This window comes from Myotis yumanensis, unplaced genomic scaffold (assembly GCF_028538775.1).
Source record: "Myotis yumanensis isolate MYYU_CA2020_CCGP unplaced genomic scaffold, mMyoYum1.0.hap1 SCAF_10, whole genome shotgun sequence".
In the NCBI taxonomy this organism is placed as follows: Eukaryota; Metazoa; Chordata; class Mammalia; order Chiroptera; family Vespertilionidae; genus Myotis; species Myotis yumanensis.
The window spans coordinates 8817667-8882901 of NW_027223761.1; the positions used below are offsets into that span (position 1 = coordinate 8817667).

The window sequence follows — 65235 nt, forward strand, 5'->3', positions numbered from 1 at the left end:
TTGGCCCTTGGTTTTCCCCAATTCCCTCCTGAAGTGGCCGTGTTGGGAGCCCCTCCCCTGGTGTTGGGTGCCCCTCCCCTGGTGTTGGGAGCCCCTGAACACCAGCAGGGCAGCAGCTTCCAGACCCCGTGAGAAAGCTCCCCCAGCCACAGCACAGAGAGGAGACACACCATGAGATTTACCACGGGGGCACTGTATGTGGAGTACATGCTGGGAGCAACAACAACAGCAGTAAATACAGAACAGAAAATAACAATTTTTGAAATGACAACGAACAGGACACATTATCTAAGCACTAACACCTAAGGAGGTGGCTGCCCAGGCTCTGGTGGGCAGCTCCTCAGGAGAAAGAGGCTGACTTCTTTCCAGGCTGCCTGGTCTTCAGTCCTTGTAACTTCTCATCTTTCAGCGCCTTCAAGAACTTATCTGCAGGAGAGCAAGACACACTTAGCTTGAGTAGAGATAAGGGCTTTTACTAATGCTGTGAATGCAACTGTGTGCTCCCTACAGGAGCCCCAAATCCACTCTGATCCAAAACATGTATAAGTGGAGAATATGTAGTTGAGAAATCCAGGACTTAGAAAAGTCCAAGTTTTCTAGGAATTGTTCCTAGAGACCCGCTACCTCACGGACCTAAACATTTGGGTGATTTCATACCCCTCCCCTGTGTGGGAGGTGGGGGCAATTTTATAGAATAATGGGGATGGTCTTTCGAGAACCATCTGCTCACGTTCAATGGTCAAGTGCTAGCCACAGTCAGAACAGGTGATGGGAATAACAAAGTCTGCAGAACAGAATATGGCTACCGAACATTCTACAGAGCAAATAGGTCCTCTGGGAGTAGAATTGGACTGTGTGTGATTTTACTCTCCCACAGCAGCTTGCATGCTCCAGGAATCCCACCCACACCAGCACACCTGGTCTCCCTGGTTAAGTAAGATCCCAGATACTTCAAACCTAAGATCAGATGATCAGATGGCAGAGTCCAGGACCCTGGTGAGAGGGCTACAAGGGGGGGAGGGGGATGGAGGGGGCTGGGCGTGTCCCAGGGAAGCTATCATCCAGCACTGTCCTTGGGCCTCCTGGGTCTTGCACAATTCCCATCTGCCCCCTACAGACACTCCAATCAACCTCCGCTACTTCCCCCACCTCCCGCCCAGGATCCCAGTTGAAGATAAATGCTAAATCTCAGTCTCTAGAGAAAGGGGCTGCCTGTGGTGGGTGTGGCTCCAGGGGTAGTTGTGTTACTGTGCAAGAGGCTTAAGGTTCAGGAGGGGGCTGGTGGTGGGTGGAGTTCCAGGTTTGGGGGCTCAGGATGGAGGGAGGGTGGAGTTGGAGCAAAAGAGTCGGTTGAAATCCAGGACGGGGGGAATCTGGGTTCTGGGGGATCAGCTGGAAATCTGGGACACCTGGGTGCTGGAGCCTGAGCCCGAGGCCACATTTGGGGGGGACCCCGGCAGGGGGACGTGGAGCCAAGAATGGAGTGAAGGCCGCCCAAGGGTGGGCCCCGGCGGCCCGGGGAGGTCACGCACAGCGCTGGGAGTCGAAGCCATCCCCAGTGATGGTGAGCAGCTCCAGCTCCTTAATGCGGATCTCCAGTTCGCACAACTCCTCGGGGTGGGAGGCGGAGAGGAGCCGGGAGGGCGTGGGGCCAGGGGTCAGGGGCGAGGCAGCCACCTCGGGCCCTGGCGGCGGCGAGTAGAAGAAGCGCAGAGGCTCATAGGGGATGGAGGCCAGGCCAGAGGGCCAGGGCGAGCGGCAAGGCCGCTCGCTGGGGGGACCCAGGCCCGGGGGTGGCGGCAGGGGCATCGGGGCCGGGGGCGCCTGGGGCGCCTGGGGCAGGGACCGGCCCCCCGCCGGCCCGCCCGCCTTCAGCGGTACGAAGAGCTTCTTCCAGATATTGAAGTCGCTCAGCGGGGACGTGGAGACCCCGCGGTCGTAGAGGGACGGGAAATAGAGGGGCGGGGCCGGCCGCTGGCTCATCGTGGGGCTCTGGCGGCCGCGCCGCCCCTTCGGCATCTTTTGAATGGGAGGCTGCGTGGGAGGAACCCCGCGCCGGGAGACGCGCGCCTGCCTCGAGTGGCCGGGTTCTGACATTCCACAGGCCACGCCCCGAGGGGGCTCGGCCCCACCCCTTCGTGTTAGCCCCGCCCCCAACAAGCAGGGCTCTGAGATCCGGTTGGCCACGCCCCAGAATGTGGCCACGCCCATTGGCAGGTGGCAGGCCGCGCCCCTGGAGTGAGAAAGGCTCCAGCAGTGGGGCGCGAGTGTGAAGTCCCGCAGGCGCGTCCAAATGCCTGGCCCAACCCCTTGGTTTCCGCTCGACCACAGCACCCTTCGCCTCCAGCCCCAAGCTGGGCTCAGCCCCCCTACTCTCCCCACCGCCCGTAAATCCCACAAGCCTCGCTCCGGAGCTGTCACAGCCAAACATGACATCAAACAAAAGCACCAAAGTGGAGAGCTGGCCAGAACTGCAAGAGAAAACAGTCTTCAGTTTTCCTCTCCGTTAATAGGAAGAAAAAAAATTATGTCCCGCTTTTAGGCTGAGTCTTCTATTTCTCAATTACCTTCGATTAAAATAATCCCTGTGCCAAAATGGCATATTTAGGGGTGGTATATTCTGATCTCTTCCAGTTCCCAGGACACTGTTTTGTTTTGTTTTAAATATTTTTTTATTGATTTCAGAGAGGAAGGAAGGGGGGTGGGGAGAGAGAGACATCAATGAAGAGGATCACTGATCGACTGCTTTCCGCACAGGCCAGGCTATAGCACTGTTTTTTAAAGCTCCCAAATATTTATTGAGTCCAATTATATGCTCAGCACTACAGGATCTTGGGCTGGACCAGCTAGTATGGGAAGAAAAAGCTGCTCAGTGTGAGACAAGCCCTTCACATCTGGACAGTTTCTAAGTTTACAGGTGCTTCACACACACCTTTCTGTCTTCTGTCTGGTCATCACAAGCAACTGTAGGAGGCAGCCTGTTTCTCTTAAACGTCAAACAACTTGCCCTTGTTAAGCCAAGGCTTTCATGGGAGTTTGCCTCCCCTCAGTCTGACTAATCCTGGCTACTCATGTAAGAGATCTTGGTGCAAAGTACCAAGGAAAGGGTGTGGGCTCTTCGGGATAGGTTCAGCAGGATTTCCTTTCAGTGGTTAGATTGTTGCCTGTTCGTTCCTGATGATGAATGTGTTTGGAAGAGAACTAAACTGCATCTCACTGGAAACACTCTCCCTTCAGATTTATTACCATCCATAGCAGGGTCCCTTTTCCAGCGTCTCCCACAGCACTGGGAAATTTGGCTGGAACATGGGCTGGCTCTAACGGCCATTCTCAATCCTCTTCTCCTTTGTCCGCCTCCCAATTGTTTGATCATTTGTTGCTTTGTTTTATATCCACATAGGAGTAACTTTTTCCATTTGACTTATTTCGCTTAGCATGCTAGTCTCAAGATCAACCCATGTTATTGCAAATGACAGCATTTCATCTTTTCTAATAGCTTAGTAATATGCCATCGTTTATTAGATTTAGAATCACTTAGTTCCTCTCTCTGTGTTTGTAAAGTCCCCCTTCAAATCCCTCATCTTCGTTTTCCTCTCGGAGAGATGGATTTGGGCTATCAAAACCCTGTCTCCTTGTTTGCTGCCTCTCAAAAATAAACTCTTTCCTTGTTGCATACTCACTGCTTTACTGATTGGTATTACTGTGTGTTGGGTATGTGAACTTGGGTTTGACAAGTATAGTCAAACTATACTTGCTCCCCTAGAAGTCTCACTTCCTCTCCATCACTTTAGCTCTGCATCTAGACAGAATGCCAATGACCACACCTTAACCAGATTCTCTGCCTCTTTAAGGGGATGTCACAATTGGCCATGCCTGCCTTGGCTTGGAACAGCTTTTAGGAACATGTAGAACTTGTGGCTTGGATACAGCAGAGTTGCTATGGAATGAGTATTTGTGTTGCCCCCCCCCCATTCTTATGTTGAAAACCTAAGCCCCAGTGAGATGCTATTAGGAGGTGGGGGCCTTTGGGAGGTGATTAAGTCAGGAGGACAGAGCCCTCACCCATGGATTAGTGCTCTTGGTAAAGAGTCTGCAGGGAGCTCCCTTGCCACTTCCACCATGTGAGGGTGCAGTGAGAAGACCGCCATCCATGAACCAGGAAATGGGTTCTCACCAGGCACCAAATCTGCTGGAGCCTTGATCTTGGAGTTCCCAGCCACCAGACCTGTGAGAAATAAATGTTTCTTGCTTAAGCCGCCCAGTCTATGGGATTTTGGTTACAGCAGCCTGAACATAGGAAGACAAAAGTCATGTTTGAATCCAGGACTCTTTGTGACTCTGGGAAAGTCGTGTCAGCTCTTGGAATCTGTTTTCTGAGCCATAAAATGAAGGCAAGATCTACCACACAAAGTTGATGCAGGTGATGAAAACATGTATAAGCAAAACCTGGGACACATAGTAGGTGCTCCTGGGACACATAGTAGGTGACTATGATTATTAAACAGTCTTATGTGGATTCCTTAATTCACCATTAAGCCCTGGCAAATGGATGAGGTCAGTGGAGCAGGGGAGAGGGTGTCCCTCCCTGACAACTGGACCCACTCCAGGTAATTTAGCAACCCCTACACCTTGAACAGTGATGGCAAACCTATGACACGCGTGTCAGAGGTGACATGTGAACTCATTTTTTTGGTTGATTTTTCTTTGTTAAATGGCATTTAAATATATAAAATAAATATCAAAATATAAGTCTTTATTTTACTATGGTTGCAAATATCAAAAAATTTCTATACGTGACACGGCACCAGAGTTAAGTTAGGGTTTTTCAAAATGCTGACACGCCGAGCTCAAAAGGTTCGCCGTCACTGACCTAGAAGCTGATTACCTGCTGCCCTGTGGAGGACAGTGACATCAAAAGCAGAGAGGCTATTGCGAGCAGGGCACTTGTCTTAACTCCTTTGCTCACTCCAACGAACCTAAGCAGTAACTGTTTTCCCCACTTTCTGAGACACGTGTAAGGTTGAGTAACTTGCCTGAGGCCCTGGGACTGGTTAGCAGCAGAACTGGAATTCCAAACACATGGGCTGGCCCCAGCTCCCTGCCTCTTGGCCATTCCCTCCTACAGCCTCCCACCAGTTCCCCTGGCTCTCAGGGCAGGGTCACCTTCACGTTGGCTGGCTTTCTCTTGCTGGCAGAGGGCGGGCTCTAACTGGAAGTTGTTGGTGTCACAATTCAAGGGTTTGGCTCTGTGAGGAGCACCAACAGTCTTTATTCCTCATCTGAATTCACCATTGTGTTGGGCAGGAGCTGAAGGCCCTCACATTTCTACTTCCCTTCACAACACCCACCATTTCAAGAACCTTTCAAAAAAAAATGCAGCCCCGCCCTTATTCTTATTTCCCTTGGGGGATGTTTTCTCAGGCACTCGCAGAGTAAGCACATTTTTTAATGGACTGAAGCCTGAGAGGCAGTAGTGGAATGGGGAGTGCAGGGGCTTGGAAGATGAGAGAGCTGAGTTCAGTCTCATCAACCAGCATCAACTAGCTGTGCAACCCTGGGTAAAACAACTATAGCTAACACTCACTTCACCACTCACTACATTGGGTTCTCAAGTTATCCTGGCAGTACCACCTACAGGGTCGGTCTCTCAGAATTTTTCTGCTCACAGGCAACAGAGGTTGATATGGAGATTTCATACAGAGGGCAATGAGATAGTTTATGGAACTGAAAACTTAAGAATTATGTTTTGAGCCTGGCCTGGTAGGCTCAGTGGTTGAGCATTGACCTATGAACCAGGAGGTGATGGTTCCATTCAGGTCAGGGCACATGCCCAGTTGCAGGCCCAATCTTCAGTGGGGGGCTTGCAGGAGGCAGCTGATCAATGTTTCTCATCATTGATGTTTCTATCTCTCCCTCTCCCTTCATCTCTGAAATCAATAAATATATATTTATTTTATTGTTATTATTATTTTATTTTTTTGTTTATATTATTATATACTCGAGGCCCGGTGCACAAAAATTTATGCACTGGCGGGGGGGGGGGGGGGGGAGGAGGGGAGTTGTCCCTCAGCCTCACTTGTGCCCTCTCACAGTCTGGGACCCCTCGGGAGATAACGACGTGCTGGCTTAGGCCCGCTCCGGGGTGGCAGAGGGCAGGCCCAATCCCTAGGTGCAGCCCCTGGTCGGGCTCAGAGCAGGGCCCATCGGGGGGGTTGGGGCTCCATACCCTGTCACACACAAAGCAGGGCCGATCAGGGGGTTGGGGCGCCGCCCCCTGTTACCCACAGAGCAGGGCCCATCAGGGGGTTGGGGAGCTCCCCCCTGTCACGCATAGAGTAAGGCCGAAGGGGAGTTGGGGCACCGCCCCCTCTCACATACAGAGAAGGGCCCATCAGGGGGTTGGGGAGCTCCCCCTTGTCACGTATAGAGTAAGGCCGATAGGGGAGTTGGGGCGCCGCCCCCTGTCACCCACAGAGCAGGGCCGATCAGGGGCTTGGGGCACTCCCCCCCCCCCCCTCACACTCAGGGCAGGGCTGATCAGGGAGTTGGGGCGCCTTCCCCTGTCATGAACAGAGCAGGGCGGATAGGGAGGTTGTGGCCCCGCCCCCTGTCACACACAGAGCCGCAGGACGATCAGGGGGTTTGGGCTCTGCCCCCTGTCACGCTGCTCCAGGGGCCAGGAGGCCTCGCTGCTCCGTTGATCCCGGTGCTAGGAGGCCTCGCTGCTCCATTGATCCCGGTGCTAGGAGGCCTCGCTGCTCCGTTGATCCCAGTGCCGGGAGGCCTTGCTGCTCTGCTGATCCCGGTGCCGGGAGGCCTCGCGGCTCTGCTGATTCCGGTGCTGGGAGGCATATTACCCTTTTACTATATAGGATAGAGGTCTGGTGCATGGGTGGGGGCCGGCTGGTTTGCCCTGAAGGGTGTCCTGGATCAGGGTGGGGGTCCCACTTGGGTGCCTGGCCAGCCTGGATGAGGGGATGATGGCTGTTTCAGCTGGTCACACCCCCTTCAGGGTGGGGGTCCCCACTGGGGTGCCTGGCCAGCCTGGGTGAGGGGATGATGGCTGTTTGCAGTTGGTCACACCCCCTTCAGGGTTGGGGTCCTCACTGGGGTGCCTGGCCAGTCTGGGTGAGGGGCTAAGGGCCGTTTTCTTTTTTTTTTTTTTTTTATTTTAATAATTTTTATTTCTTAAAGTATTACAAAGAGTATTACATATGTCTCCTTTTTTCCCCCCCTTGACATTCCCCCGGCCCCTGCCCCCCGCCCCCCCCCCCCCCGCCCCGTGTCTTGTGTCCATTGGTTAATCTTATATGCATGCATATAAGTCCTTCAGTTGGTCTCTTAATCCCCCCCCCCAACCCTCCCCAGGCTTCCCACTGTAGTTTAACATTCTGTTCAATGTTGCTCTGCTTCTGTATCTACCCCTGTTCATCAGTCCATACTGGTCCCGTTTATTTGTCCCAACCTCACTGGAGTAGTCTCAACCTCACCAGGGCCGTCTGAGTCTCACCAGGGCCGTTTCAACCTCACCGGGGTCGTCCCTACCTCACGGGGGCCGTTTCAACCTCACCGGGGTCGTCCCTACCACACCGGGGCCGTTTCAACCTGACCGGGGTTGTCCTTACCACACCAGGGCCGTTTCGACCTGACTAGGGTCGTCCCTACCTCACGGGGGCTGTTTCAACCTCACCGGGGTCGTTCCTACCTCACGAGGGCTGTTTCAACCTCACCGGGGCCGTCCCGGCCTCACCAGGGCCGTTTCAACCTCACCGGGGTTGTCCCTACCACACGGGGGCTGTTTCAACCTGACCGGGGTTGTCCTTACCACACCGGGGCCGTTTCGACCTGACTGGGGTCGTCCCTACCTCACGGGTGCCGTTTCAACCTCACCGGGGTCGTCCCTACCTCACGGGGGCCGTTTCAACCTGACCGGGGTTGTCCCTACCACACCGGGGCCGTTTTGACCTGACCAGGGTCGTTCCTACCTCACGGGGGCCGTTTCAACCTCACCGGGGTCGTCCCTACCTCAAGGGGGCCGTTTCAACCTCACCGGGGTCGTCCCTACCTCACAGGGGCTGTTTCAACCTGACCGGGGTCGTCCCTACCACACCGGGGCCGTTTCGACCTCACCGGGGTCGTCCCTACCTCACAGGGGCTGTTTCAACCTGACCGGGGTCGTCCCTACCACACCAGGGCCGTTTCAACCTGACCGGGGTCATCCCTACCTCACGGGGGCCGTTTCGACCTGACCAGGGTCGTCCCTACCTCACGGGGGCCGTTTCAACCTCACCGGGGTCGTCCCTACCACACCGGGGCCGTTTCGACCTCACCGGGGTCGTCCCTACCTCACAGGGGCCATTTCAACCTCACCGGGGTCGTCCCTACCACACCGGGGCCGTTTCGACCTGACTGGGGTCGTCCCTACCTCACGGGGGCCATTTCAACCTCACCGGGGTCGTCCCTACCTCATGGGGGCCGTTTCAACCTCACCGGGGCCGTTTCAACCTGACCGGGGTTGTCCCTACCACACCAGGGCCGTTTCGACCTGACTGGGGTCGTCCCTACCTCACGGGGGCCGTTTTGACCTCACCGGGGTCGTCCCTACCACACCGGGGCTGTTTCAACCTGACCGGGGTTGTCCCTACCACACCGGGGCCGTTCGACCTCACCGGGGTCGTCCCTACCTCACGGGGGCCATTTCAACCTCACCGGGGTCGTCCCTACCTCATGGGGGCCGTTTCAACCTCACGGGGGCCGTTTCAACCTGACCGGGCTTGTCCCTACCACACCGGGGCCATTTTGACCTGACCAGGGTCGTTCCTACCTCACGGGGGCCGTTTCAACCTCACCGGGGTCGTCCCTACCTCACAGGGGCTGTTTCAACCTGACCGGGGTCGTCCCTACCACACCGGGGCCGTTTCGACCTCACCGGGGTCGTCCCTACCTCACAGGGGCTGTTTCAACCTGACCGGGGTCGTCCCTACCACACCGGGGCTGTTTCAACCTGACCGGGGTCGTCCCTACCTCACGGGGGCCGTTTCGACCTGACCAGGGTCGTCCCTACCTCACGGGGGCCGTTTCAACCTCACTGGGGTCGTCCCTACCACACCGGGGCCGTTTCGACCTCACCGGGGTCGTCCCTACCTCACAGGGGCCGTTTCAACCTCACCGGGGTCGTCCCTACCACACCGGGGCCGTTTCGACCTGACCGGGGGTCGTCCCTACCTCACGGGGGCCATTTCAACCTCACCGGGGTCGTCCCTACCTCATGGGGGCCGTTTCAACCTCACCGGGGCCGTTTCAACCTGACCGGGGTTGTCCCTACCACACCAGGGCCGTTTCGACCTGACTGGGGTCGTCCCTACCTCACGGGGGCCGTTTTGACCTCACCGGGGTCGTCCCTACCACACCGGGGCTGTTTCAACCTGACCGGGGTTGTCCCTACCACACCGGGGCCGTTCGACCTCACCGGGGTCGTCCCTACCTCACGGGGGCCATTTCAACCTCACCGGGGTCGTCCCTACCTCATGGGGGCCGTTTCAACCTCACCGGGGCCGTTTCAACCTGACCGGGGTTGTCCCTACCACACCAGGGCCGTTTCGACCTGACTGGGGTCGTCCCTACCTCACGGGGGCCGTTTTGACCTCACCGGGGTCGTCCCTACCACACCGGGGCTGTTTCAACCTGACCGGGGTTGTCCCTACCACACCGGGGCCGTTCGACCTCACCGGGGTCGTCCCTACCTCATGGGGGCTGTTTCAACCTCACCGGGGTTGTCCCTACCACACTGGGGCCGTTTCAACCTGACCGGGGTTGTCCCTACCACACCAGGGCCGTTCGACCTCACCGGGGTCGTCCCTACCTCACAGGGGCCGTTTCAACCTCACCGGGGTCGTCCCTACCTCACGGGGGCCGTTTCAACCTGACCGGGGTTGTTAAGGGCCGTTTTCAGGCTGGCGGATGACTGAAGCTCCAAACCTCTCCTTTTTCTTTTTTTTTTTTAATTCTTGGATTTATTTACCTTCTATGGCTGTCACTGGAACTGAGAGCCAGCTTTCTCTCTGAGGCTTGGCTCCAGCTCTGAGACCTCGGCTGCTGAAAGCAGGTATCTGGTTTGTTTGGGTTCTATAATCGAAACACTGTTTCAACTCCAGCTCTGAGGCCCGGCTGGCTGAAAGCAGGTTTCTGGGGTTTTGTTTAGCTTCTATATTTGTAACAATGTTTCTTAAACTGCAAGCTCAGAGGCTGGCAGTGGCAGGCGGGGAACCTTGGCTTCCTCCTTCACTGGAGCAAGCAAGCCTCCTGTTCGCTTCAAGCTGCCTGGCTGCCGGCCACCATCTTGGTTGGAAGTTAACTTGCATATCGCCCTGATTAGCCAATGGGAAGGGTAGCGGAGGTACAGCTAATTACCATGTTTCTCTATTAATAGATAGGATTTTTAATTATTTTTTTATTTTTATTTTTTTTAAAGAATTTGGTTTTGAGGGTTCAGAGATCAGGGCAACTTTAGGAATCCAGGTAGCAGGAGGGAACCAACGGCCTCTTCAGTTGGCTGGCTGTTCTCAATGACTATTTTCAACCCTTTTCCCTACAGTAGTGGGTCTCAACTTTCTGGCCCTTTAAATACAGTTCCTTATGTTGTGACCCAACCATAACATCATTTTCGTTGCTACTTCATAACTGTAATGTTGCTACTGTTATGAATCGTAATGTAAATATCTGATATGCAGGATGGTCTTAGGCGACCCCTGTGAAAGGGTCGTTCGGCCACCAAAGGGGTCGTGACCCACAGGTTGAGAACTGCTGCCCTACAGCCTTCCCTATAGACACAGAGCCTGGAAAAACAAAACAGCTTTGCCAGTCTCCCTTTTAGCTGGGGGTGGCCCTGAGGCATTTCCAGCCAGAAGACATGACCAGAAAATAGCTGGCAGCTTTCCGGGAAACTGAAGCTTCCCCTTCATCTCCTCTTCCTGCCTTGGACCTGGCAGTCTGAGGTCACTCTGTGACCATGGGGGAAAGACCCAGAATATGCCATGCACCCACCGAGATGGTGTTGAGCAGCTGAACCAATGCCAGGAGCTGCCCACCTTCTTATGCAAGAGAACCCGACTCTGATTAAGTTTCTCTAAGTTGTCTGTTCATTGTAGCCTTCCTGGGAAACTCCCGGCTTCAACCAAAAAGTATTTTCAGTCCTTGTCTAACTCCACTCAAGACTGAAATTGCAGGAGAGACCCTGCCCAGCTTCTGGCTGGAGGAGGCCAGACCCCCTTCATGAAAAGGCCCCCAAGACTGCACTTCCAGGTGGAGGCGACTCCCCAGCAGGTGATTGTGGTTCTGTTATCAGAAGGGAGGGGGAGCAGAGGCCACGTGGCTAAAAAGCCAATGACATGATGGCAGGTCCCATTGTTATAACTGATGATGGACACAGGGGGTCGGAGTGGTGAGGTAGCTTGCCCAAGGCCTCAGAGCCAGTCAGTGAGAGGGGCGTGAAAAGGGGCGCTTTACCACCGTGCTGCAAATGGATTGCATTTAAGTAAACGTCTATTGCAGAGAGATCTTATTGTAAACCTAAATTTTAAAAAATCTCAAAGCTGCTTTACTCACAGTGTATATACGTTATTTCCATTCCAATCATTAGTGTGTTTCCAACTTCTTCCATAGCTCAGGGAACAAGATGGCTTAGTTAGCAATTGTCAGTTAACTCTTCTAGCAGTTATAATGGCCAGTGATGTTTACTTACAAAGAACAGAAACTTTCTCAAACCAGTTCGAGCAACACAGGTCTGAGGGAGCTCTGAATGACATGGAGAGACTTTACTCACTCCATGGGCAGCTGCCCAGGCACACAGTGCCAGTCAGTAAAATAAGTAGAGAACAGTGATTTGTAAACACTGATGGGTTTGGGTATAGGCAATACTATTCAGTTACAGAGCAACATGAAATCGTATACACCGTGCTTCAAATAGTGGCTGGCACACAGTAAGCCCTCCAGTTGTGACCAGGACATTCCCTGTTGAAGAATTTAGTGCCAGGTCCCCATTTAGCTATACTAGTCGAGTTTATGAATTATAAAACTGGGTTTCAGTTCTGGCCACAGCACCATATCACACCAACACATTCAAGGGCCAGGTTGGTTGGTATTGACATATCTGTAAAATATATTGCCAGACTGAGTGGGGTGAGTTGAGCCAGCGTGAGCACTAGTTGTATATATAGGCCCAACATACTGGGTTGGCTAACTTGCATGTAGCCAATAACAGCAAGGATGGGAATGGCAGCACGCCTAGGAAAGCTCATCACAGAAAAGAAGCTCCCCACTCCACAATCCCAGAACCTTGACCCCCAGTTCAGTGCACCCACCCTCTGCAGGGTGCATGCTGTCCCCCCACCCATCCCAGAGGCTCTGGACCCAGATAGCTGCTGGGAGAAAGGACATCCTTACCTACAACGGACCCACCTAGACACCCACCTAGCAGTACTGTGGTCATTTATTTTACTCCAAAATAATGTAAGTGTGCACAAACAGGAAGCTTCAGTTTAGACAAAGAAAAGTTTTATGGTGAATAATCCTATACGCTAGTGGCATGGTCAGTACTTCCTCAGGCAGAAAAAGGCCTGTGAAGCAAAGAGTCACAACTATTTTATCTTGGAACAGAATGAAGATGGTGTAAGAAGAAACACCGAGCCAACAGGGAACACAGAGCACCAAGGGAATGCTAGGTTTGGATGAGGAAGTCTTTATTTGTCTGTGGCATCAACAGGAGAAAACTGGCACTGCCCACGCCCTCTCTTGTCACTGGGCATGTTGCATATGCTGCTATCCTTCTGGGCCCAATGACCACACGCATGCATTTGATTATATTTTATTTTCAAAAAGGCATCATTCATTCCGCTTTATCACACAGATTACATAATCAAGGCATTTTTTTTTAATGTTAATCAAGAAATCTCACTTTCATCGGCAAGTCAGGCCATGCTGTTAAAAGCAGACAAGGTTATAAGAATATAGGTGTTATTAAGTCTACCAGATCTTGAGAATTACTCACCAGCCTCCCCCCCCCCCCCAAACACACACACAAAAAAATGGCAAAACTCTGCCTCCTGAAAAGGGGTCTCTCTTTAGGAAACTGGTAGAGCTTCTCAAAGTCTTGGCATTTGTGAGGATGCTAACAGCCTTTACAAACGAACATCGCATGATCTCTGCCACGTCAGCTAGCAGTCAACAGGCTTTGTGTCAGCAGGTAGAACATCCCTGTGGGCCTGTTGCTGTTCGAGGTGACATGTTCCCATTGCATTCTTCCAATACACACACACATAAGGGTTTTCCCACTGATAATACTCAAAATAAGCAACACGATACTGTAAATCACTTGTCGCAAAGAATGTTCAAATATTTAGTCTTGAACTGTGTGACAAAGCGAAAATATGCCATCACTCCAATGAAAAGGGAGGGCAATAGTTTTAACACACCATTAACTGACGTGTTTAAGTTGTTTTTAGGGAAAGACAGCAAAGCCCATACAAAATTTAGGAAAAGACGAAAATTCAGATTTCAGCCACTGGTACCTCTCTAAAGGGCAGACCTGGTGCCTCTATGCCCTGCCACCTGGAAAGCTTACCTCCTACTCTGCCAGACACCTTCTAGGTGAGAATATGTCATTCCAATCACTCTGCACTTAGAATCCCGTTGCCCCTGACAGCCCACATCTGGAACATTCCTCATGCCTACGTGGCAACACAGGGGCCATAGAAGGAGGGGATGAAAGCATCCCCTGTGAGAGACACTGGTGAAAAGAACCCCTCTGCTCCAACCGCCCGCCGCCCCGCAAAAGCACTGATCATACTGGTACCTACATCCAAGGAACAAGCGGGGAAATAACTGACGATTGCAGAGAATCTAGTCAAGCTATTGCTGCACCGAGCAGAGGAGGCAGCACAGAACTAAGCTAGCTGTCATGGCACGTGCTTCACTCCTAAACGTCTTCCCTCAGAGGGGCCTTCTCTGCAGACAGGACTGGTTTTCCAGGTCTCTCCCTCTCTCATATCCAAGTTGCTCAAGCTAGTTTTGGTCTCTCCCAACAGGATCCAGTAAGAAAATAGAAAGCTTTTGTGGCAGCAAAGCAGATAAGGAATACACAGAAGCAGGGAGTTAGGAGACTCTCTCCTTGTTGATTTAGATAAGAAGTTTCCAGAATGCTGTGAGCAGCGGAGCCACCAGCAGAGCCATGGTGCCCGTTATGCTCGTCCCACCGCTTCTGTTACACAGGTCCTTCTGGCAGCATTCGTACTGTAGAGTATTCTCTCCTAAATTTTTTGAGAGGTATTCGTAGTTGCAGTTCTCAAACTTCCAACACTGGTAGTATGTTCGTGTCTCTGTGGGAGAAACACAGACAAGGGTAAGCAAGCAAGTGGGTCAAGTTCCGTGTCTGCCTTGGAGCCCGAGATTCTACTCCTGGGAACTGACCTTGTGGCCGTAGAGACATGTGGGCAAGAACGGGCATCCCAGTTGGGTTGCAAAGGGGAACAGTTAAGTGATGATACAGCTCTCAGTGGAACTTTCCCATAAAACCAAAGTCTCGTCAGAGCCAGCAGGATTGTGTGTGGAGGGAGTGGGGGTGGCTAGAGTAGTTAAATGCCTTCGCTAATGCAGTGCCTGGCCTCTGGCTGGTGTTTATGACAGTGTGCCCTGCCTCTCCCAGGCTGATGTCTCCAGAGCTGGAGGGGGATTTAGATGCTCTGTTACTATCTGCCTTACTGTAAGGTCAGAATATATCTATTTTAAAATGTCTAGCTTAAGGAAAGAGACTTAGCCGAAACCGGTTTGGCTCAGTGGATAGAGCGTCGGCCTGCGGACTGAAGGGTCCCAGGTTCGATTCCGGTCAGGGGCATGTACCTTGGTTGCGGGCACACCCCCACTGGGGGGCGTGCAGGAGGCAGCTGATCGATGTTTCTCTCTCATCGAAGTTTCTAACTCTATCCCACTCCCTTCTTCTCTGTAAAAAATCAATAAAATATATTTTAAAAAAAAAAAGGAAAGAGACTTACATTCATGAGAAGAAAATAATTAAGATTCACATTATCCTTCTTAAAAAATAGATTTATCCTTGAGGAGTTTTAAATTCGCAGCAAGACTGAGCAGAAAGTACAGAGTTCCCATACAGCTCCCTGGCACCCCCACCCCAAACCAGCTCCCACACAGTGAACATCCTCCACCAAAATGGTACATTTCCCACCTGATGAACCTACAGGGGCTCATCACTATCACCCAGAGTCCATAATTTACACTTGGGTTCACTCTGGGTTTTGTACATTCTAAGGGGTTTGACAGATGTGTGACATGTATCCACTGTTATAGTATCAAAGAGAGCAGTTTCATTGCCCTAAAATTCTGTGCTCTACTGCATCACCCCTCCCTTTTGTCAGCTAACCCCTGGCAACCACTGACTTTTTATTGCCCCTTCGTTTTACCTTCTCTAAAATGTCCTATTGTTGGAATGATGTGGGGGGTAGCCTTCTCAGGTTGGCTTCTTTCACGCAGTGAAATACAGTTCAGGTCCCTTCATGCCTTTTATGACTTGATCACTCATTTCTTTTTAGTCTACTGCCTGGCGGGGCCCATTTATTTATTCATTCACCTACTGAAGGCCATCTTGGTTGCTCCAAGTTTGGGCACTTACAAATAAAACTTACCAACATCTGTATGTGGTCAAGGTGGGCATGTATGTTTTCAACTCGTTTGGGGAAATATCAAGGAACACAATGTTTGACTCATATGGTGAGAGCATGTTTAGTTTTTTGAAGAAACTACCGAACTGTCTGCACCATTTTCCATTTTCACCAGCAATACTAGTACGTGAGCGTTCCTGTTGCTCCACATCCTCGCCAGCATTTGGTGAAGTCAGTGTTCTGGACTCTGGCCTTTCTAGGGCTGGCGGGTGAGGACACGGTTGGATTTTTCAATCGGGAGGGAGTCTCAAACTCCCGACTGCTCTGAACTCCAGTCCCGGGCGAGTCTCTGGGGACCCTGACTGATACAGGGAGACGCTAGACTTTCTGGCTTCGTTTGCATCTCGAGGGTGGCTTTCTCTCAGAGGTGCTTGCAGCGATTACCTGGACACTGAGACTCGGGCCTCTTAAGGCTGGACTGACGATAAGCTATGGCTGTTTGCTCCGCCCTATTGGTCCCCTGGGACCCCGCCCCACCTAAACTGTGCATGGAGGCTTTTGCAATCTGAAAATTACCTAACAAACTTGCAGCCGGCCCAAGGCCCCAGGGCAACTTGCATTCCTTCACAGCTGAGCTCCTGCTGAGTAGCCTCAGGCAAAGGCTAGATTAGCACCTCCTGAAAGATCCAGGAGCCAGTATACCCGGTGGTCAGAGTGGGACCATCCAGTTTGCAGCTCCATGGAACCATAAAAGACACACTCAGGGGGCAGACTCAGTGAGCACCAAAGCCCCACTGAAGCAAGTCTTGCCCCGGAGGGGTGTCTCCAGCACAGAAGTTCTCCCACTGCAGACACAGCTGATTCTCACAGCCAATTGGCCTGGAGGTAAATTCCTCCCAGTGATACCTACAACAATCAAGGCTTAACTACAACAAGACTGTGCACACAGCCTACAAGGGGGTGCACCAAGAGTGTCCACCTCAGGTAATTGGGGAGGCTGAGCCACTGGGCCCTATAAGACACCTAGCACAGAAAGCCACTCTATCAATACAGGGAAGCATAAAAAATGCGGAGACAAAAAAATAGGACACAAATGACAGAAATGGGGGAAAGCAAACGACTGGATATAGAGTTCAAAACCACACTTTTAAGGTTTTTCAAGAACTTTCTAGAAGCCGCCGATAAATTTAGTAAGACCCTCGAAAAGACTGGTGAGACTGCTGATAAATGTAGTGAGATCCTCAAGAAATCTAGTCAGGCCCTCGATGTTATGATAAAGGACCAACTGGAAATTAAGCATACACTGACTGAAATGGAGGATATTATACAGACTCCCAACAGCAGACTAGTGGATCGCAAAAATCAAGTCAACGATTTGAAATACGAAGAAGCAAAAAACACCCAACCGGAAAAGCAAAATGAAAAAAGAATCCAAAAATACGAAGATAGTGTAAGGAGCCTCTGGGACAGCTTCAAGCGTACCAACATCAGAATTATAGGGGTGCCAGAAGAAGAGAGAGAGCAAGATATTGAAAACCTATCTGAAGAAATAATGACAGAAAACTTCCCTTACCTGGTGAAAGAAATAGACTTCCAAGTCCAGGAAGCGCAGAGAACCCCAAACAAAAGGAATCCAAAGAGGACCACACCAAGACACATCATAATTAAAATGCCAAGAGCAAAAGACAAAGAGAGAATCTTAAACACCTTTCGTACCGCATAGAAATCTCTAAGACATACGCCAGGGACCGCACGTTTTTGGGCAAACTGCACGTTATTTAAATCATCATAATGCACTTTAGGTGTCGTTGTTCAATAATTATAACATTTTTATTTACAAAAACAATTAAACAATTAAAGTTCCTAGTACTTTTTTAACGTGTGGTACTGCATAAAACATTTTCCTCTATGAAGAGGGACCAAACAAAATTTACATAAGTATCTAGATTCACTCCTTTTTCCATGGGCGTGAAAAACGAGAAAACTCGTGAGCGGTCCTTAACAGATGGCGTGCGATGAGCGGTACGAAAGGTGTTAAGAGCAGCAAGAGAAAGACAGTCAGTTACCTACAAGGGAATACCCATACGACTGTCAGCTGATTTCTCAACAGAAACTTTGCAGGCCAGAAGGGAGTGGCAAGAAATATTCAAAGTGATGAATGCCAAGAACCTACAACCAAGATTACTTTATCCAGCAAAGCTCTCATTCAGAATTGAAGGTCAGGTAAAGAGCTTCACAGATTAAAAAAAAAGCTAAAGGAGTTCATCAGCACCAAACCAGTATTATATGAAATGCTGAAAGGTATTCTTTAAGAAGAGGAAGAAGAAGAAAAAGGTAAAGATACAAATTATGAACAACAAATACACATCTATCAACAAGTGAATCTAAAAATCAAGTGAGTAATCTGATGAACAGAATGAACTGGTGATTATAATAGAATAAGGGGCATACAAAATCCTCAACAAAATCTTAGCAAATTGGATCCAGCAGTACATCTGAAAGATCAAACACCATGACCAAGTAGGATTTATCCCAGGGATGCAAGGATGGTACAATATCCGCAAATCAATATACGTGATACATCACATAAACAAATTGAAAGAAAAAAAACCACATGGTCATATCAATTGATGCAGAAAAAGCATTTGACAAAATTCAACACCCGTTTTTGATAAAAACTCTCAGCAAGGTGGGAATAGAAGGATCATACCTCAACATAATAAAAGCCATATATGACAAACCCACAGCCAACATCATACTCAATGGACAAAAACTAAAACCATTTCCCCTAAGAACAGGAACAAGACAGGGATGCCCACTCTCACCACTCCTTTTTGACATAGTACTGGAAGTATTAGCCATTGCAATTAGACAAGAAGAAGAAATAAAAGGCAACCAAATTGGAAAAGAGGAAGTAAAACTGTCCTTATTTGCAGATGACATGATATTATACATAAAAAACCCTAAAGACTCCATCAAAAAACTATTAGACTTAATAAAAGAATTCGGCAATGTAGCAGGATACAAAATTAACGCCAAGAAATCTATGGCATTTCTATACACCAATAGTGAACTTGCAGAAAGAGAGACTAAAAAAACAATCCCATTTACCATCGCACCAAAAAAATTAAGCTACCTAGGAATAAACTTAACGAAAGAGGTAAAAGACCTCTACTCAGAAAACTACAGGACATTGAAAAAAGAGATAGAGGAAGACATAAAGAGATGAAAGAACATACCATGTTCTTGGATTGGTAGAATCAACATCATTAAAATGTCCATACTACCCAAAGCAATCTATAAATTCAACGCACTTCCCATTAAAATACCAACGGCATATTTCACAGACCTAGAACGAACTCTCCAAAAATTCATCTGGAATAAAAAAAGACCCCGAATAGCTGCAGCGATCCTGAGAAAGGACAAAGTAGGTGGGATCTCAATACCAAATATCAAGCTGTATTACAAAGCCACTGTTCTCAAAACTGCCTGGTACTGGCACAAGAACAGATATATAGATCAATGGAATAGAATAGAGAGTCCAGAAATTGGCCCAAACCAATATGCTCAATTAATATTTGACAAAGGAGGCAAGAACATACATTGGAGTCAAGATAGTCTCTTCAACAAATGGTGTTGGGAAAATTGGACAGATACATGCAAGAAAATGAAACTAGACCACCAACTTACACCATACACAAAAATAAACTCAAAATGGATAAAGGACTTAAATATACAACGGGAAACCATAAAAATACTAGAAGAATCCAAAGGCAACGAAATCTCAGACATATGCCGAAGCAATTTCTTCACTGATACAGCTCCTAGGGCATTGGAAACTAAAGAGAAAATAAATAAATGGGACTACATCAAAATAAAAAGCTTCTGCACAGCAAAAGAAACCATCAACAAAACAACAAGAAAGCCCACTACATGGGAGAACATATTTGCCAATGTTATCACTGATAAGGGTTTAATCTCCAACATTTATAGGGAACTCATACAACTCAACAAAAGGAAGATAAACAATCCAATCAAAAAATGGGCAAAAGACCTAAATAGACACCTTTCAAAAGAGGACATCCAGAAAGCCAAGAGACATATGAAAACATGCTCAAAGTCACTAATCATCTGAGAGATGCAAATCAAAACAACAATGAGGTATCATCTCACACCTGTCAGAATGGCTATCATCAACAAATCAACAAACGACAAGTGCTGGAGAGGATGTGGAGAAAAAGGAACACTCGTGCACTGCTGGTGGGAATGCAGACTGGTGCAACCACTATGGAAGACAGTATGGAGTTTCCTCAAAAAACTAAAAATGGAGCTCCCATTTGACCCTGTGATCCCACTTCTAGGAATATATCCCAAGAAACCAGAAACACCAATCAGAAAGGATCTATGCACCCCTATGTTCATAGCAGCACAATTCACCATAGCTAAGATCTGGAAACAGCCTAAGTGCCCATCAGTAGATGAATGGATTAGAAAACTGTGGTACATCTACACGATGGAATACTATGCTGCTGTAAGAAAGAAGGAACTCTTACCATTTGCAACAGCATGGATGGAACTGGAGAGCATTATGCTAAGTGAAATAAGCCAGTCAATGAAGGAAAAATACCACATGATCTCACCCATTTATGGATAATGAAGACCATAATAAACTTTTGAACAAAAATAGATACAGAGGCAGAGCTGCCTCCAACAGACTGTCGAACTACAGCGGGAAGGCCGGGGAGGGTTGGGGGGCAGGAGGTGAGGGTAGAAGATCAACCGAAGGACTTGTATGCATGCATATAAGCATAACCAATGGACATAAGACACTGGGGTGTAGGGGAGGCCGGGGGATTGTCAAGGGCGGGGGAAAAAAAAGGAGACATATGTAATACTCTTTGTAATACTTTAAGCAATAAAAAAAAAGAATAAGGGGCATAGAAAGGGAGTGGACTGACTATTCTTGTGGGGGAAAGGGGTGAGGGGGATGCGGGAAGAGACTGGACAAAAATCGTGCACCTATGGATGAGGACAGTGGGTGGGGAGTGAGGGTGGAGGGTGGGGTGGGAACTGGGTGGAGGGGAGTTATGGGGGAAGGTGGGAAAGAGGAACAAATGTAATAATCTGAACAATAAAGATTTAATTTTTTAAAAAAAGAAAAATTATTTTGACTCTAGTCTACTTTCCTCTTCCTGGCTCCTCCCCACCTCTACCATCAAACACACATCTTTTATAAAGAACCTATTAGTGGCAGGTTAAGAAAGAACCAGGTCTCTGTGCTCATATACAACTGGTGCACGTTACCTAACTAAGGAGACTCAGACATAGCCGTTCCTCGCCAGTATCATTTCCACACATAGATTCAATCCAGAACCACATCCACCAAGAACAGAAGAGGGCACGGCTTTGCTGTTTCTTTCCTTGTCCACCACTTCCTAGGTCCTGTTTGAATAGGATTATGGAGATAGAGCTTCTAGAGCCTGACCAATGTGGGAAATGCAGTCCTAGCAGTCCCCAACCCCGTTTCCCTGAGTGTCCTGCTCCCTGAGGCCACAAACCTTCGGTGGCACCTGCCTTTGTCACACTCAGGAACGCTTTTCCCCTTTCACATTTCTGACAGCTAATAAACAGGCCTCTGCCATAATTTTATCTCCTTTCCTCTTCTTTGCATCCCTAGCCACCTGCTCAGACTCTGACACCCGGGAGGCTCTTAAAAGACGGGAAGGCAGCCAGCATTGCTGTTAAGAGAATAAGCATTGGAATAGACGGATTCCCACATTCAAATCCTGGGTTGGTTACTTGTCCTTAGTCTGTTGCTTAATCTGAGCCTCTGTTTCCTCATTTATCAACTGAGAATACAAAACATTACCCTGTGTGGTAGGTGAGAAGCATTCAATTAAAAACACATGAAAAGTGCTTAGTGCTACATGGAGCTGATGCTATTAAATGGCACGTATTTCCAGGTTCCCATCATCCCATTACCCTTAGGAGAGAAAGGAGAGGCTCTTACCGGCTTTGACATAGAGACATGCATCAAAATTAACTGTGCAGTTGGTGGTGTGAGTGCACGCACCACCTGGGTTGAGGCAGGTGTAACACTCCAGGCTATGACCTAGAATCAGGAAGAAGAGCCGTCAGAATCGGGTAGACCAGCACTCACTTGCCCTCCTGGCTGCAGAAGGAAGCCCACCATCTCCATGACCACGGGGCAGAGGCCAGCATGCTTCCTTTCCCACACACACTTGCAGCAGGTAGATTTCTCCAAGCTCAGACTGTTAAGAGTAGGCAGAGAGAAAGATATAAGCTGGAAGAGGCTGGGAGAGGCAGCTGACCTCTGGGCTGACCTTTAAGCTGGGACATAGAGGAAATAAGAGTGAGATGTAACAAACTGAAAATAGACAATGGGGCCAGCAAGCCCCTATGTGAGCTGGAGAGATTCAGAGCCCCTCCACCATGGGTGCTAAACGGTGGCTTAGACCTAGATCAGGGGTGGGGAATGTCTGGCCTGCAGGCCACATGACATGAGGCACGAGAAATCATGTGGTCCGGCCCTGCCAAGGCAACCACAGGTGAGACTCAAAGTTCAATACATCTAGGAGCTTCTTTCATAGCAACATAAATTTACATTAAGTGAATTATATTAAGCGAATGAGGTTATAAATATCCAAATGGCACTTGGCATAAAGAAGGTTCCCCACCACCAATCTAAATGAAGGAGCCTTACAGCTTAAATATCTATAATAATAAAAGGGTAATATGCTAATTAGACCGGATGTTCTTCTGGACCTCATTCAGATGTCCTTCCAGACAAAGCTGGGGCCAGAGGGAAGCCAGTGCATAATAGGCCTTCCATCCCCTGGCTGCTGGCACTGGTTTTCCTCCGGCACCCAGGACCCAGGCCTTTAGTCTGGCCGCAGCAGCGAGGTTTGGCTTCTCCGCTCCAGCTGCTCCTAGCCCCCCTTTTTATTTTCCCCCAGCTCCTCGAGCAGAACCCAGGGCTGGCTGGAAGCTTGGCTTCCTCCATCACCGGGAGCAACCCAAGCTTCCTGCTAGCTCCAGCTCCGTGGCTGCGGCCACCTTCAGTCGTCTTCAGTCTTCGCTCCATGCCTGCATATGAAAATTAACTGCCTTCTTAGTTGGGTAATTTGCATAGTCGCTCTGATTGGCTGGTGGGTGTAGCGGAGTGACACCAATTTGCATGTTTCTCTTTTATTAGTGTGTGTGTGTGTGTGTGTATATGTATATATATATATACACTTTTTTTTGAGATATGAGGGATGGTGTGACTAGCTCCTTGCCTAGGGGCATGCCAATCTAGGGGTATAAATCCTCTAAACTCCCCAATATCAGGGGCACTCAGTTTGGTCTCAGCCAGCTAAATTGCCTGCTCAGGTCCTCTCTGAGTGTATTGCTTTCCTACAAATAAATACTCTTCTGCTTTGGCTGTTGTTGTCTCTTGTTTGAATTTATTCCCATAAGCAAGACAAGAAATGGGGGTGCAGAGATCCCCTTGTCCCTTCCTGACAAAACTACAATTCTAGCAACAGTTTTTGGACCCTGATGCAAGTGCAAAGGAAATTTCCGTATTTAAAAATCCATATAACTGTCCTAATTAACCATTTCAACTGGAAGTTGAATAAGTTAACAAAATTCTATAAATGCCTGCCCAGCAACAACTGCTCTATGAAATTACATTCTCATGGATTAATAGTCAGTATTTGGTGGTAGCTCCCTGTGTGAAAAGACATTTTCAAAGATGAACTACAGAATATCTCATTACAGATCAGCACTAACAGATGAATACTTGCGACCAATGGACGAGAGGGAACACAAATTTCTGAAACCCAAGTAAGCAAAATGTTCTTCTCCCAAAAAGAATTCCATTCTTCCCATTAGTAGGTCTGTATTACAAATAATTGTACTCAATTGTAACATTTCAAATTTTGTCAATTGAAAAATCTGTATTAATTTGTTTTCTCTCGTTATTTATATAAAAGCCTACAGAATATCCTTGAATTTGTCTCTTGGCCTGCAAAACCTCAACTATTTGCTCTCTGGCCTCTGACCTTTGGGTAAGGTGCCCTCACTGAAGCTGCTCCCTGCTCAGTGGCTGACCCATCACCAGAAGCACACATAATCAAGGGAAAGATAGCAGCCCCGCACACCTTAAGCCCAGGTAGGTGGGGCAACCAGGCATTAGCAGTGACACCGAACACAAGAACCTGTTACATCGGATGCAAATTGCCTTTGGTTCTCTGATGTGAAAATCAATTCTGCTCCTGTTCATGTTCTCAGGGTTCCTCTTTGCTAGCTAGACTCAGGTTTTGCTGGATTATTTTTTCCTTCTCCATTTTATATCAACGGTGACAAGAAAAAGATAGGTCCTACTGCACATCTGTCATGGGGAGAGGCAGAGAAGTGTTGCAAGACGGTGCTCCTGATTCATGCGGACGCACCCTCTTCTAATTAGAGACATGACCTTCTTCCTCCCACTGGCCTTCTGCCAGGTCAGGCGAGTCTGCCATGCCTGGGACAGGCCTCCGTTATCCCACTCTGCCTCTTCTCCCCAGGAAGTGCTTGTCATGCCTGCGTGACAGGGGAGCCACCATGAAAAGGGACAAGAGGCAGTTTTTCTCTTCTCTTCTCTGCTCCAGATGTGTGCACACGCAGGAGTGGAAAGAATACAAGAGGGAGGGGTTGTTCTAGCCTGGCTCTTTGGTTGCCCATGGCCTCGAATTTTCTCCTGGCTAGAGCTAGAGTTCATTGGCCTTCTTGACCATCCTTGAGACAGAGGAACGGAAGCTCACGTCTGGGACTTCAGTGGGCAGAAGTGCTCAGAGCTGACACACTGGTTCAGTGTTCACACATCTGGGCACCCACATGTGAACCTCAGTCTGTCAGAAGAGGAGGGCTCAGTGACCTCCATCACCCCTTTTTCAAGGGGAAGCTAAGACTAAGGCGTTAACTAACTTGCCCAAGTTCACCCAGCTACTAAGTGGGCGAGCTGGCCTAAACCACGGCTGTCAGTTCTGAAACCGAAGCTTGGTCTAACCATGTCATTCTTCTAATCATCCTAAGTGGGAAAGAGAGGAAAATGGCACAAATTACCAGGGAGACCCAGGTCAGGGACCAGCAATAAGTCAGAGGTCGACTGTTGGATCTTTTCACTGCTAAGCCTGGGTAGAAGGATCTGCTCCAGATGCTGACTCTCGGACAAAGGGCCTGTCTCAGAACAGCTGATGGCCCTAGACCAGCCGTGGGCAAACTACGGCCCGCGGGCCGGATCCGGCCTGTTTGAAATGAATAAAACTAAAAAAAAAAGGCCGTACCCTTTATGTAATGATGTTTACTTTGAATTTATATTAGTTCACACAAACACTCCATCCATGCTTTTGTTCCGGCCCTCTGGTCCAGTTTAAGAACCCATAGTGGCCCTCGAGTCAAAAAGTTTGCCCACCCCTGGCCTAGAGCCAGGCCTGTGCCATAAACAGAATTCTGGAAGGGGCATGACCAGGTTACTCTAACTACAGAAAATACACTGGCTAGAAGAATCCAGACAGTAATGTGTTGTTGTAATGTAGGTGAGCCACATTACAACCCATCCTGGCTAGAATCAGCAGAGGTGGGGAGGGAGGTGGGAAGGAGAGGAGTCATCACTTCTCTTCCCTGTCTCTCCGCCCCCCTCCCCCCATCCCCCAAAGGGAGAGCACATTCAAATGTGTCCTTGGGCTGGTTTCTTCTTTGCTTCAGCTTCTTCAACTATAAAATGGGTTTAACAGCCCTAACCCCTCACGGGATGGCTGGAAGGATGCAATGAGAGCGGGCGTGGCACAGTCCCTACTATGCAATAGGCATTCAATATATGGTAGCCACTAGAGCGACTAAGATGTAAGCCATGCTCCAACATGGCAGATACCTTTTTCCTTTTGCTCACTGCACTATTTCCTTCTCTTTCCCCTCCCCCCACAAAACTGGCAGTACCGGTATGACACAGGCAGAAAATGAAAAACTTGATCCTTATGATGACGCAAAGCAAGTCACACTGGTGTTCCTAGTGTTACAGAGGCTAAGGAACTGTACTCAGAAACACACCAATACCTCCAGGAGCCAGGGAGGGGCGGCCCGGCGATGAAAGGGTTAACAGCAGATGGTCTGCTGCCAAGCTGTTTGGGTTCAAATTCGGGGTATGCCACTTCTGTGGGATAGTTTACAAGCAATTTAATCTCTCTGGGCCCCAGTATTGTCAGTTGTAAAATGGCGATAAAAAGAGCACCTACTCTACAGGGTTGGCCTGAGGATGAAATAAGTAAATACCTGTGAAGTGTTCAGAACAGTGATTGGCACAGAAATGCTAGAAGCATTAGCTGCTACTGCTGTTACTATGAGCACCATCCTCATCATGGTGCATAAAGGTCAAGGCAGAAGGACAGAGCACAGCTCTCTAAAGATGGGTCCACTGGTGTCCTAGCAGCTTGTGATGAGAGGGAGAAACTTAAGCTGCTGAGTGTACCCCTTCCGCTCCACCCCCACCCCCAGAAGCAGCTCCGTAACCCAGAATGGCTGTAACCCGGGAAGGTGCTCCGCTGTGGGCAAGCCTGTAACATAGGAAGGAGTTGTCACACAGCCCCGGACCTGTAACACTGGAAGGCAAAGCCACCAAAGCCAGGCTGAGGGCAGCGGCATCAGCTCAGTCTTCTGGGGCCTAAGAAAAAGGAAGCGTGTGACCAAGGGGGCCCAGATGGTCGAGATCCATGTCCCTCCGGACCACTCACCTGAATCATAGAGGACGGAAAGGATGATCAAGAGCCCGAGCAGGGTGAACCCTCCTTTGCTTCCCATTGTCTACAGAGTCTGGAAGGAAGACACACAAAGAATCGTCATGAACCAACAGATGACTGACTACTGACTGGTTATCTCAGAAACCAGGAATTAAAGGTCTGGGGGGCTTCAGGAACATGGGGAAGGAGCTAGCAGGCCAAGAAAACACAGGGAATCTACCAGGTAGATTCTACCAAGCAAATCTACGAAGCAAAGGATGCTCTCAGATGGAGCAGCACTTGGTCCCCTCTCCTGCCCTAAGACCTCAGCTTACTAAAGAAAGGCTGTCGGTCCTGGTGAGGGGGGCAGCCATGGGCAGTCACAGCACACAGGGCCCAGAGTCAGGACTGCCCGGGCCCCACCCTAGCTCTAACCTATAATAGCTTCGGACCCTTTCTCCAAGCAGGGGGAACAGCACTGCTCTCCCCATGAAGGTTGTTCAGTCAACTGAGAATGTGAGGAAAGTACTTAATACAGCAACTGCCATTCCTGCTCTGCTGTCATTCCACCCAGTGCTGTTGGCTGCGCCGGAGCCTAGTGAAGGCCACTTGTCCAGGCCATGCCACTAAGGGCATCCGACCAAACGAGAGACTCTGGAGGGCACCAACATGTACCCGGGACCAGAACAGGAGGCAACAGCTCAGCGTGCTGGAAGCTCCCGCTCCCCACTTTAGCAAGTATAATGGGAAAACCTCCTTGTTCACTCTGGGGAAGTAAAGGAGTTCCAGGTGTGAGAAATGCTCACCTGTCTGAATTCAAATAACGGACTCAGAGACATGAAGTCCGGTGAAAATGAGACCTTTAATGCAGTCTTACAAGATTGGGTGTCTGGTTGAGCAGGCACACTGAAGCAGCAGCAATCACAGGCAATTTATCCCTAGTGTGTGAGTCCTTCCTGGTTCCTCATTGGCTGAGGACTATGGGGTTAAACCCACCCCCCCCCCCGCCCCCGCCCCCGCCGCACCCTCCTATACTTCACCTAGGCCTTATTGTCTCCTATTGGGTTATTTTATTTTATTTTTTATTTTTTTAAAAATATATTTTATTGTTTTTTTACAGAGAGGAACGGAGAGAGATAGAGAGCCAGAAACATTGATGAGAGAGAGAAACATCGATCAGCTGTCTTCTGCACATCCCCCACTGGGGATGTGCCCGCAACCCAGGTACATGCCCTTGGCCGGAATCAAACCTGGGACCTTTCAGTCGGTTATTTTTTAAAAAATGGGTTGTCTCCACCTCCCGTTGTCTAGCTGTGACTGGCGGATCTTCCTGGGAAATGTGCTGCTGGCCACATGCATAGCCTGTTCTTATCCCCTTTCTCATCTTTCCTAATCCTATTTGCCCTGGGAAATTCAGTAACTGACTGGCAACATGCTGTTGGCATTCTTCACTAAAAGTTGACTATGCTGCCAAAACCGGTTTGGCTCAGTGGATAGAGCGTCGGCCTGCGGGCTGAAGGGTCCCAGGTTCGATTCCTGTCAAGGGCATGTACCTGGGTTGCAGGCACATCCCCAGTGGGAGATGTGCAGGAGGCAGCTAATCGATGTTTCTCTCTCATCGATGTTTCTAACTCTCTATCTCTCTCCCTTCCTTTCTGTGGAAAATCAATAAAATATATTAAAAAAAAAAGTTGACTATGCTAAAGGATCACAGAGGCCTATTTCCTACTCAGGTAACTTTGATGACTAGTCCGCACTACATTCATGCCTAGATGTGTAGCAGTGAGCATCAGGGGACAGGAGGGAGGGCTGGAGTGCCTTAAACCCTCTTTTGTCTGCTAAGGAAGTCAAGACACAGGGAGACTTTTAATTGTCTGTGGAAAAAAGGGGCCCACATGCTAAACCTGACAAGCTTGGGGAGTCCTGCGTGGCAGGCCCTACAAACTCAGAAACTGAAGTGACCATACAGGATGTTCTGAACATAAAAATTCCTAATCTTGTTTTTTTGTTATTTTGTGTGGGGTTTTTTGTTTGTTTGTTTGTTTGTTTTTATATCTAAGATAACACAGCTTTGGAATTTCAGAGTATTCTCCTTTGCCAGACCTTTTAGGGCACACCCACCACACCAGAGCATGAAGCCACAGAACCATTCCTCATTGTTATTTTGTTCCCTGAATATCATCGCTATGTGTTGTAAATGTTATTAACTATCCTCAACCCACCAAGGTAAATAAGCTTTATCGATGTGCTGTAAATGTTAATTATTAACCATCCTCAACCCACCAAGGTAAATAAGCTTTGCTTTCTCTCACCTCCCTAATCTACCACCAATGAATCTCATGGATTCCCCTGTATATCACCTCCTTTGATTCTAATGCAAAAAATAAGCTGGGCGACTACATTTAAGAGGAAGAGGAAGGCAGCAGTCTCAGAGATACAGGAAAACAGAAGAGGCAAGAGCTTCAGAGTGAGATAGATTTCACCTACTACTGATTTTTAAGGAAAAAGAAGGGGGCCACAGCTGAGGCAAACAGGCGGCCTATGAAAGCTAAGAACTGTCCTCAACTGACACTCAGCCAGGAAATGGGACTTCAGTCCTCCAACCACAAGGACTGTAATTGTGATAACTAGAAAGAAGGAACCAGATTCTCCCAAAAAGCTTCCAGAAAGGAACACGGCCCCGCCAACACCTTGACTTGAACCTGGTGAGGCTCTTATTGACAAACTGTAAGAGTCATACTTGTGTGTCAAGCTGCTAAGTAGTGATTTGTTTCAGCCCCAATTTTAAACTAATACACTCACCTCAAAACTGGTACATGGTAGAACAGTATTTAAGACCAGGTGTGAGTGCTTCACCACAGTTACTCTCTAGTGGGGAGACTTGTGAATTCAGCTTCCGAAATAAACTTGCTAGACGGAGACCACCAGGGAAGAGATTCACAGATGCCCAAGAGTATAGTTACTGTTCCTGGGAGCCTTGGGGCCTCAAAAGCTGATGCACTTTAAGACTAGATGAGTCCTCAAAGATAAAACCCAACGTTCTTACTTTATAGTTCATTAATGGAGGCCCTGGGGGATGAAGTTACCTGTCCCATGGCAACAGATTATTTGCAAAGCCACAGCTGGGTGGATCACACTTCTATTCACCAGGGTCTGGTAACTCATAACTTATTAACATTACCTGGTGACTAGCAGTGTCCAGGGCTTGGAGTTTTGCCGCATCAGTAGGGAGAGACAAACAAAAAGCCACATCATAATGAACAGCCCCTCCCACTCTGAGGTCCTACTGCCAGAGTCAACCACCCCAGACCTCCCTAAACACACAAACCTGAAGCTTCTGTCACCAGGGCCTTCTTGGAAATGTGTTCCAGGACTTTCCAGAGGGCCTCTTATTACAGAGAGTCTACTCATGGCCCTTCTCTCGGAGATTATAATGCAGAGCCAGCTATTTAATGAAGATATTTCGTGGAGTCAACCATTTAATGAAGCTATGGGGGGCAGGCAAAAAACATCATCTTCTTTAGAAAAACTCAAGCACCTCTGGGCTTGGGTTTATTTGTGACCGTCTGGTTGAGGTTTAGGATCTGGCCCAGAATTTTTAATGTGATCCTTTTTTTGTTTAATCTTTTAAAAAATAGATTTTATTGATTTTTTACAAAGTGGGAGGGAGAGTGATAGAGGTAGAAACATTGATGAAAGAGAAACATCTATCAGCTGCCTCCTGCACACTCCCTACTGGGTATGTGTCCACAACCAAGGTACATGCCCTTGACCAGAATCAAACCTGGGACCCTTGAGTCTGCAGTCCGACGCTCTATCCACTGAGTCAAACCAGTTAGGGCCAATGTGATCCTTTTAAGAGGTTGTACTTGGAGCTGTTGAAGATGAATTCCAGTAGATAACCACTGTCCTCTCCTAAAATCCATTCTATTTGGGCTTTTATCTTCCAAGCCACTCAGCCTAATGGGATGTTTTCTTACAAGAAAGTTCAGTAATCTCCCGTTTCTACTTTGAAAATACAGAAGCCACAAATCTCAAGCATGTTTGGTCCACAGTAAGGCAACTCCCTATCTGCTTTGGGGGTCATACATTTCCCCACTTTTGGGGAACACTGCCACCTCCCTCTGTGTGCCCGCCCGCCTTGGAGAACGGGAGTAGGCTGTCCCCAGTGGGGAACATGGGGACCTGAACTATGAACACACCCACATTTGGTCCCCACATATCAGGGGCCAAACTGAGCCTTTTCCATGAATTATCTCATTTAGTCCTTGTAACACCTAATAAAGTAAGCTCTATGGTTTTACTGATAAGAAAATGTCAGTAAGTAGTTCACTCAGGATTATCCAACCAGTAAACAGCAGGGCCCAGTGTGAGGCTGACGTGTGCACAAAAATGTTTTGAAATACATTTTAATATAATAGTAAAAGAACAACACACGGGGAAATCTAAGTCTTGCAGTTTCTTTCTTTTTTTTTTTTTCTCAATAACAAATCGAAGGACACTGTAAACTTTCCTAGGTTTTCAAGATCTTGATCAGTTGGTTAAAGCGCTGGCATAGGCCAAGGTTGAGGGTTGATTCTCATTCAGGGCACAGACAAGAATCAACCAAAGAAGGTGTAAGTGGAACAACAAATCCACGTTTCTCAAACAAGCAATTAAAATGTTTTCTTAAAGGCCTTCATCTAGCCCTAGCCCTGGCCATGGACCTTTTCGGAACCTGGGCCAGGAGCCTGGGCCATGGACCTGGCCCACAGGCCCGCCCAGCTCCCTGGCCAGGGGTCCTGGAGCCCGCACTGGCGCTGCAGACCTGGAGTCGCCAACCCCTGAGCGCAGAGCGGGCCGGCGCTGGACAGGGTTGGGGCCAGCAGAGGAGTCATTTTTTTTATTAAAAGGTTCCTACTTGTCAGAGAAATGGAACATGTGAGTAGGCACATTTTCCAGGGTCCTTAAAGAGCCTGCTTCTCCTTCACAACCATTCACATCACGATTGAACATTTAACAGTCGGCTGTCAGATTCTATTTAGAGCGCAGCCCCAGCCGGTCCAGGAAGACAAAACCTCCATGGGTAACAGTGTCAACAATAAAAATAACCTTAAAACAAACAAACAAAAACAGAACCTCACAGCAAACTTGGTCTTAAAATGCCTGATTTTCAGCACTGCCTGGTTTATTGAAGTTCGAAATTGAGCCCTAGCCAGTTTGGCTCAGTGGATAGAGCATCGGCCTGCGGACCAAAAGGTCCCAATTCGATCCCGGTCAAGGGCATGTACCTTGGTTGCGGGCACATCCCCAGTAGGAGGTGTTCAGGAGGCAGCTGATCGATGTTTCTCTCTCATCAATGTTTCTAACTCTCTATCCTTCTCCATTCCTCTCTGTAAAAAACCAATAAAATATATTTAAAAGAAAAAAGTTCAAAATTGAGACCCGTACGTTAAGAGCAGAATGTCGGTGGCCATTTAGGGATGGCGTTAACCTCCTTTCAAGGCGCAATTTCTTTTCCTTAAACTGCAAGGGCTTCCCTTCCGTGGTCAGGGTTCGAGGAGAATATTCCCGAGGGGATGGAGGGCACGACCTCAAAATTTGGGGTGTTTCGGGAAGGTTTTGATCTCTGCTTAGCCTAGGAAGGTTGGTTCTCAACCTTCCTAAAGCCGCGACCCTTTAATACAGTTCCTTATGTTGTGGTGACCCCCAACCATAAAATTATTTTCGTTGCTACTTTATAACTGTAATTTTGCTACTGTTATGAATCATAATGTAAATATCTGATATGCAGGATGTGTTTTCAGGGGTCGCGACCCACAGGTTGAGAACCGCTGGCTTAGAGGGTGGCCTGTGGGCTGGCAGCCTGCCACCTGCTGTGGCCGCCTTTGCCTGCCTGTCATGTTAATTGTAGGGCAGCCTGGCATCTCTATGGCTAACGCACACTTATAACAATGGGAGAGGCTAACCCTCATAACAATGGGAGAGGCCCCTGAGCCCAGGCTGCCGTCTCGGCTTTCTGAGCACTTGGTGGAAATACGATGTGTGAAATGGGCCAGATTCTCTGCCTGCCTGGGACAGAAAAAAAAATGTGCTCCTATTCATAATGCCCAGGAAGTGCCTGAGTGCTCGGCTCCTGTGCCTAGAGCTTCCCAGAGCCTTGGGCATCTTGTTCCTGCCAGTAACTAGTCCTCAGGGCCCTCTGAGTCCCCCATCCTGGTGTCAGGAGGGGGGAGCACCCTCGCACTTCAGATGGAGCCTTCTCATTGGCTGTCGATGATGTCATCACCTCCCAGGTTGACCATCCCCAGCTAATACTCAGTGCTAATTGCTTGATTTAATTTTATGTAGAAATTAAGCACTGAACTCCCCAGAGACAGAAGAGCCACCCTCAAGGGGGTAATGACCTTGAATATCTAATAATGTCTCCAGCGCCCAGCCAGCATGGCTCAGTGGTTGAGCCTTTGACCTAGGAACCAGGTGGTCATGGTTTAATTTCCAGTCGGGCACATGCTCAGGTTGTGGGCTTGATCCGCAGTGTGTGGCATGCAGGAGGCAGCCAATCAATGATTCTCTCTCATCATTGATGTTTCTTTCTCTCCCTCTCCATTCTTCTCTGAAATCAATTTAAAAAATATTTTTTAAATGTTATACTTGATTGAAGATTTGTTTCACAAAATAATGTTTTCTTTATTTGTTTGCTCGTGTCACAGAGATCTCACTCCTTCCATTTGTTCCTCACCAGAGAGACAGCACCTGGCAAGCGGGCGAGGGGGTGGTTGGTGGTGGCAGCAGGTGCCCCACAGACACCTCTCACCACGCAAAGGGGAAAGGGAAGATGAGGCTGCACTGTCACTTCTCACTCAGCTGGATTATTAATTACTGCAGCCAAACTGCTTTCCCTGCTTCTTCCTTCCTTCGTCTGTTCTCAACCCAGATCCTGTCTCTCACTGGCTGAAAATCCTCTACCCACGCCCCCTCCCACTTGGAGTAAAACCCAGAGCCTTACCATGGCTGGAAGGACCCCCATGAATGGACCCTCTCTGCATTAGCCCTTCCACTCTCCTCTCACTCCTCCTCCACTTAAGATGGTGAATTGTGTTTATCTGCCATCTGGCTTTTAGCAAACCCTCCAACATCCCAGCAGGCTCCCACCTTCAGCCTTTGTACTGGGGCTTTTTCTGGAACATTCCCAGGATGCCACATGGCTATCACCCTCAACCACCTTCAAACCTTGCTTACACATTAACTCTTCAAGAACCATATTTGAAATTCAATCCTGCTTTCTGCTGACCCTCCTTATCCTACTCTTCCCCTCCCCCCTTAGTATGTTATCATCTATGATACCATATTATGATTTCCCTATTTATAACAGCATCTGTGTCTCCCTGGTCACAAGAGCCATGGGGCCAGGGCGGGTTCCTGGCACAGAATCAGCTCTCAACTACTTCTTGAATAAGTTAATTTCTAAAAAGGACCTTGGCATTGATCAGATCATCACAAAGTTTTGTGGTCCAAAAACCACTAAAAAACGAAACACTTCCAAGAACTAAAGCTGTTGGAAAACAAACACATCCACTATTCCTGTCCTTCAACAACCCCTCTGAGCAGGGACACAGCAACAGGACCAAATATATATTTGCCCTTGGTTTTCCCCAATTCCCTCCTGAAGTGGCCGTGTTGGGAGCCCCTCCCCTGGTGTTGGGAGCCCCTGAACACCAGCAGGGCAGCAGCTTCCAGACCCCGTGAGAAAGCTGCCCCAGCCACAGCACAGAGAGGAGACACACCATGAGATTTACCACGGGGGCACTGTATGTGGAGTACATGCTGGGAGCAACAACAACAGCAGTAAATACAGAACAGAAAATAACAATTTTTGAAATGACAACGAACAGGACACATTATCTAAGCACTAACACCTAAGGAGGTGGCTGCCCAGGCTCTGGTGGGCAGCTCCTCAGGAGAAAGAGGCTGACTTCTTTCCAGGCTGCCTGGTCTTCAGTCCTTGTAACTTCTCATCTTTCAGCGCCTTCAAGAACTTATCTGCCGGAGAGCAAGACACACTTAGCTTGAGTAGAGATAAGGGCTTTTACTAATGTTGCTAATGCAACTGCATGCTCCCTACGGGATCCCCAAATCCACCCTGATCCAAAACATGTATAAGTGGAGAATATGTAGTTGAGAAATCCAGGACTTAGAAAAGTCCAAGTTTTCTAGGAATTGTTTCTAGAGACCCGCTGCCTCATGGACCTAAACATTTGGGTGATTTCATACCCCTCCCCTGTGTGGGAGGTGGGGGCAATTTTATAGAATAATGGGGATGGTCTTTCAAGAACCATCTGCTCACGTTCAGTGGTCAAGTGCTAGCCACAGTCAGAACAGGTGACAGGAATAACAAAGTCTGCAGAACAGCCTATGGCTACCGAACATTCTACAGAGCAAATAGGTCCTCTGGGAGTAGAATTGGACTGTGTGTGATTTTACTCTCCCACAGCAGCTTGCATGCTCCAGGAATCCCACCCACACCAGCACACCTGGTCTCCCTGGTTAAGTAAGATCCTGGAGACTTCAAACCTAAGATCAGATGGCAGAGTCCAGGACCCTGGTGAGAGGGCTACAAGGGGGGGAGGGGGATGGAGGGGGCTGGGCGTGTCCCAGGGAAGCTATCATCCAGCACTGTCCTTGGGCCTCCTGGGTCTTGCACAATTCCCACCTGCCCCCTACAGACACTCCAATCAACCTCCGCTACTTCCCCCACCTCCCGCCCAGGATCCCAGTTGAAGATAAATGCTAAATCTCAGTCTCTAGAGAAAGGGGCTGCCTGTGGTGGGTGTGGCTCCAGGGGTAGTTGTGTTACTGTGCAAGAGGCTTAAGGTTCAGGAGGGGGCTGGTGGTGGGTGGAGTTCCAGGTTTGGGGGCTCAGGATGGAGGGAGGGTGGAGTTGGAGCAAAAGAGTCGGTTGAAATCCAGGACGGGGGGAATCTGGGTTCTGGGGGATCAGCTGGAAATCTGGGACACCTGGGTGCTGGAGCCTGAGCCCGAGGCCACATTTGGGGGGGACCCCGGCAGGGGGACGTGGAGCCAAGAATGGAGTGAAGGCCGCCCAAGGGTGGGCCCCGGCGGCCCGGGGAGGTCACGCACAGCGCTGGGAGTCGAAGCCATCCCCAGTGATGGTGAGCAGCTCCAGCTCCTTAATGCGGATCTCCAGTTCGCACAACTCCTCGGGGTGGGAGGCGGAGAGGAGCCGGGAGGGCGTGGGGCCAGGGGTCAGGGGCGAGGCAGCCACCTCGGGCCCTGGCGGTGGCGAGTAGAAGAAGCGCAGAGGCTCATAGGGGATGGAGGCCAGGCCAGAGGGCCAGGGCGAGGGGCAAGGCCGCTCGCTGGGGGGACCCAGGCCCGGGGGTGGCGGCAGGGGCATCGGGGCCGGGGGCGCCTGGGGCGCCTGGGGCAGGGACCGGCCCCCCGCCGGCCCGCCCGCCTTCAGCGGTACGAAGAGCTTCTTCCAGATATTGAAGTCGCTCAGCGGGGACGTGGAGACCCCGCGGTCGTAGAGGGACGGGAAATAGAGGGGCGGGGCCGGCCGCTGGCTCATCGTGGGGCTCTGGCGGCCGCGCCGCCCCTTCGGCATCTTTTGAATGGGAGGCTGCGTGGGAGGAACCCCGCGCCGGGAGACGCGCGCCTGCCTCGAGTGGCCGGGTTCTGACATTCCACAGGCCACGCCCCGAGGGGGCTCGGCCCCACCCCTTCGTGTTAGCCCCGCCCCCAACAAGCAGGGCTCTGAGATCCGGTTGGCCACGCCCCAGAATGTGGCCACGCCCATTGGCAGGTGGCAGGCCGCGCCCCTGGAGTGAGAAAGGCTCCAGCAGTGGGGCGCGAGTGTGAAGTCCCGCAGGCGCGTCCAAATGCCTGGCCCAACCCTTTGGTTCCGCTCGACCACAGCACCCTTCGCCTCCAGCCCCAAGCTGGGCTCAGCCCCCCTACTCTCCCCACCTCCCCTAAATTCCACAAGCCTCGCTCAGGAGCTGTCACAGCCAAACATGACATCAAACAAAAGCCCCTAAGAGGAGAGCTGGCCAGAACTGCAAGAGAAAACAGTGTTCAGTTTTCCTCTCCGTTTATAGGAAGAGAAAAAAATTATGCCCTGCTTTTAGGCTGAGTCCTCTGTTTCTCAATTACCTTCAATTAAAATAATCCCTGTGCCAAAATGGCATATTTAGGGGTGGTATATTCTGATCCCTTCCAGTTCCCATAACACCGTTTTTTTTATTTTTTAAATATATTTTTATTGATTTCAGAGAGGAATGGGGAGGGGAGAGAGAGAGAGACATCAATGATGAGAATCACTGATCAACTGCCTCCAACACACCCCACACTGGGAATCCAACAGTGAACTCCTAGTTCATAGTCCATGCTCAACACTGAGCCACACCGGCCAGGCTATAACACTGTTTTTAAAAGCTCCCGAATATTTATTGAGTCCAATTATATGCTCAGCACTACAGGATCTTGGGCTGGACCAGCTAGTATGGGAAGAAAAAGCTGCTCAGTGTGAGACAAGCCCTTCACATCTGGACAGTTTCTAAGTTTACAAGTGCTTCACACACACCTTTCTGTCTTCTGTCTGGTCATCACAAGCAACTGTAGGAGGCAGCCTGTTTCTCTTAAAGGTCAAACAACTTGCCCGAAGACATCTAGCTTGGATATCCGACTCCCTTTGCTGCTACACACACACACAAACACATACACACACACACACACACACGCACGCACGCACGCACGCACACATACACACATGCACAGCTGATACTGAATCAGATCTTGACTGGCCAGGAGCCTAAACTGGTTCCTACCCATCTTTATTCCTTCACATCCATGATCATGAGATCATTGTTAGGCCAAGGCTTTCATGGGAATTTGCCTCCCCTCAGTCTGACTAATCCTGGCTACTCATGTAAGAGATCTTGGTGCAAAGTACCAAGGAAAGGGTGTGGGCTCTTCGGGATAGGTTCAGCAGGATTTCCTTTCAGTGGTTAGATTGTTGCCTGTTCGTTCCTGATGATGAATGTGTTTGGAAGAGAACTAAACTGCATCTCACTGGAAACACTCTCCCTTCAGATTTATTACCATCCATAGCAGGGTCCCTTTTCCAGAGTCTCCCACAGCACTGGGAAATTTGGCAGGAACATGGGTTGGCTCTAACGGCCATTCTCAATCAACCCTCTTCTCCTTTGTCTGCCTCCCAATTGTTTGATCATTTGTTGCTTTGCTGTATATCCCACATAGGAGTGACTTTTTCCATCTGATTTATTTCGCTTAGCATGCTAGTCTCAAGATCCACCCATGTTATTGCAAATGACAGTATTTCATCTTTTCTAATAGCTTAGTAATATGCCATCGTTTATTAGATTTAGAATCACTTAGTTCCTCTCTCTGTGTTTGTAAAGTCCCCCTTCAAATCCCTCATCTTCGTTTTCCTCTCAGGGAGATGTTTGGGCTTTCAAAACCCTGTCTCCTTGTTTGGCTGCCTCTCAATCTTTCCTTGTTGCATACTCACTGCTTTACTGATTGGCATTACTGTGTGTTGGGTATGTGAACTTGGGTTTGACTATACTTGCTCCCCTAGAAGTCTCACTTCCTCTCCATCACTTTAGCTCTGCATCTGGACAAAATGCCAATGATCACACCTTAACCAGTTTCTCTGCCTCTTTAAGTGGATGTCACAATTGGCCATGCCTGCCTTGGCTTGGAACAGCTTTTAGGAGCATGTAGAGCTTGTGGCTTGGATACAGCAGAGTTGCTATGGAATGAGTATTTGTGTTGTTCCCCCCTTATGCACCCCCCTATCCTCATTCTTATGTTGAAAACCTAAGCCCCAGTGAGATGCTATTAGAAGGTGGGGGCCTTTGGGAGGTGATTAAGTCACGAGGACAGAGCCCTCACCCATGGATTAGTGCTCTTGGTAAAGAGTCTGCAGGGAGCTCCCTTGCCACTTCCACCATGTGAGGGTGCAGTGAGAAGACCGCCATCCATGAACCAGGAAATGGGTTCTCACCAGGCACCAAATCTGCTGGAGCCTTGATCTTGGAGTTCCCAGCCACCAGACCCGTGAGAAATAAATGTTTCTTGCTTAAGCCGCCCAGTCTATGGGATTTTTGTTACAGCAGCCTGAACATATGAAGACAAAAGTCATGTTTGAATCCAGGACTCTTTGTGACTCTGGGAAAGTCGTGTCAGCTCTTGGAATCTGTTTTCTGAGCCATAAAATGAAGGCAAGATCTACCACACAAAGTTGATGCAGGTGATGAAAACATGTATAAGCAAAACCTGGGACACATAGTAGGTGCTCCTGGGACACATAGTAGGTGACTATGATTATTAAACGGTCTTATGTGGATTCCTTAATTCACCATTAAGCCCTGGCAAATGGATGAGGTCAGTGGAGCAGGGGAGAGGGTGTTCCTCCCTGACAACTGGACCCACTCCAGGTAATTTAGCAAGCCCTACACCTAGAAGCTGATTACCTGCTGCCCGGCAGAGGACAGTGACATCAAAAGCAGAGAGGCTATTGCGAGCAGGGCACTTGTCTTAACTCCTTTGCTCACTCCAACGAACCTAAGCAATAACTGTTTTCCCCACTTTCTGAGACACGTGTAAGGTTGAGTAACTTGCCTGAGGCCCTGGGACTGGTTAGCAGCTGAACTGGAATTCCAAACACATGGGCTGGCCCCAGCTCCCTGCCTCTTGGCCATTCCCTCCTACAGCCTCCCACCAGTTCCCCTGGCTCTCAGGGCAGGGTCACTTTCACATTGGCTGGCTTACTCTTGCTGGCAGAGGCCGGCTCTAACTAGAAGTTGTTTGTGTCACAATTCAAGAATTTGGCTGTGTATGGAGCACCAAGAGTCTTTATTCCTCATCTGAATTCACCATTGTGTTGGGCAGGAGCTGAAGGCCCACACATTTCTACTTCCCTTCACAACACCCACCATTTCAAGAACCTTACTAAAAAAATGCAGCCCCGCCCTTATTCTTATTTCCCTTGGGGGATGTTTTCCCAGGCACTCGCAGAGTAAGCACATTTTTTAATGGACTGAAGCCTGAGAGGCAGTAGTGGAATGGGGAGTGCAGGGGCTTGGAAGATGAGAGCGCTGAGTTCAGTCTCATCAACCAGCATCAACTAGCTGTGCAACCCTGGGTAAAACAACTGTAGCTAACACTCACTTCACCACTCACTACATTGGGTTCTCAAGTTATCCTGGCAGTATCACCTACAGGGTCGGTCTCTCAGAATTTTTCTGCTCACAGGCAACAGAGGTTGATATGGAGATTTCATACAGAGGGCAATGAGATAGTTTATGGAACTGAAAGCTTAAGAATTAGGTTTTGTAGGGTCAGTGGTTGAGCATCGACCTATGAACCAGGAGGTGATGGTTCCATTAAGATCAGGGCACATGCCCAGTTGCAGGCCCAATCTTCAGTAGGGGGCTTGTAGGAGGCAGCTGATCAATATCTCTCATCATTAATGTTTCTATCTCTCCCTCTTCCTTCCTCTCTGAAATCAATAAAAAAATATTTATTTTATTTTTTTAAAAAAGAATTCGGTTTTGAGGGTTCAGAGACCAGGGCAACTTTAGGAATCCAGGTAGCAGGAGGGAACCAATGACCTCTTCAGTTGGCTGGCTGTTCTCAATGACTGTTTTCAACCCTATTCCCAACAGCCTTCCCTATAGAAGCTGGAAAAACGAAATAGCTTTGCCAGTCTCCCTTTCAGCTGGGGGTGGCCATGAGGCATTTCCAGCCAGAAGACATGACCAGAAAATAGCTGGCAGCTTTCCGGGAAAATTTTACTTTCCTAGTAAGAGGGTCAGAAACAACTGAAGCTTCCCCTTCATCTCCTCTTCCTGCCTTGGACCTGGCAGTCTGAGGTCACTCTGTGACCATGAGGGAAAGACCCAGGATATGCCATGCACCCACAGAGATGGTGTTGAGCAGCTGAACCAATGCCAGGAGCTGCCCACCTTCTTATGCAAGAGAATCCGACTCTGATTAAGTTTCTCTAAGTTGTCTGTTCATTGTAGCCTTCCTGGGAAACTCACAGCTTCAACCAAAAAGTATTTTCAGTCCTTGTCTAACTCCACTCAAGACTGAAATTGCAGAAGAGACCCTGCCCAGCTTCTGGCTGGAGGAGGCTAGTCCCCCTTCATGAAAAGGCCCCCAAGACTGCACCTCCAGGTGGAAGCGACTCCCCAGCAGCTGATTGCGGTTCTGTTATCAGAAGGGAGGGGGAGCAGAGGCCACGTGGCTAGAAAGCCAATGACATGGGATACCACCAAGATGGCGGCATAGGTAAACATCGGAGACTGCTGCCGCAAACAACCACTTCAAAAATACAACTAAAAGACGGAACGGACATCAACCAGAACCACAGGAAGGCTGGCTGAGGAGAGACTCTTCAACTAGAAGGAAAGACAACAGCATACCGAGGCTCAGAGGAGGCGCAGTGTGGAAAATTTAAAGGTGCGGAGGTGCGCGCGCAAAGCGGGCTGGTGGCTAAGGGCGCGGTTGTCGTTTTCAATCAGGAGGGAGTCTCAGACTCTGAGCTCCAGATCCGGGTGAGTCTCTAGGGACTCAGACTCAAACGGGAGAAGCGGGATTGTCTAGCATCAGTTGGAACGTGAGGGCAGCTTTCTCTCCAAGGTTTGCAGCGGTTGCCGGGGTTCTGAGAAGCAGAGCCTCTGGGAATGGGACTGAGAGCAGCCATAAGTGCTCCCTCCACCCGCCATGTTGATCCCGCCCTGCCCAAGCCCTGCGCAGAGCCATTTGCCAGATCACCTCAGGCAAAGGCTAGATTAGCACCTCCCCAGAGGACAGAAGTTTTCCCACAGCTGATTCTCACAGCCAGTCAGCCTGGTGGTCAAATCCCTCTAGTATTAACTACAACAATCAAGGCTTAACTAGAACAAGACTGCGCACAAAGACCACAAGGGGGTGCACCAAGAAAGCATAAAAAATGCGGAGACAAAAAAACATGACAAAAATGGAGGATATAGAGCTAAAAAACGCAATTTTGAGGGCTTGCAATAAACTTGAGGAGAGCCTCACGAAAACTAATGAGACCCTCGATGCTATGATAAAGAAACAACTAGAAATTAAGCATACATGGACTGAAATAAAGAATATTATACCCAATAGCAGACCAGAGGAGCGCAAGAATCAAGCCAAAGATTGGAAATGCGAAGAAGCAAAAAACACCCAACCGGAAAAGCAAAATGAAAAAAGAATCCGAAAATACGATGATAGTGTAAGGAGCCTCTGGGACAGCTTCAAGCGCACTAATATCAGAATTATAGGGGTGCCAGAAGATGAAAGACAGCAAGATATTGAAAACCTATTTGAAGAAATAATGGCAGAAAACTTCCCCCACCTGGTGAAAGAAATGGACTTACAGGTCCAAGAAGCGCAGAGAACCCCAAACAAAAGGAATCCAAAGAGGACCACACCAAGACACATCATAATTAAAATGCCAAGAGCAAAAGACAAAGAGAGAATCTTAAAAGCAGCAAGAGAAAGAGACTCAATTACCTACAAGGGAATACCCATACGACTGTCAGCTGATTTCTCAACAGCAACTTTGCAGGCCAGAAGGGAGTGGCAAGAAATATTCAAAGTGCTGAATACCAAGAACCTACAACCAAGATTACTTTATCCAGCAAAGCTATCATTCAGAATTGAAGGTCAGATAAAGAGCTTCACAGATAAGGAAAAGCTAAAGGAGTTCATCACCACTAAACCAGTATTATACGAAATGTTGAACGGTATCCTTTAAGAAGAGGAAGAAGAAAAAGGTAAAGATACAAATTGTGAACAACAAACATGCATCGATCAACAAGTGAATCTAAGAATCAAGTGAATAAATAATCTGATGTACAGAATGAACTGGTGATTATAATGAATCAGGGACATAGAAAGGGAATGGACTGACTATTCTTGGGGGGGGAAAGGGGAATGGGAGATGCGGGAAGAGACTGGACAAAAATCGTACACCTATGGATGAGGACAGTGGGTGGGGAGTGAGGGCGGAGAGTGGGGCGGGAACTGGGAGGAGGGGAGTTATGGGGGGGGGGGAAGAGGAACAAATGTAATCTGAACAATAAAGATTTAATAAAAATAAAGAAAGAAAGAAAGAAAGAAAGAAAGAAAGAAAGAAAGAAAGAAAGAAAGCCAATGACATGATGGCAGGTCCCATTGTTATAACTGATGATGGATGACACAGGGGGTCGGAGTGGTGAGGTAGCTTGCCCAAGGCCTCAGAGCCAGTCAGTGAGAGGGGCGTGAAAAGGGGCGCTTTACCACCGTGCTGCAAATGGATTGTATTTAAGTAAACGTCTATTGCAGAGAGATCTTGTTGTAAACCTAAATTTTAAAAAATCTCAAAGCTGCTTTACTCATAATGTATATATGTTATTTCCATTCCAATCATTAGTGTGTTTCCAACTTCTTCCCATAGCTCAGGGAAAAGGTGGCTTAGTTAGCAATTGTCAGTTAACTCTTCTAGCAGTTATCTTGGTCAGCGATGTTTACTTACAAAGAACAGAAACTTTCTCAAACCAGTTCAAGCAACACAGGTCTGAGGGAGCTCTGCATGACATGGACTTTACTCACTCCATGGGCAGCTGCCCAGGCACACAGTGCCAGTCAGTGAAATAAGTAGAGAACGGTGATTTGTAAACACTCTGATGGATTTGGGTATAGACAATACTATTCAGTTACAGAGCAACATGAAGTCGTATACACAGTGCTTCAAATAGTGGCTGGCACACAGTAAGCCCTCCAGTTGTGACCAGGACATTCCCTGTTGAAGAATTTGGTGCCAGGTCCCCATTTAGCTATACTAGTCGAGTTTATGAATTATAAAACTGGGTTTCAGTTCTGGCCAGAGCACCATATCACACCAACACATTCAAGGGCCAGGTTGGTTGATATTGACGTATCTGTAAAATATATTGCCAGACTGAGTGGGGTGAGTTGAGCCAGCGTGAGCACTAGTTGTATATATAGGCCCAACATACTTGGGTTAGCTAACCTGCATGTAGCCAATAACAGCGAGGATGGGAATGGCAGCACGCCTAGGAAAGCTCATCACAGAAAAGAAGCTCCCCACTCCACAATCCCAGAACCTTTACCCCCAGTTCAGTGCACCCACCCTCTGCAGGGTGCATGCTGTCCCCCCACCCATCCCAGAGGCTCTGAACCCAGATAGCTGCTGGGAGAAAGGACATCCTTACCTACAACGGACCCACCTAGACACCCACCTAGCAGTACTGTGGTCATTTATTTTACTCCAAAATAATGTAAGTGTGCACAAACAGGAAGCTTCAGTTTAGACAAAGAAAAGTTTTATGGTGAATAATCCTATACGCTAGTGGCATGGTCAGTACTTCCTCAGGCAGAAAAAGGCCTGTGAAGCAAAGAGTCACAACTATTTTATCTTGGAACAGAATGAAGATGGTGTAAGAAGAAACACCGAGCCAACAGGGAACACAGAGCACCAAGGGAATGCTAGGTTTGGATGAGGAAGTCTTTATTTGTCTGTGGCATCAACAGGAGAAAACTGGCACTGCCCACGCCCTCTCTTGTCACTGGGCATGTTGCATATGCTGCTATCCTTCTGGGCCCAATGACCACACGCATGCATTTGATTATATTTTATTTTCAAAAAGGCATCATTCATTCCGCTTTATCACACAGATTACATAATCAAGGCATTTTTTTTTTAATGTTAATCAAGAAATCTCACTTTCATCGGCAAGTCAGGCCATGCTGTTAAAAGCAGACAAGGTTATAAGAATATAGGTGTTATTAAGTCTACCAGATCTTGAGAATTACTCACCAGCCCCCCCCCCCCCCCCCCCCCCCCGCACACACACACAAAAAAAAATGGCAAAACTCTGCCTCCTGAAAAGGGGTCTCTCTTTAGGAAACTGGTAGAGCTTCTCAAAGTCTTGGCATTTGTGAGGATGCTAACAGCCTTTACAAACGAACATCGCATGATCTGTGCCCCGTCAGCTAGCAGTCAACAGGCTTTGTGTCAGCAGGTAGAACATCCCTGTGGGCCGCCTGCTGTTCGAGATGACATGTTCCCATTGCATTCTCCCAATACACACACACGAGGGTTTTCCCACTGATAATACTCAAAATAAGCAACACGATACTGTAAATCACTTGTCGCAAAGAATGTTCAAATATTTAGTCTTGAACTGTGTGACAAAATGAAAATATGCCATCACTCCAATGAAAAGGGAGGGCAATAGTTTTAACACACCATTAACTGACGTGTTTAAGTTGTTTTTAGGGAAAGACAGCAAAGCCCATACAAAATTTAGGAAAAGACGAAAATTCAGATTTCAGCCACTGGTACCTCTCTAAAGGGCAGACCTGGTGCCTCTATGCCCTGCCACCTGGAAAGCTTACCTCCTACTCTGCCAGACACCTTCTAGTTGAGAATATGTCATTCCAATCACTCTGCATTTAGAATCCCGTTGCCCCTGACAGCCCACATCTGGAACATTCCTCATGCCTACGTGGCAACACAGGGGCCATAGAAGGAGGGGATGAAAGCATCCCCTGTGAGAGACACTGGTGAAAAGAACCCCTCTGCTCCAACCGCCCGCCGCCCCGCAAAAGCACTGATCATACTGGTACCTACATCCAAGGAACAAGCGGGGAAATAACTGACGATTGCAGAGAATCTAGTCAAGCTATTGCTGCACCGAGCAGAGGAGGCAGCACGGAACTAAGCTAGCTGTCATGGCACGTGATTCACTCCTAAACGTCTTCCCTCAGAGGGGCCTTCTCTGCAGACAGGACTGGTTTTCCAGGTCTCTCCCTCTCTCATATCCAAGTTGCTCAAGCTAGTTTTGGTCTCTCCCAACAGGATCCAGTAAGAAAATAGAAAGCTTTTGTGGCAGCAAAGGAGATAAGGAATACACAGAAGCAGGGAGTTAGGGGACTCTCTCCTGGTATTGATTTAGATAAGAAGTTTCCAGAATGCTGTGAGCAGCGGAGCCACCAGCAGAGCCATGGTGCCCGTTATGCTCGTCCCACCACTTCTGTTACACAGGTCCTTCTGGCAGCAGTGGTACTGTAGATTGCTCCCTACGAATTGTTTTGCGAGGTAGTTGTAGTTGCAGTTCTCAAACTTCCAACACTGGTAGGATGTCCGTGTGTCTGTGGGAGAAACACACACAAGGGTAAGCAAACAAGTGGGTCAAGTTCCGTACCTGCCTTGGAGCTGCGATTCTACTCCTGGGACCTGACCTTGTGGCCGTAGAGACATGTGGGCAAGAACGGGCATCCCAGTTGGGTTGCAAAGGGGAACAGTTAAGTGATGATACAGCTCTCAGTGGAACTTTCCCATAAAACCAAAGTCTCATCAGAGCCAGCAGGACTGTGTGTGGAAGGGAGGCAACAGGCAATCATATTGATGTTTTAAGAGACTTATCAAGATTTTTAAATACACACCCACACCTATCCAGCAATTCCACTTCTAGACTTTATGACATTACTTGTAAAAAAGGTTAAGATATATGCCCCCCATGGTCATTGCAGTACTATCTGTAACAGTAATAAACTATAAAACCAGCCCATTAATAAAAGAAGTGCCTGAAAAAATTACTGTAGAGCTCCACACAATGATATTCATATGGATAGTAATGACATACGCCCGTAGGTGTTGATGTGGAAGAGCCTGAGTTTTAAAAATATGCAGGAAAATAGATAAATTGGACTTCATCAAAATTAAGGACGTTTGTGCTTCAAAGAACGCTATCAAGAAATACATAAAACCCTGGCTGGTGTTGCTCAGTGGATAGAGCGTCGGCCTGCGGACTAAAAGGTCCCAGGTTCGATTCCGGTCAAGGGCACATGCCTGGGTTGTGGGCTCGATCCCCAGTGTGGGGCCTGCAGGAGGCATCCGATCTGTGATTCTCTCTCATCATGGATGTTTCTATCTCTCTCTCCCTCTCTGAAGTCAATAAAAATACACAAAAGAGGGTAAAAGGTATGCAAATCATATATCTGACATAAGAGGCTAATCAGAATACATAAAACACAACTCAACAATAAAAATACAAATAACCCAATTAAAAAATGGGCAAAGGATGTGGATATTTCTCCAAAGAAGATATACAAAGGACCAATAAACGCATGAAAAGATGCTCAGTATCATTAGTCATCAGGAAATTACAAATCAAAACTACAATGAGAAATTCCAGTCTCGATGGTGGAGTAGATGAATGTTGTGGTTGCCTCTTCCCATGAACACATCAAAATAACCACTAACTTATAGAACAAACACCCTGGAGAACTCTCTGAAGACTAGTGGATGGAGCTCCTGTAACTAAGGATATAAAGAAGAAGCCACGTTGAGACTGATAGGAGGACAGAGTCGAGAAACAGGCTGGACTCACACCCACATGCAGCAGTTGCGAATCGGGAGGGATATCTTGGCTGCAAAGGTCCCCCAGCCTGGAGCACCAGTGCTGGGAAGGAGTCTCCACCACATCTGGCTGTAAAAATCAGCAGGGATTCCATCTGGTGAGATGGAGGGCTGCTGGAAACCCAGGCACCTTCTTAAAGGGCCCACACACAGATTCACTCATTCACAAACATTCACCCTAAGCTACAGCAAAGAGCCAGCAGCCCAAAAGGCACCAGGGCACACAGAGGGGAAAACGGAATTGTGTGGCTTCAGGGACAGCTGCCAGTGTTCCTGTGTCGAGCACGCTCGCCACACAGTCTGCAGAGGTGCAGGCAGGTGCCAAATCCTGATAAACTCCACTTGCCCCACCCTGGTGACTCACTGAGACTACACCCCACCCAACTGCTTCCTGGCTGTTTTTCACAGGCGGCTTAAAACCTCTGAGACCCACAGTGAAGTGTAAGTGGCAGAGGCTGGCAGAGTGTTCCAACGGCTCTACGTGCTTGGATCATAGATATTTAAGTGTATGCTTCTAACACTGTACTAGAGGATGCTGTTGAATAGGACAAGTTACTGCTTTATGGAACAGTAGTCAGGCACTGGAACTGGGAAAGCATTAAAGCTAACAGATTTTTAATTAGGGAAGCCTAACAGCTTGGGGAGAACAGAGAGTAATTTTATTAATAATTGCTACCGATGAACCACTTACTAAGTGTCCTGCAGTGAGCCAAGCACTTTACTTGAATTATCTTATTTGCATAACAACCTTATGAGAGTGTGTCTCTCACCAAAGCCACGATCAGAATCACCCAATAAAAGTGGATTACATCCAAGTCACTGGGATGTCAGGGGTTTTCTCGCTCTGCTTGGCACACCTTCCCTTTGAAGATCTGGCTTGAGCCTACCTTCACCAAGCAGCAGCGCACAACCGTCCTAGGGTGCCTGTGTTCAGCAGGCCGTTACGACAAGGATCACGTGACACCATCATGAGCCACTTCTGCCAGACTCCAAGTACACGGTTTACACTTCCAGGACCCGGCCAGGATGCCAGTAAATAGTGCTTCAGTGAACACCCAGTATCTGCCTCTCCTCTAGACAGAATCTGCACAGCACTATGATATCCGTTCTCACCTCTAAGTGCTTTGCTGACCTCAGGAGATAGGCATTCCCATTTTATAGCTGGGGCGTGGGGGTGGCTAGAGTAGTTAAATGCCTTCGCTAATGCAGTGCCTGGCCTCTGACTGGTGTTTATGACAGTGTGCCCTCCAAGGCTGATGTCTCCAGAGCTGGAGGGGGATTTAGATGCTCTGTTAGTATCTGCCTTACTTTGTTTTGTTTTGTTTTTGTTAAATATATATTTTTATTGATTTCAGAGAGGAAGGGAAAGAGAAATAGAAACAAACATCAATGAGAGAGAATCATTGATTGGCTGCCTCCTGCACGCCCCACACTGGGGATCGAGCTCGCAACCCGGACATGTGCCCTGACTGAGAATCGAACCCTGACCTCCTGGTTCCTAGGTCGACGCTCAACCACTGAGCCACGCCGGCAGAGTACGTATGAAGTTGTAATAAATGGAGACCATGGCTGGGGACGGCATTCTGTTCTGTAATTACAGCGCCTGGCCTGCGAAGCGCACTTCTCAGGGCTCCTTCTGAAGCTGAGGCCTCCGTCTGATTAATTTCTGTAATAATCGGGGCTACTTTCTGAGTCAATGGGCCGGGCAAGATGGTTTTAGAGAACGAAGCGTGTGCTGCCTGTGGATGTCACTCACATGTGCCCCAACTGTCAAGCCATTGGGCCCGGGACTCTGCTTCTAGAGACATTTGCAGAACAGTTTCACAGCATTGAGGACACTCTGCCTTCTCTCTTTAAAAGCTCAACCAGTGAACCAGGTTTTTCTTTGAAATTCGGCACCAGTAAGTACAGTTTCCCGTACATCAAATCAGCACCTTGTACACCTTAAATATACCCAATTTTTACTTTAATAAAATTGGAAAAAAATTTTTAAAAAGCCTAATAATTGAGATAAGAAACAATGAATGGGATTTGAGAGCTGGAAAAAATATTTTGGCTCTAGTCCACCTCTACCATCAAACACATACCTTTTATAAAGAACCTATTGGTAGCAGGTTGGGAAAGAACCAGGTCTCTGCTCACATACAACTGGTGCCGAATATTTGTGAAGTGAGTGACTATGTTCTCCCTCTCTCTCTGGAGGCCTTCCTATGCTTTCTACGCTAACAATGAATTGATAGGGTACTCCAGAGGCCAAGGAACTGTGCCTCTAAAGAATCAAGTTCCTTGTATAGAGGGCTTGAAACTTGATCTGCATTCCAGGAATTTATATCAAAATTAACAGATACGCCCTAGCTGGCTTGGCTCAGCGGATAGAGCGTCTGCCTGCGGACTCAAAGGTCTCAGGTTCGATTCTGGTCAAGGGCATGTACCTGGGTTGTGGGCACATCCCCAGTAGGGGGCGTGCAAGAGGCAGCTGAATCGATGTTTCTCTCTCATCGATGTTTCTAACTCGCTATCCCTCTCCCTCTCCCTTCCTCACTGTAAAAAAAAAAAATAACAAATAACAAAAATAACAGATACGCCTGTTTTTCAGACAGGGTAATTCTAATGTGTTCTTACTTATTGAAGGATATCTCCTTTCTGGGGAAATTGATCTTCCTTCCTTTCTATGGGGTGTTTCTGAACCTGCGGGTCTCCCAAGGCTTTCATGAGTTTACCGGAGCTGTTCAACATTCCTTGATGTTCCCACCGTGAAGGCTTTGTGGCAGAGGGTAAAGGAGAGATATAACCTTGAAGGGCGTTTTTATTTTTATCTCTTAGAGAAGTGAGTCTGGGGGATTTTTCCTTGCACGTTACCTAAGGAGACCCAGAAATAGCCATTCCTCGCCAGTATCATTTCCACACATAGATTCAACCCAGAGCCACATCCACGAGAACAGAAGAGGGCACGGCTTTGCTGTTTCTTTCCTTGTCCACCACTTCCTAGGTCCTGTTTGAATAGGATTATGGAGATAGAGCTTCTAGAGCCTGACCAATGTGGGAAATGCAGTCCTAGCAGTCCCCAACCCCGTTTCCCTGAGTGTCCTGCTCCCTGAGGCCACAAACCTTCGGTGGCACCTGCCTTTGTCACACTCAGAACGCTTTTCCCCTTTCACATTTCTGACAGCTAATAAACAGGCCTCTGCCATAATTTTATCTCCTTTCCTCATCTTTGCATCCCTAGCCACCTGCTCAGACTCTGACACCCGGGAGGCTCTTAAAAGACGGGAAGGCAGCCAGCATTGCTGTTAAGAGAATAAGCATTGGAATAGACGGATTCCCACATTCAAATCCTGGGTTGGTTACTTGTCCTTAGTCTGTTGCTTAATCTGAGCCTCTGTTTCCTCATTTAAGAACTGAGAATACAAAACATTACCCTGAGTGGTAGGTGAGAAGCATTCAATTAAAAACATATAAAATATGCTTAGTGCTACATGGAGCTGATGCTATTAAATGGTACCTATTACTTGTTGAATACAAGTCTAATGAGGATAGAGTAGCCCAATATTTTTTCCAGGTTTCCATCATCCCATTATCCTTAGGAAAGACAGAAGGGGGAGGCTCTTACCGACTTTGACATAGAGACATGCATCATCATTACCGGTGCAGTTGGTGGTGTCAGTGCACGCACCAACCCAGTTGGAACATCTGTAGCACCGCAGGCTATGACCTAGAATCAGGAAGAAGAGCCGTCAGAATCGGGTAGACCAGCACTCACTTGCCCTCCTGGCTGCAGAAGGAAGCCCACCATCTCCATGACCACGGGGCAGAGGCCAGCATGCTTCCTTTCCCACACACACTTGCAGCAGGTAGCTTTCTCCAAGCTCAGACTGTTAAGAGTAGGCAGAGAGAAAGATATAAGCTGGAAGAGGCTGGGAGAGGCAGCTGACCTCTGGGCTGACCTTTAAGCTGGGACATAGAGGAAATAAGAGTGAGATGTAACAAACTGAAAATAGACAATGGGGCCAGCAAGCCCCTATGTGAGCTGGAGAGATTCAGAGCCCCTCCACCATGGGAGCTAAACGGTGGCTTAGACCTAGATCAGGGGTGGGGAACGTCTGGCCCGCAGGCCACATGAGGCACGAGAAATCATGTGGTCCGGCCCTGCCAAGGCAACCACAGGTGAGACTCAAAATTCAATACATCTAGAAGCTTCTTTCATAGCAACATAAATTTACATTAAGTGAATTATATTAAGCGAATGAGGTTATAAATATCCAGATGGCCCTCGACATAAAAAAGGTTCCCCACCCCCAACCTAGATGAAGGAGCCTTACAGCTTAAAGATCTATAATAATAAAAGGGTAATATGCTAATTAGACCGGACGTTCTTCTGGACCTCATTCCGGATGTCCTTCCAGACAAAGCTGGGGCCAGAGGGAAGCCAGTGCGAGCAGCCAGGGAAACGAAAGCCTACTCTTGCACAAATTTTGTGCAATGGGCCTCTAGTATATATATATATATATATATATACACACATACACACACACACACACACACACACACACACACTAGAGGCCCATTGCACAAAGATTCGCACAATAGGCCTTCCTTCCCCTGGCTGCTGGCACTGGTTTTCCTCCGGCACCCAGGACCCAGGCCTTTAGTCTTGCCGCAGCAGCGAGGCTTGGCTTCTCCACTCCAGCTGCTCCCAGCTTCAGCTTCCTCAACTATAAAATGGGTTTAACAACACTAACCCCTCACGGGATGGATGCAATGAGAGCGGGCGTGGCACAGTCCCTGCTACGCAATAGGCGTTCAGTATATGGTAGCCACTAGACCGACTAATATGTAAGCCATGCTCCAACATGGCAGATACCTTTTTTCTTTTGCTCACTGCACTATTTCCTTCTCTGTCCCCTCCCCCTCACAAAATTGGCAGTACCAGTATGACACAGGCAGAAAATGAAAAACTTGATCCTTATGATGACGCAAAGCAAGTCACACTGGTGTTCCTAGTGTTACAGAGGCTAAGACTCAGAAACACACCAATACCTCCAGGAGCCAGGGAGGGGCGGCCCGGCAGTGAGGGAGTTAAGAGCAGATGGTCTGGTGCCAAGCTGTTTGGGTTCAAATTCGGGCTATGCCACTTCTGTGGGATAGTTTACAAGCTATTTAATCTCTCTGGACCCCCGTCTTGACAATTGTACTAGTAAAATGGCGATAAAAACAGCACCTACTCCATAGGGCAGGCCTGAGGATGAAATAAGTAAATACCTGTGAAGTGTTCAGAACAGTGATCGGCACAGAAATGCTAGAAGCATTAGCTGCTACTGCTGTTACTATGAGCACCATCCTCATCATGGCGCATAAAGGTCAGGGCAGAAGGACAGAGCACAGTTCTCTAAAGATGGGTCCACTGGTGTCCCAGCAGCTTGGTGAGAGGGCGAAACTTAAGCTGCTGAGTGTACCCCCTCCACCCCACTCCCACCCCCAAAAGCTGCTCTGTAACCCAGAATGGCTGTAACCCGGGAAGGTGCTCCGCTGCGGGCAAGCCTGTAACATAGGAAGGAGTTGTCACACAGCCCCGGACCTGTAACACTGAAAGGCAAAGCCACCAAAGCCAGGCTGAGGCCAGTGGCATCAGCTCAGTCTTCTGGGGCCTAAGAAAAAGGAAGCGTGTGACCAAGGGGGCCCAGATGGTTGAGATCCATGTCCCTCCGGACCACTCACCTGAATCATAGAGGACAGAAAGGATGATCAAGAGCCCGAGCAGGGTGAACCCTCCTTTGCTTCCCATTGTCTACAGAGTCTGGAAGGAAGACACACAAAGAATCATCATGAAAAAAAAAAAAAAAAAAAGAATCATCAAGAACCAACAGATGACTGACTACTGACTGGTTATCTCAGAAACCAGGAATTAAAGGTCTGGGGGGCTTCAGGAGACATGGGGAAGGAGCTAGCAGGCCAAGAAAACACAGGGAATCTACCAGGTGGGGTGCCACGAAGCAGAGGATGCTCTCAGATGGGGCAGCACTTGGTCCCCTCTCCTGCCCTAAGACCTCAGCTTACTAAAGAAAGGCTGTCGATCCTGGTGAGGGGGGCAGCCATGGGCAGTCACAGCACACAGGGCCCAGAGTCAGGACTGCCCGGGCCCCACCTTAGCTCTAACCTATAATAGCTTCGGACCCTTTCTCCAAGCAGGGGGAACAGCACTGCTCTCCCCATGAAGGTTGTTCAGTCAACTGAGAATGTGAGGAAAGTACTTAATACAGAGAACCAAGATGGCGGCGTAGGGAGCGGACCTGTGTGTGCTGCTCTCTCACAGCATCATTGAAACTATCAACTATGAAGTAAACAACCGCCACTCAGAACCATGGGGAAGTTGGCCCAGTGGGAGATCTACAACTGGAGGAAAAGAAAGAAGCGCAGTGAGACTGAGTGGGAGCTACGGAGGCACCAAAACCAGAGGTACGCAGTCACACGCCACGCGGGCTGCAAATGGATTCTCGGTTTTTTACGAACCCTCGAATCCTCTGGGCTTGCTCGGGGCGGGTCTCTGAGGCCCCAGATCCCACAGGGAGAGGCGGCCACGGCCTTGCAGTGGTCGGAGAGCGAGGGAAGCTCTGATACGCGGCTGCTCACCGGCACCGAGGGACAAGAAGTCCTGGTGTCCCGGGGAGGCGAGGGGCGCGGAGACGCCGCCATCGCTATTTCATCCATGCTGGTGACTCCCTGTGACCCCGCCCTACCCTCAGGGCTGTGCCAGAGGCACAAGAGGGAATGACTGTGCTTTTACAAACTCTCAAATCCACTGAGCTGGTTCGGGCGGGTCTCTGAGGCCCCAGGCCCCAAGGCGAGAGACGGCACGGCCTTCCAGCGGTCAGGAAGCGAGGGAGGCTCTGGCGTTCGGCTGCTCGCCGGCACTGGGGGACACAAAGTCCTGGAGTCCTGGATAGGCAAGGGGCCGCTGAGTCTCCGCCCCGGCGACTCCCTGTGACCCCGCCCTACGCAATTTACATTCCCATCTGGGCTGTGCCAGACCCACAAGTAGAAGCGCCTTTTCTTCTGCAAACTTTCAAATCCACTGAGCTGGTTCAGGCGGGATCATGAAGCACCAGACCCTACTGGGAGAGGCAGCACGGCCTTGCAGCCATCAGAAAGCGAGGGAGACTCTGTTGCACAGCTGCTCGCCGGCACTGGGGGACACAAAGCCCTGGCAGAGAGTCAAGGGGCCGCGGAGACTCAGCCAGTGCTATTTGCTCCGCCATGGCGACTCCCTGAGTCTCAGCCCTAATCAATTTACATCCCCATCCAAGCTGTGCCAGGTGCACAAAAAGACCCACATGCGCTTTTGCAGCCTGTCCCAACAAATTGCAGACTTCAACTGCTCGCAGCCATGAGAGACACACTCAAGAAGCAGACCCAGGAGAACCAGGATGGCGGCATAAGGAAGAGACCTGTGCGTGCTACCTCGCACAACAACATCGAAACTACCAAATATCAGACAAACACCTATCATACAGAACCATGGGAAACTTGGCCCAGTGGTAGCTCCACAACTGGAAGGAGAGAAAGAACATTGAGACTGAGTAGGATGTGACACCAAGTACAGAGCCCAACCCAACAAACTGCAGATTTCAACTCCTCGCATAGAAAGAAGCGCATAGAGACTGAGTAGGATGTGCTGAAGCACCAAGTACAGAGCCCATCCCAGCAGGCTGCAGATTTCAGCTCCTTGCATCTGGGAGGGATGCAATCGGGGGGGCAGAGTCGGGTCCGGGGCCGGCCAGGGCTGGGCCTGACTCTCCTGGCACTGTGGAACTGCTGTACCAGCAAGCGCACAAACATGCCCACTGGTCCCAGTCTCTGGTGGGGCACTGCGGGACAGCAGACAGGCAGTCTGTGCACTTGGTGGAGGGCAGGAGCGCTGGATGTGCAACCACCAGGAATGCCTGGAGATTTTGTCTAGTGGGGAGCCGCCGGCAGGGGACAGAGGACCAAACATCCTGTTTCCCTGGTAAGGCTGGGATGGCCCCGGTGAGGTTGAAACGGTCCCGGTGTGGTAGGGACGACCCCGGCAAGGTTGAAACAGCCCCCGTGAGGTAGGGACGACCCCAGTCAGGTCGAAACGGCCCCGGCGTGGTAGGGACAACCCCGGTCAGGTTGAAACGGCCCCGGTGTGGTAGGGACAACCCCGGTCAGGTTGAAACAGCCCCGGTGTGGTAGGGACAACCCCGGTGAGGTTGAAATGGCCCCCATGAGGTAGGGACGACCCCAGTCAGGTCGAAACGGCCCCGGCGTGGTAGGGACAACCCCGGTCAGGTTGAAACGGCCCCCGTGAGGTAGGGACGACCCCGGCGAGGTTGAAACAGCCCCCGTGAGGTAGGGACGACCCCAGTCAGGTCGAAACGGCCCCGGCGTGGTAGGGACAACCCCGGTCAGGTTGAAACGGCCCCGGTGTGGTAGGGACAACCCCGGTCAGGTTGAAACAGCCCCGGTGTGGTAGGGACAACCCCGGTCAGGTTGAAACGGCCCCCGTGAGGTAGGGACGACCCCAGTCAGGTCGAAACGGCCCCAGCGTGGTAGGGACAACCCCGGTCAGGTTGAAACGGCCCCCGTGAGGTAGGGACGACCCCGGTGAGGTTGAAACAGCCCCCGTGAGGTAGGGACGACCCCAGTCAGGTCGAAACGGCCCCGGCGTGGTAGGGTCAACCCCGGTCAGGTTGAAACGGCCCCCGAGAGGTAGGGACGACCCCAGTCAGGTCGAAACGGCCCCCGTGAGGTAGGGACGACCCCAGTCAGGTCGAAACGGCCCCGGTGTGGTAGGGACGACCCCGGTGAGGTTGAAACAGCCCCCGTGAGGTAGGGACGACCCCAGTCAGGTCGAAACGGCCCCGGCGTGGTAGGGACAACCCCGGTCAGGTTGAAACGGCCCCCGAGAGGTAGGGACGACCCCAGTCAGGTCGAAACGGCCCCGGCGTGGTAGGGACAACCCCGGTCAGGTTGAAACGGCCCCCGAGAGGTAGGGACGACCCCAGTCAGGTCGAAACGGCCCCGGCGTGGTAGGGACAACCCCGGTCAGGTTGAAACGGCCCCCGAGAGGTAGGGACGACCCCAGTCAGGTCGAAACGGCCCCGGCGTGGTAGGGACAACCCCGGTCAGGTCGAAACGGCCCCGGCGTGGTAGGGACAACCCCGGTCAGGTTGAAACGGCCCCCGTGAGGTAGGGACGACCCCAGTCAGGTCGAAACGGCCCCGGCGTGGTAGGGACAACCCCGGTCAGGTTGAAACGGCCCCCGTGAGGTAGGGACGACCCCGGCGAGGTTGAAACAGCCCCCGTGAGGTAGGGACGACCCCAGTCAGGTCGAAACGGCCCCGGCGTGGTAGGGACAACCCCGGTCAGGTTGAAACGGCCCCGGTGTGGTAGGGACAACCCCGGTCAGGTTGAAACAGCCCCGGTGTGGTAGGGACAACCCCGGTCAGGTTGAAACGGCCCCCGTGAGGTAGGGACGACCCCAGTCAGGTTGAAACGGCCCCGGTGTGGTAGGGACAACCCCGGTCAGGTTGAAACGGCCCCCGAGAGGTAGGGACGACCCCAGTCAGGTCGAAACGGCCCCCGTGAGGTAGGGACGACCCCAGTCAGGTCGAAACGGCCCCGGCGTGGTAGGGACAACCCCGGTCAGGTTGAAACGGCCCCCGAGAGGTAGGGACGACCCCAGTCAGGTCGAAACGGCCCCGGCGTGGTAGGGACAACCCCGGTCAGGTTGAAACGGCCCCCGAGAGGTAGGGACGACCCCAGTCAGGTCGAAACGGCCCCGGCGTGGTAGGGACAACCCTGGTCAGGTCGAAACGGCCCCGGCGTGGTAGGGACAACCCCGGTCAGGTTGAAACGGCCCCCGTGAGGTAGGGACGACCCCAGTCAGGTCGAAACGGCCCCGGCGTGGTAGGGACAACCCCGGTCAGGTTGAAACGGCCCCCGTGAGGTAGGGACGACCCCGGCGAGGTTGAAACAGCCCCCGTGAGGTAGGGACGACCCCAGTCAGGTCGAAACGGCCCCGGCGTGGTAGGGACAACCCCGGTCAGGTTGAAACGGCCCCGGTGTGGTAGGGACAACCCCGGTCAGGTTGAAACAGCCCCGGTGTGGTAGGGACAACCCCGGTCAGGTTGAAACGGCCCCCGTGAGGTAGGGACGACCCCAGTCAGGTCGAAACGGCCCCAGCGTGGTAGGGACAACCCCGGTCAGGTTGAAACGGCCCCCGTGAGGTAGGGACGACCCCGGTGAGGTTGAAACAGCCCCCGTGAGGTAGGGACGACCCCAGTCAGGTCGAAACGGCCCCGGCGTGGTAGGGACAACCCCGGTCAGGTTGAAACAGCCCCGGTGTGGTAGGGACAACCCCGGTGAGGTTGAAACGGCCCCCGTGAGGTAGGGACGACCCCAGTCAGGTCGAAACGGCCCCGGTGTGGTAGGGACGACCCCGGTGAGGTTGAAACAGCCCCCGTGAGGTAGGGACGACCCCAGTCAGGTCGAAACGGCCCCGGCGTGGTAGGGACAACCCCGGTCAGGTTGAAACGGCCCCCGTGAGGTAGGGACGACCCCGGTGAGGTTGAAACAGCCCCCGCGAGGTAGGGACGACCCCAGTCAGGTCGAAACGGCCCCGGCGTGGTAGGGACAACCCCGGTCAGGTTGAAACGGCCCCCGTGAGGTAGGGACGACCCCTGTCAGGTCGAAACGGCCCCGGCGTGGTAGGGACAACCCCGGTCAGGTTGAAACGGCCCCCGTGAGGTAGGGAAGACCCCGGTGAGGTCGAAACGGCCCCGGTGTGGTAGGGACAACCCCGGTGAGGTTGAAACGGCCCCCGTGAGGTAGGGACGACCCCAGTCAGGTCGAAACGGCCCCGGCGTGGTAGGGACAACCCCGGTCAGGTTGAAACGGCCCCCGTGAGGTAGGGACGACCCCAGTCAGGTCGTAACGGCCCCGGTGTGGTAGGGACAACCCCGGTCAGGTTGAAACAGCCCCGGTGTGGTAGAGACAACCCCAGTCAGGTTGAAACGGCCCTGGTGTGGTAGGGACGACCCCGGTGAGGTTGAAACGGCCCCCGTGAGGTAGGGACGACCCCGGTGAGGTTGAAATGGCCCTGGTGAGGCTCAGACGGCCCTGGTGAGGTTGAGACTACTCCAGTGAGGTTGGGACAAATAAAGGGGACCAGTATGGACTGATGAACAGGTGTAGATACAGAAGCAGAGCAACATTGAACAGAATGTTAAACTACAATGGGGAGCCTGGGGAGGGTTGGGGGGGGGGGGATTAAGAGACCAACTGAAGGACTTATATGCATGCATATAAGATTAACCAATGGACACAAGACACGGGGCGGGGGGGGGGCGGGGGGGTAGGGGCCGGGGGAATGTCATGGGGGGGAAAAAGGAGACATATGTAATACTCTTTGTAATACTTTAAGAAATAAAAATTATAAAAAAAAAAAAAAAAAAAAAAAAAAAAAAAAGTACTTAATACAGCAACTGCCATTCCTGCTCTGCTGTCATTCCACCCAGTGCTGTTGGCTTCGCCTGAGCCTAGTGAAGGCCACTTCTCCAGGCCATGCCACTAAGGCATCCGACCAAACGAGAGACTCTGGAGGGCACCAACATGTACCCGGGACCAGAACAGGAGGCAACAGCTCAGCGTGCTGGAAGCTCCCGCTCCCCACTTTAGCAAGTATAATGGGAAAACCTCCTTGTTCACTCTGGGGAAGTAAAGGAGTTCCAGGTGTGAGAAATGCTCACCTGTCCCAATTCAAATAACGGACTCAGAGACATGAAGTCTGGTGAAAATGAGAACTTTAACGCAGTCTTACAAGATTGGGTGTCTCGCCAAAACCGGTTTGGCTCGGTGGATAGAGCATCGGCCTGCGGATTGAAAGGTCCCAGGTTCGATTCCGGTCAAGGGCATGTACCTGGGTTGCGGGCACATCCCCAGTAGGAGATGTGCAGGAGGCTGCTGATCGATGTTTCTCTCTCATCGATGTTTCTAGCTCTCTATCTCTCTCCTTTCCTCTCTGTAAAAAATCAATAAAATATATTTAAAAAAAAAAAAAAAAAAAGATTGGGTGTCTGGTTGAGCAGGCACGCCAGAGCAGCAGGGATCACAGGCAATTTATCCCTAGTGTGTGAGAGTCCTTCCCGGTTCCTCATTGGCTGAGTATTGTGGGGTTAACAGTCGCCCCACCCTCCCATAACTTGCCTATGTCTTATTGTCTCCTATTGGGAGATAATAACTAGAAAGAAGGAACCAGATTCTCCCAAAAAGCCTCCAGAAAGGAACACGGCCCCGCCAACACCTTGACTTGAACCTGGTGAGGCTCTTATTTACAAACTGTAAGAGTCATACTTGTGTGTCAAGCTGCTAAGTGTGTAGTGATCTGTTTCAGCCCCAATTTTAAACTAATACACTCACCTCAAAACTGGTACATGGTAGAACAGTATTTAAGACCAGGTGTGAGTGCTTCACCACAGTTACTCTCTAGTGGGGAGACTTGTGAATTCAGCTTCCGAAATAAACTTGCTAGACGGAGACCACCAGGGAAGAGATTCACAGATGCCCAAGAGTATAGTTACTGTTCCTGGGAGCCTGGGGCCTCAAAAGCTGATGCACTTTAAGACTAGATGAGTCCTCAAAGATAAAACCCAATGTTCTTACTTTATAGTTCATTAATGGAGGCCCTGGGGGATGAAGTTACCTATCCCAAGGCAATAGATTATTTGCAAAGCCACAGTTGGGTGGATCACACTTCTATTCACCAGGGTCTGGTAACTCATAACTTATTAACATTACCTGGTGACTAGCAGTGTCCAGGGCTTGGAGGTTTGCCGCATCAGTAGGGAGAGACAAACAAAAAGCCACATAAGATTACCCTAACCCGTTTGGCTCAGTGGATAGAGCATTGGCCTGGGGACTCAAGGGTCCAGGGTTCGATTCCGGTCAAGAGCATGTACCTTGGTTGTGGGCACATCCCCAGTGGGGAGTGTGCAGGAGGCAGCTGATCGATGTTTCTCTCTCATTGATGTTTCTAACTCTCTATCGCTCTCCCTTCCTCTCTGTAAAAAATCAATAAAATATATATATATTTTAAAAAGCCACATCAGATTGAACAGCCCCTCCCACTCTGAGGTCCTACTGCCAGAGTCAACCACCCCCGACCTCCCTAAACCACACAAACCTGAAGCTTCTGTCACCAGGGCCTTCTCAGAAATGTGTTCCAGGACTTTCAGAGGGCCTCTTATTACAGAGTCTACTCATGGCCCTGCTCTCTAGATTATAACTGCAGAGCCAGCTATTTAATGAAGATATTTCGTGGAGTCAACCATTTAATGAATCTATGGGGGGCAGGCAAAAAACATCATCTTCTTTAAAAAAACTCAAGCACCTCTGGGCTTGGGTTTGTTTGTGACCGTCTGGCTGAGGTTCAGGAGCTGGCCCAGAATTTTTAATGTGATCCTTTTAAGAGGTTGTACTTGGAGCTGCTGAAGATGAATTCCAGTAATAACCACTGTCCTCTCCTAAAATCCATTCTATTTGGGCTTTTATCTTCCAAGCCACTCAGCCTAATGGGATGTTTTCTTACAAGAAAGTTCAGCAATCTCCTGTTTCTACTTTGACAATGCAGAAACCACAAATCTCAAGCATGTTTGGTCCACAGTAAGGCAACTCCCTATCTGCTTTGGGGGTCATACATTTCCCCACATTTTGGGGAACACTGCCACCTCCCTCTGTGTGCCCGCCCGCCTTGGAGAACAGGAGTAGGCTGTCCCCAGTGGGGAACATGGGGACCTGAACTATGAACAGCCACATTTGTCCCCACATATCAGGGGCCAAACTGAGCCCTTTCCGTGAATTATCTCATTTAGTCCTTGTAACACCTAATAAAGTAAGCTCTATGGTATTACTGATAAGAAAATGACAGTAAGTAGTTCACTCAGGATTATCCAACCAGTAAAAAGCAGGGCCCAGTGTGAGGCTGGTGTGTGCACAAGAGTTTTGAAATACATTTTAATATAATAGTAAAAGAACAACACATGGGGAAATCTAAGTCTTGCAGTTTCTTTCTTTTTTTTTCTCAATAACAAATCGAAGGACACCATAAACTTTCCTAGGTTTTCAAGGTCTTGATCAGGTGGTTAAAGTGCTGGCATAGGCCAAGGTTGAGGGTTGATTCTCATTCAGTGCACATACAAGAATCAACCAAAGAAGGTGTAAGTGGAACAACAAATCCACGTTTCTCAAACAAGCAATTAAAATGTTTTCTTAAAGGCCTTCATCTAGCCCTAGCCCTGGCCATGGGCCTTGTCGGAACCTGGGCCAGGAGCCTGGGCCATGGACCTGGCCCACAGGCCCGCCCAGCTCCCTGGCCAGGGGTCCTGGAGCCCGCACTGGCGCTGCAGACCTGGAGTCGCCAACCCCTGAGCGCAGAGTGGGCCGGCGCCGGGGCGGGGGTGGGGCCAGCGGAGGAGCCATTTTTTTTTTTCATTGAAAGGATCCTACATGTCAGAGAAATGGAACATGTGAGTAGGCACATTTTCCAGGGTCCTTAAAGAGCCCGCTTCTCCTTCACAGCCATTCACATCACGATTGATTTTTTTTAAAAAAATATATATATATATATTTTTTTGATTTTTTACAGAGAGCAAGGAAGAGGGATAAAGAGTTAGAAACATCGATGAGAGAGAAACCGATCAGCTGCCTCCTGCACACTCCCTACTGGGTTGTGCCCGCAACCAAGGTACATGCTCTTGACCGGAATCGAACTCGGGGACCCTTCAGTCCGAAGGCCGACGCTCTACCCACTGCGCCGAACCGGCCAGGGCACGATTTAACATTTAACAGTCGGTTGTCAGATTCTATTTAGAGCGCAGCCCCAGCAGGCCCAGGAAGACAAAACCTCTCTGGGTAACAGTGTCAACAATAAAAATAACGTTTAAAAAAAAAAAGAAGAAGAGAACAAAACAAAACCTCGCACCAAACTTGGACTTAAAATGCCTGGTTTTCAGCACTGCCCGGTTTATTAAAGTTCAAAATGGAGACCCTGTACGTTAAGCGCAGAATGTCGGTGACCATTTAGGGGACGGCGTTAACCTCATTTCAAGGCGCAATTTCTTTTTCCTAAACTGCAAGGGCTTCCCTTCCGTGGTCAGGGTTCGAGGAGAATATTCCCGAGGGGATGGAGGGCACGGCCCGCGGAATTTGGGGTGTTTCGGGAAGAGTGCCTGCGCCCCCCTTGTTCTCTGTTGTCAACAGGGAAAGCCGGGGTTCTTCCAGGCTCTCTGGGGAGCTTACAGCGTGCAACCAGCGCCTCCGGTGGGGGAAGGGCAGGGCCTCGGGAGGACACCTGGCCCCGGGGTTTGGGGGGAAAGCTGGGGCCGTCCCCAAGGCGCGGAGGTCCGCGAAGGGGGCCTGCTTGGGGCGGGGGGCGGTCCGGGCCCAGCTGCCCCGGGGCGCGCGTGCCCGCCGAGCTCCGCGCGCGGCTCGGTCCCCGCCAGGCCTTACCTTACAGTGTGTCCAGGGTCCCGCTCGCAGCGCCGCACGGTCTGTGCGGACCGGCCGCCTTTATAGCCCGGGCGCCGGGACTCTGCCCCTCGCGCTGGCCCCGCCCCCTCAGGCCCCGGCCCCGCCCAGCCGCCCAGACCGGGAGTCCCGGTTACCAACGCAACAGGCGCAGGCTGCAGGCTGCGGGCCCCTGGGGCACCGCAGGCGGCCCGGGTACCCTGAGCAGCCACCGGCTTAGATTCAGAAAAGACCCAAGGCCAGGGCTAGATTAAGACAAAACTCTGTTACGGGTTTAAAAGCTTGCATTGGCCCTGGCTGGCGTGGCTCGGTGGTTGAACCTCGACCTATGAACAAGAAGGTCACGGATGGATTCTGGTCAGGGCATGGGCCCGGCTGGCGGCTCGATCTCCAACAGGGGGCATGCAGGAGGCAGCCCATCAATGACGCTCTCTCCCTCTCCCTTCCTCTTTGAAATCAATATGAGAGTGCTATGGGGGAGTGGGGGCGGGGGGGAGGTTAGGGGGGAGTGGAGAACAAAAGGCCAATAGTACAAGTCTTTCTCCCAAGAGACTGACCTCTGTTGAGGACCACGAGACACTCTCTGAGGATCAGGGTAAGGAACTATTGCATTTCATGGCTGCTTATGCTGAATCGGAAGGGGAAGGCCAAGGTAAAATTCAAGCAGGGCAAATCTGAATTGATCGTGACGTGCTCCTCCTGCCATGATCCTCTGATGGCTTACAGGAAGGGAGCTTCATTTGGCACCTGCTTAAGCCAGCTGAACATGCATTTCCAATGAGAGCTTGTTTACAAAGCTCTTTCAGATGCATTCTCATATGCATTCTATTAGCTGGCCCCTCTTGGAAACTGTCGCGGGATTCTGAGATGCCAATCTCTCCGGATTTTGTTTCCAGTTCCTTGACCTTTTAGTCTGCGATTCTTTCCCACTATGCACGCATCATCTATTTCAGAGGTTCTCAACCTGTGGGTCGCGACCCCTTTGGCGGTCGAACGACCCTTTGACAGGGGTCGCCTAAGACCATCCTGCATATCAGATATATTTATATTACGATTCATAACTAGCACCATTACAGTTATGAAGTAGCAACGAAAATAATTTTATGGTTGGGTCACATGAGGAACTGTATTTAAAGGGCCAGAAGGTTGAGAACCACTGCTAGTGCGTCCACTTTGTGTGCAGATGGTTGCTATTTATTCTCCAGTCCTGACCACTCTCTCCATCTTCATATTCATATCCAGCTGACCACTGGACATCTCCACCTACATGTGGCACAGCCATCTTGAACTCAAAATGTGTCCAAATCTGAGCTCATTTCCAATGTTCCACCATTCTGTCCCCCTACCCCCCACAGTGGTTCTCAACCTTCTGGCCCTTTAAATACAATTCCTCATGTTGTGACCCAACCATAAAATTATTTTCGTTGCTACTTCATAACTGTAATGTTGCTACTGTTATGAATCATAATGTAAATATCTGATATGCAGGATGGTCTTAGGCGACCCCTGTGAAAGGGTCGTTCGACTGCCAAAGGGGTCGCGACCCACAGGTTGAGAACCGCTGCCCCAGTAAATGAAGCCAGAAAGCTGGGAATCAACTTTGATTTCTCCTACTCCCTTGCATTTTATTAACTCCAGTCTATTTCAGCATTTAGTTATCTCAGTTTCACAGCCTCTCAGCTATTCCTGACTGCCCTAAGTCAGACCTTCAGGACGCCTTACTTGGGCCATTACAACTGGATCTCTATGCTGCCTCCGTTAATTCCTGCATCCCCTGCCCCTTTTCTAGCTATCGTGCGGGAGACATGGCTGCTTTACCTCTCTAGTCTTACGTTTGATATTTTAAAAAAAATTTTTTTCTTATCATCCTTCCTGGAACACAATATAACTGCAGCTTCTATTTTGCAACCATGAGATGACCTTCAAGATTAGCCTTGTGCTAAGGGTGGCAGAACAGAAAACTGGAAGGAATCTGGAATGCTGACACCATTAGGCCACCATTTCAGCCCTGGATTGTTACCTCGGACTTGTCACAAGAGGAAAAAACCCCTAAGCTGTTTAAGCTGTTAGGTACCCATTTCAACCTGATGCTTGAAGCATTACACAAATGGATAGGTGTTCTCAAGCGAACCCAGAGCCAGAGATAAAGATGGCCTTCATCAAAAGTCTGACCAGCTAGTAGGTCCCATTTATGTGTGAAGACATGTTTTTGCCAATGAACTAAAAAAGCTGAGCTTGTTATTAATACCTTAGTACAAACTAGAGGTCATTCATTCAACATACTAAGAGAATGTGAATTTGATGAGAGGATAAGCAAGCCTAGAGCATTGAGAAGCAAGGATTGGTGGAGCTGCAGGGGGAGACTTGGGCATTGTGAGTACTCTGGGAACTGAAAGGAGAGATCATCCAGAAAAAGGAAACATACACATGTCAAGGGATCTAGGGGCCAGCTCTAACTCCCAACACTAACTAGTTTTAAATTCTTGCTTTATCGGGAAAGTTTAAAAATACATGATCTCACTTGTATGTGGAATCTCATGAACAAAATGAACTGACAAAATAGAAACAGAGGCATGGCTACATGAAACAGACTGACAGCTGTCCGAGGGGTGGGGGTGAGGGGACTGGATGAAAGAAGGTAAAGGGATTAGCCAAAGAACATACATGCAGAACGTGAAGACACAGACAATAGTGTGGTGATGGACAGAAGGAATGGGGGGTGGGGGCTGGGTGGAAGTGGGCAAGGGCCGGGGGGGGGGGGGGGGGGGGAGGATAGACATCTGTGATAGTGTCAACA

At 49.7% G+C, this 65235-nt stretch overlaps 4 protein-coding genes across 4 annotated transcripts; all 4 read right to left on the bottom strand.

The window, feature by feature from the left end:
* Window positions 1-340: 340 nt before the first annotated feature.
* Window positions 341-2019, bottom strand: LOC139017858 (uncharacterized protein C11orf91 homolog). Its single transcript, XM_070426477.1, has 2 exons — window positions 1533-2019; window positions 341-426 (listed from the first exon to the last, which is right to left on the bottom strand). The coding sequence occupies exons 1-2, from the start codon at window positions 2017-2019 to the stop codon at window positions 341-343; spliced, it is 573 nt and encodes a 190-aa protein (XP_070282578.1).
* Window positions 2020-12720: 10701 nt separating this feature from the next.
* Window positions 12721-26520, bottom strand: LOC139017859 (CD59 glycoprotein-like). Its single transcript, XM_070426478.1, has 3 exons — window positions 26438-26520; window positions 21676-21777; window positions 12721-14372 (listed from the first exon to the last, which is right to left on the bottom strand). The coding sequence occupies exons 1-3, from the start codon at window positions 26502-26504 to the stop codon at window positions 14173-14175; spliced, it is 369 nt and encodes a 122-aa protein (XP_070282579.1). The 5' UTR covers window positions 26505-26520; the 3' UTR covers window positions 12721-14172.
* A 7804-nt stretch (window positions 26521-34324) lies between these two features.
* Window positions 34325-36029, bottom strand: LOC139017860 (uncharacterized protein C11orf91 homolog). The gene is made up of 2 exons (XM_070426479.1): window positions 35543-36029; window positions 34325-34444 (listed from the first exon to the last, which is right to left on the bottom strand). Exons 1-2 carry the CDS (start codon window positions 36027-36029, stop codon window positions 34359-34361), a joined length of 573 nt encoding a protein of 190 aa, XP_070282580.1. The 3' UTR covers window positions 34325-34358.
* An 8587-nt stretch (window positions 36030-44616) lies between these two features.
* On the bottom strand, window positions 44617-62507 carry LOC139018853 (CD59 glycoprotein-like). Its single transcript, XM_070427761.1, has 4 exons — window positions 62421-62507; window positions 52611-52689; window positions 50506-50607; window positions 44617-45625 (listed from the first exon to the last, which is right to left on the bottom strand). Exons 2-4 carry the CDS (start codon window positions 52675-52677, stop codon window positions 45426-45428), a joined length of 369 nt encoding a protein of 122 aa, XP_070283862.1. The 5' UTR covers window positions 52678-52689; window positions 62421-62507; the 3' UTR covers window positions 44617-45425.
* Between the last annotated feature and the right edge of the window lie 2728 nt (window positions 62508-65235).

What these genes read in the sequence shown, in the direction of transcription:
- LOC139017858 (XM_070426477.1), bottom strand. Translation starts at nt 2,019, where the DNA reads ATGCCGAAGGGGCGGCGCGGCCGCCAGAGCCCCACGATGAGCCAGCGG. An exon ending in TGGCTTCGACTCCCAGCGCT is followed by an intron (nt 427 to 1,532) that starts GTGCGTGACCTC and finishes GCTCTCCTGCAG; the next exon opens with ATAAGTTCTTGAAGGCGCTG.
- LOC139017859 (XM_070426478.1), bottom strand. Translation starts at nt 26,504, where the DNA reads ATGGGAAGCAAAGGAGGGTTCACCCTGCTCGGGCTCTTGATCATCCTT. An exon ending in TTCCGTCCTCTATGATTCAG is followed by an intron (nt 21,778 to 26,437) that starts GTGAGTGGTCCG and finishes TCCTGATTCTAG; the next exon opens with GTCATAGCCTGGAGTGTTAC. An exon ending in ATGTCTCTATGTCAAAGCCG is followed by an intron (nt 14,373 to 21,675) that starts GTAAGAGCCTCT and finishes TTTCTCCCACAG; the next exon opens with AGACACGAACATACTACCAG.
- LOC139017860 (XM_070426479.1), bottom strand. Translation starts at nt 36,029, where the DNA reads ATGCCGAAGGGGCGGCGCGGCCGCCAGAGCCCCACGATGAGCCAGCGG. An exon ending in TGGCTTCGACTCCCAGCGCT is followed by an intron (nt 34,445 to 35,542) that starts GTGCGTGACCTC and finishes GCTCTCCGGCAG; the next exon opens with ATAAGTTCTTGAAGGCGCTG.
- LOC139018853 (XM_070427761.1), bottom strand. Translation starts at nt 52,677, where the DNA reads ATGGGAAGCAAAGGAGGGTTCACCCTGCTCGGGCTCTTGATCATCCTT. An exon ending in TTCTGTCCTCTATGATTCAG is followed by an intron (nt 50,608 to 52,610) that starts GTGAGTGGTCCG and finishes TCCTGATTCTAG; the next exon opens with GTCATAGCCTGCGGTGCTAC. An exon ending in ATGTCTCTATGTCAAAGTCG is followed by an intron (nt 45,626 to 50,505) that starts GTAAGAGCCTCC and finishes TTTCTCCCACAG; the next exon opens with ACACACGGACATCCTACCAG.